This window comes from Bidens hawaiensis, unplaced genomic scaffold (genome assembly GCF_021521415.1).
Source record: "Bidens hawaiensis isolate Kalapana, Puna unplaced genomic scaffold, B.hawaiensis_p1.1 tig00001575_1, whole genome shotgun sequence".
NCBI classification, from domain to species: Eukaryota; Viridiplantae; Streptophyta; class Magnoliopsida; order Asterales; family Asteraceae; genus Bidens; species Bidens hawaiensis.
The window spans coordinates 822,330-894,418 of NW_027491088.1; the positions used below are offsets into that span (position 1 = coordinate 822,330).

At 38.0% G+C, this 72,089-nt stretch overlaps 1 protein-coding gene and 2 pseudogenes across 5 annotated transcripts; 2 read left to right on the plus strand and 1 right to left on the minus strand.

Moving 5' to 3' along the window:
* Window positions 1–6,693: 6,693 nt before the first annotated feature.
* On the plus strand, window positions 6,694–8,298 carry LOC143587237 (zinc finger protein CONSTANS-LIKE 10-like). 3 transcript variants are annotated; one of them, XM_077068594.1, is made up of 4 exons: window positions 6,694–7,264; window positions 7,335–7,518; window positions 7,594–7,840; window positions 7,913–8,298. In XM_077068594.1, exons 1-4 carry the CDS (start codon window positions 6,818–6,820, stop codon window positions 8,040–8,042), a joined length of 1,008 nt encoding a protein of 335 aa, XP_076924709.1. In that variant the 5' UTR covers window positions 6,694–6,817; the 3' UTR covers window positions 8,043–8,298. The 3 variants fall into 3 exon arrangements, with proteins under 3 accessions (XP_076924709.1, XP_076924700.1, XP_076924708.1); XM_077068593.1 differs by having other exon boundaries at window positions 6,695–7,264; window positions 7,335–7,511; window positions 7,575–7,840; XM_077068585.1 differs by having other exon boundaries at window positions 7,335–7,840.
* Window positions 8,299–28,279: 19,981 nt separating this feature from the next.
* Window positions 28,280–29,073, plus strand: LOC143585358 (putative E3 ubiquitin-protein ligase XERICO pseudogene; annotated as a pseudogene). The gene is made up of 2 exons (XR_013144541.1): window positions 28,280–28,317; window positions 28,409–29,073. The product of XR_013144541.1 is annotated as a putative E3 ubiquitin-protein ligase XERICO pseudogene (transcript).
* A 12,030-nt stretch (window positions 29,074–41,103) lies between these two features.
* Window positions 41,104–51,535, minus strand: LOC143584976 (putative LRR receptor-like serine/threonine-protein kinase At1g07650; annotated as a pseudogene). The gene is made up of 15 exons (XR_013144471.1): window positions 51,519–51,535; window positions 51,371–51,442; window positions 51,190–51,261; window positions 51,038–51,109; window positions 50,657–50,728; window positions 49,619–49,690; window positions 49,408–49,479; window positions 49,270–49,316; window positions 43,628–43,693; window positions 43,157–43,548; window positions 42,882–43,077; window positions 42,531–42,692; window positions 42,153–42,265; window positions 41,868–42,077; window positions 41,104–41,637 (listed from the first exon to the last, which is right to left on the minus strand). The product of XR_013144471.1 is annotated as a putative LRR receptor-like serine/threonine-protein kinase At1g07650 (transcript).
* Window positions 51,536–72,089: the final 20,554 nt, after the last annotated feature.

Here is a 72,089-nt window from a genome sequence, read left to right on the forward strand (position 1 = left end):
TGCTTCTAAAGTGGTGTAGGCAGCTACTCTTGGTCTTGATAGAGAACGATTAGGGGAGGAGCGGAAAAGGAACAATCTGACCACTTAATGGTGGATATTTCCCAAGTCGAATTCAATGCTTATTGCATTCGTGGGTGTGTGATTTTGATATTGATGACTGGTTTTTGATAAAATCTATTATAAATATAAAGCATATTATGAGTTTACGTTATCAGGGTTCGTCCACTCGGTAGAATAACTTGCTTCCCATTAAAGTAGACATCTCAAGACAATGAATTTCCCTTAATCGTCTTCCTCGTCGAACTTGTTTATTGAACATGGATATCGATGTTCCTTCGGCCCTTTACCACTTTTGTTCCTTTGGATAATTTGTTTGGAGGGTGCGGGATTGGGATTAGGGTTTTGAATGTTATTTGTATGTGGCTTGACTTGCCTCTGATGCTAGTTGTTTTTTTTTTTTTTTTTCTGTTTGGGGTATTCTGATCTGGATTGAAACGTACTGGTCATTGAAAATACAAATAAATTAAATTCATAATATCATTCTCTTCACGTGATGCTTCATTTGGCGGGCTCAGAATAAAATGGTTTTTTCTAAGTGATGATGAAAGAAGAAAATAACTTACTTTTAACTCTGTTAGATTGTTAGCTACTCATTTACATGTATAACATGTAAAGATAATAAATGTAATGCTACTGGACCAAATAAAAAAATTTTCTTATTGTCATGTAATTTCTTTTTCTAGCTAATGCTAGTTTGTTAAAAAAAATTGTTCATTTTATATTAAAATAAGTGATGTACGGTGGTTTATTGTGTGTGTATATATATATATATCATTTAAATACCTAACGAATAATAAGAATCAATATGTTAAAATGTCATAAGAAAATCCGTCAGATGCATGATAGTAAATATTGTTTTGTCTCTTTTGGTAGCTTTATTTCATTTATAAATTATATTATGATAAAATACATTTTATTGTACTTTATTAAGATTTTAAAATTTGATAATTATATAACTAAAGTGCATGACTAGTGTCAAGTTAAAATTAAGCTTTATAGTTTTATCATGTATACCACTGATAGACATTTCAATTATTTGAACCAAAATTTTTAATAACAACAGTCAAGGCATCAGATCGATATCAACCTTTATCCAACATCGTCAAACCAAACTTAGTCACGGTTGAGGCAAACTCAACTTACATAAGGATGTTCATGCGTTGATAATGTTTCGGTTAAGCCCCTCAATTTTTCTTATGAAAAAAAAATAATGTGGATCCATCACTGGTCGCAGGGCACACAAGATCGACAAATAAGACCCATAGAGTTTTTAATATATAAAAAATATGATTATTCTTAGATAAGTTAAACTATTATACAGAGTAACTGATTTTAAAATATATTAAAAAAATGTTAACTCAAATATTAGTAACCAAACAAATGGGATTTTTGTATTTGATCCCATAATTTTTGCACAAAGAAGCCTTTTTGCCGCCTAAGACCACCTCTTTTGACACTTGTTTTTGGACTATTATTTGTCATATCATTTTCGGCCCACCCTTAAATACTCCTCATTCCATAACTTTATTCTCAACTCAAAAAATCAATTTCCACAAATGTCAATTATGTATGCACAACATTACACATATCTTACAAGACACGTGCTCATGAACACGAGCGAAAGTGAGTTCCGCTAATGTCCATCGTAGCCTCAAAGCTGCAAATGAACATGTAATGTGGTATAATAGATTTAGAGAGTACACTATTTTTCGTATATATATATATATATTAATCAATTCGCATTCGAAGGTTAAAATCATCTTTTATCTTGTTTGCAGGTACCAGCTTTACTGCATATGCCGTTGCACTGATAAGAATGATTTGATTACTATGGCACCTGAGGATTGAATGAATGATTAGCGAAAAGGTTAAACGATTGAATGATTTGCCTGGCTCCCTGGATGCCATTTAAGACAAGAATGTCAAGGTTTTGATTAATCTTCTTACATGGCACCTGAAGAGTCAGGCAAACATGTCGATTTGACATGTTTTCGTTCTTACACGTCAATACAGGTAATGTATTCTTTTGGTATACATGCGTCTAAATATGTTGCAATATGACATTTATTTTGATTCAATCAGTTTCATTGACGCCAAAAGAAATGCATTTCCTCCCAAGATACTACTTGTTCACTGTTTACGTATTTTTGACATATAAAAAGTTGTATGTTTTTTACACTCCCATGAATTTAAATTATAATTATTCAGAATTTAACTCATTTCTTTTATTGTTAATCTGTTATTGTAATTGTTTCAGACTTGTTTGCGTTATGTGGCCAAAGTTTATCCAAAGATCTCTTTGAGCCCATTGGACTTTGACTTAACATTCTTCTTGGTGGCGTTGTGCGGCTCAAATAAGGTTTTGGGCTCTGTTTTTGAATAATGAATACCTTGTTTTCCATTTTTTTGGTTGGTGTTTAACTACATTTTTGTTGTGTAGTTTCACCTCTTATTTTATTGTTTTTTTAATAAATTCTTAATCAATGTGTGTGTTGTTTCATCATTTTTAGATTAAAAAAACTATACTTTTAAATAATATGAGGGATTAATAAATCATTTGTTCATTAGACTGTCTCCAACAGATGAGAGCCCGTCCTCCCCCGCCCAGTGCCACTTCAGCTTGTCCGTATTAAAATGTGATGTTTTTGGCAATACGCATTGTCAACAATGTGAGATATTGCGAAGACAATTATTTATGATACACAAGTTATGATAAAATATCACATAAACATGTTTGATATTATCATGTACCGTGTTGTCATAACCGATACATGAAGAAATGTTTGATGGGTGATTATGCATCGCAATATGATTATAATTGGTGCAATATTCCTCCGGTGTGTGCTCTGTTAGTTAAGACCTTATGACCACACAAGCATCAGATTAGTGACGTGAAAGCAAAGGCAACACATTTGGTAATTTTAACTTCATGTTGGTGGATGTGGAGAGCCCGGAATGAATCAATATCCAATGGGAAAAGGCCATCCGTCAAACATTCAATTAAGGAGATCGAAAGTTCAAATTTTCTATAGATTAAATACAAGAGTAAATTCGATTCCTTATAGTTGAAAGATTGGTGTAGATTTGTGTTTGTAATAGGTGTTTGATTTTGGTGACTGTTTGTTTTTTTCGGGTAAAAATTTATAAATTAAAAGATAATACAATATCTATTACACAATCTGGTTAGATTAAGGGGTTGTTTGTTTACATCTGAATGGAACCATTCATATGTAAACATCTGTTTCATTCAGACTTCAGACTGTTTGGTTCCAAACAGAAAAACATCTGTATGATTAAAATTAGATCCGAATCATTCAGACTTAGTGTTGTTGCTAAATGGGACAAATGCTCATTCAGATCCGACTCATTCAGATCTGAATGAACCAAACAGCCTCTAACACAATATAACCCAACAAGTGGGCCTTCAAATTGGGTCGTGGAAACCAAATAAAAACCCATAGATGGGCCTTCAAAACACCCAAGAACCAAGCATGGTGAGGCCGGTGTTTATAAGCTTAGCTTCTTGCTAGCAATTCTTTTTTATTTATTTATTTAATGAGATCGGTTGTTTAACACACAAAAAAAAGGTGTTAGAGAACTGCATAACACTTTATACGTATTAAAAAAAATAATCAAAGTGGTGAGATACAAACAAAGAAGCTAGGTTGCATAAACATTTTGTGTAAAACCAATTAAACAAATATTAAACTGAGGGATCAAAATCTTAAATTGGTATGTCAATAAGGACACAGTTGTAACTAGAGGTGTTAAAAAAACCTGGTTTGGGACTGGTTCTATACAAACCAGACAAAACCAGTTTGACAATAAAAGTATAAAACTGGTTTCACCCAAACCACCGGTTCCTCTTATGATTTGCCAAACCGGACCGGTTTGGATTAAAACTGGATAAATTGGTTTCTAAATCGAACCGGTTCGGTTTAAGAAGTTTTATATAATTTACTATAAAACGATTACAATAAAGTGGCAGGCAAACGGGCAACAAGCTGCGCCGCAACCCCCTTTTGAATAGCAAAGCCAATCCTGCTAAAAACGAATCTTTGGGACCTAGAAGCTGAAGAGGTTCCGTGTACGACGCGCTGAACCCTACTCAAAAATTTCACAGCCTCTGGAGCCAGAAAACCAAATGTATCAAAGGCAAATGGTAGAAAGACATGTTGATATCTAAACAAGCTTTCTCGTGTTTAACAACTTTGCCCGATTCAGCCTTCAACGCAGCCTGACCCGCAACAAACCCACGGTCCTGAGCCCAACAAGAGGAGACACTCCTGTAAGATCCACACAGGCGTGTTTCCCCCCTGCCCACCCGAACATAAGAATATCAGCTGGTCGTAAAGTAGACCTCCCTTCAAAAGGATCCGTGAGAAAGTTAACAGGGGCCTCCTTTTTAGCAGAAATCCCTGCTCGTTTAAGAACATTACACAGAACATCCCTAACCAGATCATGTCTGTATTTAAAGCCAGACAATTCTTTGCAATGCACCGCATGGTCACCAAAAGAATCCAAACAGACCTTGCGACAAATTGGGCAAGGTTCATCCGTCGGGAACATAGAGATCATTAACCGGTACTTAAGGATAGCCCGATACTCCAAACCCGACATACGTTGGCCTAATCCTTCAATGGGGATGGCCGTTAGAAAATCCTGAGACCGAGGAGCCCGAAGGCATTCAAACACCGCCTTTTGGCGAGGGGATAGATCAAACTTCACTTCTAAACTCTTGACGATTCCACTAAATAAGGCACTCGCCACAACATGTTGGGCTTTAGGGGGGGCGGTGTCCTTATTAGAGAACCCGCTAAGATCAAAATCTGGAAGTGAAGTACGTAAACGATCCATCGCACACCCATAATCAGAGTCCAACCCATAAATATCACAACCCCAAAGAATATGGTCTTGCAAACACCACGACTGTGCTCTCGAAGCCACAAAAACATATGTAGATACATCCTCGGCTGAACAGAGACCCAACCCCCCATAACGGATCGGAAGTGATGCCAACCTCCATTGGAGATCCCCAAAGAACGGACCTCCACAAACCACGATGTCCTCAATCGCCCTTCGAAGACCATTGTCAAATATAGAAACAGCTTCCCCTACATACATAGGTTGGCATGTTCTCAAACCGAACAAAAGCTTGGCGACTCCCATACATGAGCGAAGCAAAAGAAGCTCGCATTGAGGATCCCGAAGTCTTGGGAGACAGCTCATCAGTTCCACAACGCTAGATGCCCTTTTCATAGCCAAACTACTGATAAACCCCGCATCCTGGCTTACAGCACCACCAAGGAGTTTCACGCCAAGCACCGGCTTTCCAATCCCGCAAGGGAATAACCCCTCCTGTGCCTTCACCCCATTGCATGTTAGCCAAAATAACTCTGTTTTCTTAACGTTTAATTCAAGACCCAAACGAGGCCCCTCAGACCTGATAATATCTAATGCTTTGGCTACCTCTCTAGTATCCCCGATAATCGTGCCATCATCCAAGTACCAAGCATGAAAGAGAAGCTTGCACCGATCTCTGATTTGGTGAACAAGTGGGTGCAAAGCTAAGGCAAAAAGGAGAGGCCCAAGAGGGTCCCCCTGTTGAACCCCAGTGGTGGATTTAATGAAAGTATCACCCACATATAACCTAGCCGACTGCCCATATAAAAAATCCACCCAAAGAGAAATGGAAGGACATCGACTCCGAACCTCATGTAGAAGGGTCGTCCTATCTACTAAGTTGAAGGCATTGGTGAAATCAACAGTAAGCATAGCCAATGACCCATCCGAATGAAACTGATTTGGAAACCTGTTCGCGCTATGAAGCACGGCCTCTGCCCCACTGGGGACTCCCACCCCAAATTGAAAGTCACCGAGGTATTTAGCCATCTCCTTCCCGACACCCCTCATAGCCACCTTAGAGACCAACCGCCTCCAAATGGCCCCAACGGCAATAGGTCTACTCCCATTGTCCGGTTTAAAAATAAAACCGATTTTGTACAACTCAAATTGTAAAACTAGCCAGCATGGGCCTTGTTCAAGTTTGAACCGTTAAAAAGGCGTAAAGAAGGTGACTTTTTAAACCCACATTTATTTGTTCTCAGTTTCTCTCTCCTTCCTTGCACTTTTTGCCTTTCTTTTAGATATTTCTTCATGTGTATGTGTTGTCAGATAAAAATCAACACCTACCTCACAACACACACATACACACAGATTACAAACACACAAGAACAAGAAGATCTACAAAACAAAGCTCACATCTTTATTAGGCTTTTCAAACTCAAAACCACATCTCTCTCTGCCTTTACTCCCTTGGTAAGCTTTCTGCTTCTGTTTATGTTTCTTTCATTTTTTCATCATCTATATAATATAACTTGTGCTTCAAGTAGGTTCATTTTTCACCAATTTGAAGTCTTGATTGATTTCCCTCCATTTTTATAGCATAATCTTTGCTACCCACAAATCAATTTCAAGTCTTTTACTAATTAGCTGCTTCACTTTTTGCTATTTTCAGTCTTAAGCTTTTATTCCTTTGGCATAATGTTTCAGTAACCATTTTATTTTCTCAGGAAATTATGCACTTATAGTATACAACATAGTATCTTTAAATTGTTCCTAAATTGACACCTTTTATAGTGTAGAACATAGTATCTTTCTGATCAAGAATCTCCCTTCTCCTGATTTACGCAGTTGGATCCGCGTTCTAATCGCGTTTCGTGTGCAGTTGATTCGGGTATAAAACTTTCTTGAAAACATGGGTTACAATTGTGATTATTGTGGGGAGGCAAGGTCAATGGTGCACTGTCGGTCCGATGCAGCCTACTTATGTTTATCATGCGATCGAAACGTTCATTCTGCAAATCCGCTATCCAAACGACACACGAGAACACTCGTGTGCGACATGTGTAACTCACAGCCGGCGATCGTTAGATGTGCGGATGAAAAACAATCACTTTGTCAGAACTGTGATTGGGTTAGTCACAATGGAGCTAATGCGAGTGCGAGTACGCATACTCGACAGACGTTAAATTGTTATTCGGGATGCCCTTCGGCTACGGAACTTTCTTCAATTTGGTTCTTTATGTCTGAATCTTGTGAACAAGAAATGGGTTCAATGAGCATTGCTGATAACAATAATCAAGAACCTTCTGGAAGCAACAAGATTCAAGATTCATCTGTGAATGCTGAGACTAACTCCAAGGTATATCTTGTTACGGTTTCCGGTCATTATTATGTTAAAGATTTCAACTTTATGCATCTTTTACTTGCAGATGTCATATACAGAACAAGTTGTTGATGATGGGGTCTATGACGATTACACAATGGATGAAGTTGACATGAACATTGAAAACTACGAAGAACTGTTTGGCGTAGGGCATAACGACCCGAAACATCTTTTCGCAAAAGACGGGATCGATAGCTTGTTTGGCAAAACAGATCAAACGAAGGTATCGACTTTGAATTGTTTTATCAGTTTTCGTGTTTTACTAATTTACATTATTTACTTCCAGGAGTCTGTGAATGCAGTACAGCCAGAGTGCAGTAACGCAGCCTCGATGGACTCACTAATGAGCTGCAAAACCGAACCGAACCCGTGTTATGCGCCTCAAAACTCCAACATTTCATTTTCAAGTCTGACTGGTGAGAGTAGCGGTGGTGAATATCAAGATTGTGGAGCTTCTTCTGTGGTTCCAATGGGCGAGCCGCCATGGTGCACCGCCACCACCACCAGAAGTGATGCTGTTCTTCGTTACAAGGAAAAAAAGAAGATGCGAAAGTGAGTTTTTAAACAAAACTTCAATAAGTTATTAGTTGTACTGTTTTTTGAGATAATGTGTTATTATTGTAGATTTGAGAAGAGAGTAAGATATGAAACACGAAAGGCGAGAGCTGATGTGAGGAAACGTGTGAAGGGGCGGTTTATCAAGGCGGGTGACGCGTATGATTATGATCCCATGACTAAAACAAGAAGCTTCTGAGAGAATGAATATAAACAAACATACATGACAGGGTTTTAGCCTTCTGATAACAAGAAATGATTTGACATTTGGTAAGCATCTGCTTCTTCTGTTGACATTGTTTTGGATAAGTAGGAAGATGATGGTGGTATGTACATGATGAATACCTCTGTAAATTATGAATTTAGACAATTTTCTAATTGCATGTAGCTGTAAGTTCATCAAATAAAGATTGTAAGCTCAGATTTTATTAGAGAAACGAGCCTTATTTTGTTTATTGTAAACAAAACCATTAATAGAATGTATTTCTTAATTCTTACATGTTTGTAGCATATCATCTATGAGTAAATGAAACCGAAAAAACAACACTTTGGTTTTATGTTTTTGTAAATCTGAATCTACGGATTGGTTTTGATTTTGCATGTAATAAAAAAAAACTAAAAAAGCCGAACCGAAACAAAAACCGATAGTTTGATTTTACGTTTTTGTATATGAACTTACGGGTATGTTATGGTTTTGCATGTAAAAAAAAACGAAATTTCTAGATTTTCATTTTATATTTTAAATAATTTACAAGAATTTAGTAAATATGCAACTCAAGTATTTTAGTCCAAGTGTATAGTAATCAATTAGTTATTAATTAACACTATGGTTTAGGCCTGAACGAAAAACTGTAAAAACTCAAAAATTAAATAATCAAACTTTTATTTTTTGTATGGTTTAACCCAAAACCAAACCGAACTTGTGCATGGATTGATTCAGGTTGCTCTTTAATTGTTTATTTCGTGACCTGAATAATTGTAACGAGACTTATGGTTATTCAATTCGGAAATCTAAGTCCCAAAAATTGTAGATCGCATTTTGAGCCCTAATCTTGTATCCGGGTTTGGATCCAGATCCGGGTAGAGGTGTACAAAATTGGGTTTTTATCCAAACCGAACTAGTTTGGGTTTTGCATGGTCAAAATCGGTTTGACCCAGACTGGCTTAAGCGTAGAACTTGCCAAACTGATTAAAACCGGCTTGAGGAAAAAAAAACCTGTTTCATTGTGAAACGAGCGAACCTCTATACGAACCGGCGGTCCGGTTCGGTTTGGGAACAGGTTTGGCTGAAACTGGTTTTAGATATGAACTGGTTCGGTTCAGTTTCCGGTTAACTGGTTCCAGACCGATTTTTTTGTACGTGTCTAGATCAAGGGTGTTTTGCTTTTGGATTTAAATGGGCCTCAAATCTCAAGGACTGAATTTTAAAAATGGGCTAGGTGATGCTAGATTTACACATACCTTTTCATTGGGCTTTTAGTGTTGGGCCTGTATGCATCTCTCATTGGGCTTCTTATCGGTCATTGCATGCTAAATAAAGGCGGGCATAAAACCCGGTTCCGGACCCTACGTGGAACCGGTTTTGGTATACCCGACCTGCAAGTACGACCAAGTTTCAGTTTATCAGAAAAACCGTACTCGTAACGAACCAATTGTACATCTTTATACATAGAATCACACGCACACAAAACATGAATGAGGCCAGAGGCCATGATCATATGTCTGTTGATATGATATGTGACAATGTGTCACACTATGTGTTTCATCATCTTATCTTACTTTTTTTTACGTTGCGCATAATACTTAACGAGATGAAAATTTCAAATTGAATGAACTGTTATACAAATAACCAATTATAATTTGCTTTGAGTTGGGAATGTGTGAATCTGTGTATGGGATGATAATATATTTTTATTTCTAAATCTTTATTGCTACCTATTTAATCTTTCATTTTTATTTTTTTTAACCATTGCCTAGTAGTAAATAATATGATTGGTCATATGTGTGTGTCCCCAACCACGTAGTGTGTCATATGCTTTTACATTTGTTTTCTCCAAAGACAAACCAATATGTTGTCTTCCATTATGGTGGTGTATATATGGATGGTCCAACTCCAATAGTGTCAAATGCACCTTTTATTAATGCTAAATAGAGTTTTACAAATGTTCATATCATACCTTGTTAAATCATCCCCATATTCAAAAGACGAAACAAGCAAAACAATCAATCAAGAAAACAAGACTAGCGCACCCTTGATGCGTGTTATCTATATTATGATGTGACCATATTGGGACTCGTCGATTTAGCCTTTCGTCTTTGTTTGATTGACGATGACACATTCAAAAAACAAAATCTAACATTTTATGTGATGCAAAATCAACCAATTATCCAAACCCACTAAACAAACCGGTTTCTGAAGATATTATTTGAAAAAAATCAGTAAGGTCCTGACGTAAAAGAAGATTTTATAGACTAGATTCATTGGAACAAATGTGTTCCAAAAACGCGTATAATTATTTTAAATTTATTTACACATTATTAAAATCATTAAGATACTGTAACGAGTATATTATAATAATGTCATAAGTGAGGTACTTAATAGTCCATAATATCTTTTATTTAGTAATCAGGACGTGACTTATATCCTATAAAAACTATTTTTATATTATTATTATACGTGTGATGATATATATATTTTTAGAAAGAGAAACATTTTGACTATGTCCTAAGTTCTAATGTCATGCGGCTTAATCTACATATTGATCGTTTTATATAGACTTACATTTAGATATAATACGTGAGTGAGATTCAAATCTATGGCATCAGACAAAAAAAGTCTATTAGATGAAACCTAAAATAAAACTTCTGACCGCCGTCTGATGATATTATATATTTATAGATTATTATTATAAATACAAATGAGGTCCCGGGAGTGGGAGTGGGAGCGGCAACAAAAGAAAACGGACAGGTGGACATGACGAGGCACGTGAAGGGGTTACGTGTTGGTGCTATGGGCTTCTGGCCCCGCTAACCCATTCAAAATGGTCCTGGGCCTAGCATTAATTTTATATAATTATTATTTTTCTTTTCTTTCTTTTGGAGTTTTGGTCTTTTCTACTGAACTTTTCCTTGATTTTGACCTGTCCTTACTTGTTATTACATACTAGCAAGGTACCCGCGCAATGCAGCGGGGCGTGCACGCAACTCAACAATGAATGCATAGTCCGTGTCGGTGCATACGTAACCTGATGCCAGTGTGCACGTTAGCCTAAAATTGGACGCGTAAATCATGCAAAGCCAGTTCCGTGTAATCGAAGATTGAACATGCGTAACCGGACGGGAATGCACGTTACCGATATTAAAACTTGCCTAATCAATATACAGTAATTTGAAATAAATATTTTTTTAAACCAACCCGTTTTGACCTCAAACCCGTTCCGACTCGAGAGCCATTTGACCTGGCCCATTTCTACTCGAACCCGAACCATAACCATTTTTTTGTATCGACTCATTCCGACCCTATTGTACTTTTACAAATGACATGAACTCGCCCGACTCGACCTATTCGGCGGTTTTAAATGATAAGCGCGTAACATGTTAAATTTTTAAAACTAAAAACTATGGCAATATTATACCCAAATTAAAGAGAATAAAATGCTCGTTTTTATGATTTAATTCTTTTGAAAAAATATTAACGTGTGAAAAAATTATGGCCGTTAAAAAATCATGGGGTAGTTGGTTTTGAATTAGGGGATGTAACTATTATTAAACTTACAAAAAAGATAGTGAAGTTGAGGGATCAAAGTTTGTATATTTTGAAGAATGATAGTTATGTAATATTTGTGGGTAAAGACTTAATTACTCTTAATTTTTAAATTTTTGATGCATTATGTGTTGTATATAAAACAATGAGTTTTATACCTCTTAAAATTTAAGAGATCCTAAACTCATGCTTTATACATAGTATAGATATGTATTACCAATTAAATCTCGATATATGAAGAGGTATGTACCCGCCTCAACACCGAGCAAGGCGGGTCAACCCACAAGATAAACACATTATGAAGGCACAAAGCCAAAACCTATGCGCATGGCGCATACAAAACATGCTCAGGCATCATATGCCCAGGCACACATATGCTCGCGCATCACATATGCGCGCGGCGCATATCACATGCTCGTGCATATCACATCTGCGCATGAAATATCTGCGCGTGAGAATAAAGAGAAGACCTCGCGCATCCTCAGGATGGGCGCATATCACACGTGCACGTAATCAACCTCGTCCTTATCCAAATCAGGATTAGGGCAACCTTGATTGTGCACGTCAGACAACCTTCCAGAAGGCATCTTTTTAAGGAATAAGGATATGCTGATGTTGACAGCTGCTAAATGAAAGTTGGACAGCTCAGCATGACTCATGGGTTACCACGTGATCATAACCAATGAAAGAGCACCAGGTGTCTCCAGGGACACGTGGCGCAAATCGATTGGAGGAGGCCAGCAAAACCCTAATTTGGTCTCAGCTCAATCAGTGGAAACCCTAGCACTATAAATACATCATAACGTACACAGTTACAGGACACATTGATTCACATTGAAGCATATTCAATTACATTCACTGACAGGCAGCCCTAGTCAGTTACTTTCTCATACACAGAGAGAATCATAATAATCATACAGAGTAACATACAGTATTCAGCTATTAAGCAATACTCTCCCAATTCCCTTACTCACACATTATTATCTTCTCCTACACATACTTATTCTCACGCCGGAGGGTTACCCCAAGGAGGACCCCTCTGTCCCTTTCTGAGGGGTAAGTAACGGCGCTGTTCATTTTGTAGGTGGAAGAACACTGATCCAGAAGAACCATCGGTGAAATAGTATAATCACACCCGAGGAAAGTAGATCTGCTACCAGTGAGTAGATCCACGTTTCTTCATTGGCGCCATCCACTGTTACAAACGGCAATCAGATCTAATCAGATCTACAAAAAAATCAATCACCATGGTTTCTGGCGTTCGTAACGTTGATCAAGCTCTTGAGGATATTGAACGTGAGGGTGTTAACGACGGACAGCAGGTTCTGAGGGTTCCGCGTGATTCTACGCGTACCACCAGTAACCGTCCCTTCGTCACAACCCCTCACGGCCAGGCTGAAACTCCTCCAGACGATCTCACGTTACAAAATATGGCCGGCGCGAAACTGAAAGGACCAATGGGTCCAGAAGAAGAAACAAATTATCCGAATGAATGGCTCATAAACGAGCAGCGGCGTCTGATGGAAAAGTACAACGAAATGGTCAAACAGAAGAAGCTAGCCGACCAAACACAAAGGCAAGCGTTTGATAAACAGACTACAAAGAGGCCGCGCACGCCGGAAGAAGGACATTCTGTTCACACTGCACACACTGAGTTCAGTGATGAAGAAGTGCATAGCATGAGGAAGACGCGGGATACTCATGCAGGAGGCTCACAGCTCCGCGCGCCTGTGAACATGGCACCTGGAGCCAGAGCAGATCTGGATCTGCACATGCCATACAGCCCACCGGTCAGAGGGCAAGTGGACGTAACCACACCCTACAGACCAGCCATCTTGGTAAAACACTCAAAGTTTACTGCGCGCATCGCGCAGGCTCCCATCCAGCACAAGACCAAGATGCCAAGTGGTCTGGGCAAATATGATGGCACAACAGATCCAGATGACTTTTTGCAAGGTTTCTATAACACGGGAAACCTAGAGAGCTGGACGATGCCAACATGGTGTCATATGTTTGCTCGCTGCCTCACGGGCGCAGCGCGGGTATGGTTCGAGAGTTTGTCGACTGGGCAAATTGATGGGTTCGATGAACTATTAGAAAAGTTCCAAGCCCACTTCGTACAGCAGCGCAGGCACACGCGCGATCCTGATGACATCATGCACTGCATACGCAGGAATGATGAAACGATTGAAGATTACATCACTCGTTTCAATCAGGAGTCCCTGGCAATCGGGGGTATAACTGAGCAGCTCCTGCGCGTGGCCTTTATACAAGGCGCGCGCAGTGATCAACTCCGCCGAGCTCTCGTAAGCAAAGATGGTATGCCCACCACTTGGGCAAAACTAATGGAAGCCTCGCGAGTCTTCGCGAGAAATGAAAAACAGATTGCCCAAGATAGGGCAAGAGAAAGAGCGCATCAGGCTGAATCACCGCGCAGCAAAGAGAAGAGGGCCAAACAGAACTCTGTATGGTCCAGGTTGCAGCCAACAAGTTTTTCTTCCGCAGAAAAGCAAGTGCAACCAAGCTCACCCCAGCCCCAAAAAGATGTTCGTAGTCGCGGGGAGGGTGACAAGAGGGAGGGCGGCAGAGATCCTAGCAGACCTCTGCCAAGAATATGGACTTCCCTCACTAAAACACCTTCACAGGTGTTAAGTACTGAGAATGTCCAATTCAAGCCACCAAAGCAACTACACTACAAGGGACCGCAAAACAGTGGCAAATATTGTGAATTTCACAAGTCCCCGGGCCACAACACCGACGCATGCCATCATTTAAAGGATGCGATCGAGAAGGATGTAAAGTCAGGCAGGCTGGCTCACTTGGTGAAAAACCAAAGAGTAGAAGATGAGCAACCGGAAGGAGCCTCTGCCAACAAGAAATACAAAAGAATCTGTGTGGCTGAAGGGGGACGACAAGGGCAGACATCAAAAAAGAGAAGCGCGCAAATCAACGGAGATTGGCGCGAGCAGCAAGTTATCTTCCCAAGAATCAGGGGAGGCCCTTCAATAAGCAGTCCTCTCATCATCACCACACACATTGCTCATTACGAAGTGTCAAAAGTCCTGGTGGACACTGGAAGCGAATCTGACATTATGTATGAGCAATGTTTCAGAAAGCTAGACCCGGCAGACCAAGCGCGGCTCGAAATTGTGAACGCACCAATCTGTGGTGTCTCAAATGAAATCATCCATCCCCTAGGCCAGATTCAGTTTGAACTAACTATGGGGGATGATGAGCACAAGCGAGCCGAAGTTGTCAACTTCTTGGTCTTGCCCACCACGTCATGCCACAATATGATCCTGGGTAGGGGAACGATTGCCCAATTTAATGCTGTACCGTCGCCAGCGCACGGCGCATTGGGGTTCCCTACACCAACAGGCGTAACATTTGTTTACCGCGATCATTTGTGCGCAGTGACAAGTACGCCGCGGGAAGGGAGAATGAAACTTCCAATGGCGGACAATGCGCCAGAGAAGTGGATTTTAAACCCAAAATTCCCAGAGCAAACGGTCACAATTGGCGCTACCATTTCAGACGAAACGAGATTGAGAATGAAAAAGTTGCTCACAAAATACACGTCGGTTTTCGCGTGGCAACACTCCGATATGACGGGGGTCCCGCGAGACTTGGCGCAACATTCTCTTAACACGTTCAAGTCGGTGGAGCCAATTGCTCAGAAAAAGAGAATCATGGGGGATGAAAAGGCGAAGGCCATGAATGAGCAAGTGGAGGACCTGTTGCGCGCAAACATCATCCGCCCGATCCGATACCAGACGTGGGTAGCCAATCCTGTGATGGTAAAGAAAAGCAACGGGTCATGGAGGATGTGTATTGATTTCAAGGACCTCAACAAAGCATGTCCGAAAGACTGTTACCCCCTCCCAAACATCGACGCAAAGGTGGACTCCGTGGCGCCATTCAAGCTCAAATGTTTCCTGGATGCCTACAAAGGCTATCACCAGATTCAAATGGCACCACAGGACGAAGACAAGACTGCCTTCAGAACCGACAAGGGTGTTTTTTGTTACACAAAAATGCCCTTTGGTTTAAAGAATGCGGGAGCCACCTATCAGAGACTTATGGATTCGGTTTTCAATGAACAAATTGGAAGAAATCTGGAAGTCTACGTTGATGATTTGGTGATCAAGAGCAGGGAGGAGAGACAAATGCTCAAAGACATCGAGGAAACTCTTCAGCGCCTAACGGAAGTTAACATGAAGCTCAACCCGAGCAAATGTACTTTCGGCGCGGAAGAGGGGAAATTTCTTGGTGTAATGGTCACTAAGGATGGTTTCAAGGTGAACCCTGAAAAGGTGGAAGCCATCCTTGAAATGCCTTCACCATCCACCATGAAAGAGGTTCAGAAGCTGAATGGTAGATTGGTGTCAATCAACAGGTTCCTAGCGAACCACGCCAGCAAATCTACTCCATTCGTTAACACTTTGAGGAATTGCTTGAAGAAGAGCCAATTCAAGTGGACGCCTGAGGCTGAGCAAGCTTTCAGTGAGATAAAAGAATGTCTCATAAAGCTGCCCGCGCTCACAGCTCCACTTCCTGGCGAAACCCTTACATTGTACTTGTCAGCTGGAGACCGCGCCATAGGCGCAGTATTATTGGTGGATCGCAAGGGGATCCAAACGCCAATATACTATGTGAGTCGAGTGCTGACAGACCCTGAGACGCGCTATTCCATCATGGAATGGTTAGTTTTGTCACTAACACACGCGTCGCGCAAACTTCATAGATACTTCAATGGTCATCCTATTGAAGTTCTGACTGGTTACAACATCCAACAAGTCCTGCGACGCCCCGCGCTCTCCGGAAGGCTGACAAAGTGGGCGCTGGAGTTAGGTGAACACACGATCACCTATAAGCCCCGTCCAGCAATAAAGGGTCAAGTTCTGGTGGATTTCATCACGGAAATCCCAGAGGGAAAGATTGAAGAAGCTCAGCGCGAGGTAGATCCTCCGAGAGCAAATGATGAAGAAGATGTTTGGAGGCTATTCACTGATGGAGCCTCCAACAACGAAGGGTCCGGCGCAGGCCTCAAACTGATGGACCCTGAGAATCATGAATATACTTATGCTATTAGGTTGGACTTCAAGAGTACCAACAATGAGGCCGAGTATGAAGCCCTGCTGGCTGGTCTGCGCATTGCGCGCAAGTTTGGAGTTAAAAGGCTAGAGGCCCATGTTGATTCTTACTTGGTAGCTGCACAGGTCAATGGCTTTTATGATGCCAAGGAGAACACCATGCCTCTATATCTAGAGCAGGCAAAAAAGCTCGTTGAGCAGTTTGACTTCTTCAAAATCATACACATCCCGCGCAGCGAAAACAAGTCCGCTGACGCGTTGAGTAAGATGGCATCAACTAATTTTGATCACTTTGGCAAAGATGTCAGGGTGGAAGTGATGAGCAACCCGTCAGTGCAAACGCAATCTGTCCTTGTAATTCATACAACCCCTTCATCCTGGATAACTCCAATAATGGAATTCCTGAAGGAGGGGAAGTTACCGGACGATCGCGCACAGGCGAGAAAGATAAGACACAAGGCGCAGAACTATGAACTACTTGACGATACATTATATCGACGCTCTTATCTTGGGCCGCTCATGAAATGCTTGGATGCTGAGGAAGCGAACTACGTGATCAGAGAGATACACGAAGGAATCTGTGGAATTCATGCTGGCCCGCGAATGGTGGTTGCCAAGGCAATGAGCACAGGCTACTATTGGCCAGGCATGTACTTGGACGCTTTAAAAGAGATCCAAAAGTGCAAAGCATGTCAGAGCTATGCGCCAAACACCATGCGGCCAAAGAACAACTTGATTCCGGTAACCTCAGCATGGCCTTTCCACAAATGGGCAATCGACATTGTGGGTCCCCTACCGCAGGCGCCTGGGCGAGTAAAATTTTTGGTTGTGGCAGTAGACTATTTTACAAAATGGGTTGAAGCCAAGCCACTAGCGAAAATAACAGCCGAGTCAATGAAGCAGTTTATCTGGAGCCACATCATATGCCGTTTTGGCTTGCCCATGGAAATTGTTAGCGATAATGGCAAGCAATTCACTGACAAGAAGATTTCCAGCTGGCTCAAAGAATTGCGCATTAAACAAATTTTCACTTCAGTCTATCACCCTCAGGGGAATGGACAAGTGGAACGCGCAAATCAAAGTTTGTTAAATGGGCTGAAGAAAAGGTTGGAGGGAGAATCCCATTCTTGGGTCGAAGAGTTACCTAATGTCCTGTGGGCGCACAGGACATTAAGCAAAACTAGCAATGGCGAATCCCCGTTCAGCCTAACCTATGGGACAGAGGCTATGATCCCAGCAGAAATTGGATGCCCATCCCATAGGGTACTCATGATGAGCAAGACTGATAACGAGAGCGAAAGAAGATTGGACCTCAACTTGCTTGAAGGGCGCAGAGAAGCGGCTATCATCAATGAAGCCAAATATAAGAAAAATGATTTTGTCCTTCGAAACAATGAAGCTAGCCGCGCAATACCCCCAGGAAAAATGTCCCCCAATTGGGAAGGACCTTATCAAATCTCAGAAGAATTGGGGAAAGGCGCGTACACTTTAAAAGATTTAAATGGAAAAAAGATACCGCGCGCGTGGAACGCAGCACAGCTTAGAAAGTGCTTCATGTAAAAATTCAAACATGTAATCAAGGCTTTTAAGCCATCATGAATGATGATTCGCGCTATCTTTCAATATTTGTTCTATTACCTTTGCATACATGTTTCACACTTCCTTTATTAATTTGGAGCAATATGACAACACTATATTGACTTCAAAACAAAATAAAACGAAGTAAAACATACATGCGCGAGCCTTAGCTCAAAACACGTTAATGGGTCCTAACTCTAAAAACGTCAGGGCCTTAGCCCAAAACAAAGAGCCTTAGCTCAAAACACTCACAAACATCCATCTTACATCCCGCGCAGCCTGATCATAAAAATCCTTAAACACAACTAAGGCAAAGTACATGCCCTATCATAGTTGTTAAGGTCTCAGGTCGAGGTCGCGCGCGGAATCATAGTGGATATCCGAGTAACACATGCTGACATGTAATGGCTAAAACTCATAATTCCATATAAAAAACGCGCGACAACGAGGCGCAAAAAAGGAATAGTGAAAAGTCATCGCGCGTGTCAGCATAAATAAGATACTGCGAAACCACTTACAAAATAAGACTATGGTTAAGTGAATAATTTCCTTACAGCCTTGTTTTATTTTAACGTGCAAGCATATCTAATATCTATACAAGCAAACATGAAGAGATGAGTGGAAATGCGCAAGATGTGAAAAAGGGAAAACAAATTTCATTCCATTGCGTTGAAATTTACAAGTATGATGAGTTACAAATTACAAATAAAAATAAAAACATGAAGGGCTTCTCAAGTCTCCACGTTGACACTAGCCTCTTCATCATCCTCATCATCGCCCTCGGCATCTGGCGCAGCCTGCTCCTCTTCATCTCCTAACTGACCATAGTCAAGTTCTTCCTCCTCATTGGAGTCTTCTATCACGACGGTGTCAGGAGCAGATTCATTCGCCGCGCCAGAAGCGCTGGCAGGGGCAACATCCCCCGCGCCACCATCATCGCCACCAGCCCTCTCGCAATCATCAAGCAACTTCTTTAGCGCGCCGAGGTCGGGCTGGTCAGCAAGCGCAGCTATCTGCAAATCAACAGAAAAGTCCTGAGTACAAAACACTTGGAAAATTAATCAAGTAAAACTCATTAAGGTCAAGGTACCTGCATAAGGATGGGGATGGGAGTATTCATATACTTCTCCCCCACCGCGGCCATGTCCGCGCAGGCCGCCTCGCTCTTGTAAGGGTACTCGGATGGGTTCTTCTTCAACATACCATATTCGTACCCATCCGTAAACCCTTCAGCTCGACCCACCAAGCGCGCGGCAGCATTGCAGTCCATCACAAGGGCCTGAAACTCGGCAGAATATTTCATCGCCAAAGCGCAACGAGTCATGCCCTGTGACACTAGCCATTGGCGATCCTGCGCGAGGCCAGCAATAGACGTCTCGAGGGCAGGAACCTGGGAGTTTAATAATTCCACAGTTTCCTTGGTCTTTTTTAGCTCCTCTCTATCAGACGCTGCTGCCGCCAAAATTTCTTCTTTTTCCGCCTGCGCAGCATCAAGTGCTTCCTGGCTAGACGCTGCCGTCGCCAGGGCCTCATCTCTATCGGCCTGCGCGGTCGCCAAATACTTCTTCAGGCGCGCAACCTCGCTCTCCAGTGATGATTTCTCAGTGATACTCTGGACGATAGCTTGGTCACGCGCCTCCGCCTGTTGTTCCAAGACACGCACTCTCCGCGCGTACTTGGCAACTTCGGCTTCTGCAACCTGCTGCTTCTCCCTAGCAGCTTGGAGCTCAAGCCCGCGCTTAGTAAAGGCGGTGTTGGCACTTGCTCGGTTTTCGCTGAGCTCCGCCTGGAGTTTCTCAGCTCGTGCGCGAGCATCAGAAAGGTTCCAGGCGGCCACCTTAGCCTCTCGCTGGGCTTCCACAAGAGCATCGCGTACTTTAATATAATCACGATGAACCTCTTGGGAGGCAGCAAAGAAAGCTGACCCAGCGAAAATGTGATCATTAAGCAAGTCAGCGCGGGTGCGCTCCTCCTGATACCTCCTTTCAGTAGGAGGCACGGCATGAGCCCAGAAGTCCTCGCATACGCCCATGGATTGGAAGGAACTGTCTTCATTAATATTCCATCTCGGGCGGTAAACGTGGTCACTTCCCTGCAAAACACAAGAAATGTTCTAAGTCATAAACATACTTATATGGAGGTACGCCCAGCGGAGCAACAAATTAAAACATACCTGCGGGGATGAAGCAGAAAACTCAGCGCCAGCCCCACCAGAAGTATGCGCTGCGAAGACTTGTGGCATCGCAGGGCTGGCGCGGCCTCCCAAGGAGCCCTCAGCTTGAGCCCCCTCATCCTCCTCATCTTCTTCAATAGGCCTCTTCTCCTGCGACCTGGGGGGCTCCAAACCAGCCTCGCGGAGAGGGCTGCGCGTAGGAGGAGGCGAGGGAGGTCTCGACGCCGCCAGTTCGGCGCGCAGTACGGCTTCCTGCTCCTTTGTAACCCCAATAAGGGGAGAATCAGCACTAGCAGGAGCAGGACCAGAACCAGCGGCGCCGCCAACGGCGCCAGGAATGTCACCGGCAACTTGTACGCCAGCTACAACTCCTACGAACAAATCAACAAGGAAAATTGGTTTATGACTGGATCCAAAATAAAAAATTCAGAAGTCAAATGTGCAAAACATACCTTGGCGCAATTCTGTTCGCGCGGCGAACATCGCCATAAAGTTCATTCTACCCTTCTCAGAGGGTAGAACGGGGGACTTCGAAGCAGACCCCGACGCAGCCTCAGCACCTTGTGGCTGATCTGCAACCGTCGCCGGTCCTGCAAACATTCAAAGGAGCAAAGGTTTAATAATAATTCAATCAGATGAAGACAAGCAAAGTATACCTGTCGCAGGCGCGGCACTGCTTCTCTCTTCAGCCGCGCGAACGGAGGAGGTGACGCTACCATACCTCAAGTGGACAGGAGGTCTGCCCACTTTCACAGGCAGGGAAGCTAAAGAACCCATGGTGGTAAACACCTGGGTTTCCTTAGGTCCCTTCTTTTGAGCATGGGGATGAGCGACAGGGGTGTCATCTTTCTTTTGTCTTTTACTACCCCCTGCGCCTGATTTTCCCTTAGCTTTGCGCTTTAGTAGGGGCGCCTCCTCTTCCTCATCCTCCTCCGCGAGCTCCAGCTCGTAGTTCTCCAGCGCATCTACAATACATGCAACACAAGTGTTAGCAAAATTTGGTATTCTCAAGGAATAAACATAAGTGTGAAGGCTTACCAGGCGCGTCGCCATCAAAGTCAAATTCCAGATCCACTGGGATGAACATGTCATCGAAGCGATCCGGGAAACCAACCTCCCCAGCGCCAAGCGCGACGGAGCCACCCTCCACTTGATCATCATAAGCGGCGTGGATATAATCCTTGGTGACTGCGCAAAAACAAGTCAACTGATATCAGAAAAATAATTATGTTCGCGCAGAAAAAGAAATAAAGAAATGAAATAAACTTACACAACCCGTCGACTTGGATAACGGGCTCAAGCGCGCTGTCGGCCCATAGCTTACTCATGCCGACCCCCACCATCGCCTCCTCGCAAATTTTCTTCGCGGGGGATGGTTCATCGGTCAGTTTCTTAACCCAGGCGCCGGTTGGGTTCTTAATAACATCTGCATCCGCGGGCGCAGAATCGATCGCGCGCATCGTCATGCGGATGGGGATTACACCGGCCCTAATGTAGAAGAACCTCTCAGACCAGTCATGAAGGCTCTTGAATGAGACAGTGGAGCACTTCACCTTCTGACTGCGAGGAATAAAAGAGATCCAATTGTCTTGGATCTTGGCCTTATAAAAATATTGAAAGCGCCAAGGGGTAGGCTCCTCGCGCTGGGATTTGCACATGAACTCAAAGTGAGTCATGCGCACGAGTCCAAAAGGATGGACTTGGGATATATGAATCCCATAGAACTGCAGCAGTGCACCCACAAACCTTGTAATCGGGAGACGAAGGTTGCAGTGGGTGAAAAAATGGAAATATAGGGATATATAACCGGCAGGCGGGTCCGCCGCCGATTGCCCGGCCTCAGGCAACATGCAGCCAAACAGGGTGGGAAAGCCCTGAGAGGCGATAAGGCTGTCAAGATCAGCCTGCCTCAATTTGCAGGGGATTTCATTCCACCTCCTCACCACCTTCGTCCTCCTTACCTCCTCCGATGAGCCCTCAGCAACCTTCTTCCCCTTGCCTTTCTTCTTCAACGTCGACATCACTACGGATTTGACGCGGCGTTTTCGGGAGACGATTGAGGTGATCGACAGGTTCGACGAGTCCGAGCTATCAGACATACAACTGTCAAATCTAACAACGGAAACTTCTGAAGAACGGATATTTCAGAAGACAAAGAAAGAAAAAATCAGAAGAGAAAACAAGAAGATGAAGGATAAAGAACTCCAAGGGCTGGCTTTTATAGGCCAAGGAGAGAGAAATTTGGGTGCTGAACGGACTTCACGCGCCCCCACTCGCAGGTAATAGCCAACGCGAGCGCGACACGTGTCCCTGACAACTGTATGAGAGGACACGAAAAGAAAAATACGGCGGGTGCCAGAGTTCACGCGCCCCCACTCGCAGGTCTTGGCCAACACGAGCGCGACACGTGTCCCTGACAGCTTGTGAGGGGACACGAAAGGCAACTGTAGCACCTCGAGCACACGAAAAGTCTGACACGTCTCCATCACTGACCCACGTCAGCAACCGTCACGTACATGGACGATTCGTTTCAACCAAATGGATAGAACTTCGCGCAATGATGGAAACAACCAAGAAAACGACAAAACCCCTTTTAAAACAACTAATCAGTAAGTCTAATATCTATCTTACCCCGCTCGCGCGAGATAAGACACACATTAGACTGGGGGGGCTTGAAGAGGTATGTACCCGCCTCAACACCGAGCAAGGCGGGTCAACCCACAAGATAAACACATTATGAAGGCACAAAGCCAAAACCTATGCGCATGGCGCATACAAAACATGCTCAGGCATCATATGCCCAGGCACACATATGCTCGCGCATCACATATGCGCGCGGCGCACCAGCGCGCGGCGCATATCACATGCTCGTGCATATCACATCTGCGCATGAAATATCTGCGCGTGAGAATAAAGAGAAGACCTCGCGCATCCTCAGGATGGGCGCATATCACACGTGCACGTAATCAACCTCGTCCTTATCCAAATCAGGATTAGGGCAACCTTGATTGTGCACGTCAGACAACCTTCCAGAAGGCATCTTTTTAAGGAATAAGGATATGCTGATGTTGACAGCTGCTAAATGAAAGTTGGACAGCTCAGCATGACTCATGGGTTACCACGTGATCATAACCAATGAAAGAGCACCAGGTGTCTCCAGGGACACGTGGCGCAAATCGATTGGAGGAGGCCAGCAAAACCCTAATTTGGTCTCAGCTCAATCAGTGGAAACCCTAGCACTATAAATACATCATAACGTATACAGTTACAGGACACATTGATTCACATTGAAGCATATTCAATTACATTCACTGACAGGCAGCCCTAGTCAGTTACTTTCTCATACACAGAGAGAATCATAATAATCATACAGAGTAACATACAGTATTCAGCTATTAAGCAATACTCTCCCAATTCCCTTACTCACACATTATTATCTTCTCCTACACATACTTATTCTCACGCCGGAGGGTTACCCCAAAGAGGACCCCTCTGTCCCTTTCTGAGGGGTAAGTAACGGCGCTGTTCATTTTGTAGGTGGAAGAACACTGATCCAGAAGAACCATCGGTGAAATAGTATAATCACACCCGAGGAAAGTAGATCTGCTACCAGTGAGTAGATCCACGTTTCTTCAATATATATACACACGCGTAGTACACATGTACCTTTTACAATTTTGATGATAATTCCATAACAATATTACAAGTTTTTCTTGTATAAGAATTTTTAAAATATAAGAGTGACATTTTTTATTTTTATGGAATCACACACATATTGTCCGAGCACGTCCTTGCACATAAACTCTCCTCCATGAACGGTCTTCTCCGAACCCCCTCCCGCGAGTCATCCACCTAAACAAACACGCCCTTAGACAAGGAGGCAAACCCATTGACTCGTTTGGTTGGTAGTTTTCAAAAACCATAGTTAGCAGTTTAGCCTAGAACTTTTTCAATAGTAACTGAACTCGACCTATAAGCAAAAACGAAATCCTAGGTTGCGGATAACTTGACAAACTACAAGCAACACTCATCTATGACACCAATTGAGGTCTTTTGTGTTCGATTCAGGTTTCAAAAACCAACTACCTATTTGGGTATTGTTTTTCCCAAATTTTCAAAATTTTGGACATGAATGTGGAATGAATTAGAGGTGCATAAAAAACCCGTACCCGGAACCGGACCCGAAAAGAATACCCGGAACCGGACCCGAAAAGAATACCCGGAACCGGTTTTTTATACCCGGGTATTCTATACCCGAAACCGAAACCGACCCTACCCGTAGGGTAGGGATAGGGTATGCATTTTGAGGTCAATACCCGTACCCGGAACCGTACCCGATTTATACCCGTAACTACTCGGACCCGGTCATACCCTATACCCGATACCTGATACCAATTTTCTAATACCCGAAATAATAGATGAGTTTTTATAGTATATTTTTATGTTTACTTCACAACTTTTATGTTTAAGTTTTTGTAAAATGCATATTACTAAGTAAATAATTTGTAATTAAGTGGATTTATGGTTTTTGTAATATAGTTTAATTATTTTTATAAATTACAAAGCAAATTTAAATTTTAAACACATTTAAAAATGTATAAAAAAATTACAAATTCAAAACCGGGTATTAATACCTGGTCGTACCCGGTTCCAATACCCGAACCCGATCATACCCTACCCGGGTACTTAGGGTTAAGTTTTTCTCCTCAATACCCTACCCGAACCCTACCCGATTTCTCTTAATACCCGATTTTCCAATATCCGATCATGCCCGAAACCGGTTTCATACCTGAACCCGGGTATTAGAAAAATCCCGATCTGTGCACCTCTAGTATGAATGGATGTGTGTTGATGTTTACATGGTTACACACTAATATACATGATTACAAGTTTTTATACCGACGACAATTAAATATGAACTTTGATATATAAATGCAAGTCTTATATGTGCGTACTCTACAATTTCTAATTACTAGAAAGGATATCCAAAATATCAATCAACTAAATCAAATCAACCAAGAAACAATATATTGGACAAAACCACTACATAGTGTTTATGTAAGAGAAGATTTTACATTTATAACATCGAAATACATGAACAAAATGTTTTATTTATTTATTTATTTTATTCTAAAGGAATACTTTGAAAAAAAATATATATATGCAAAGAAATAACATGTAAAAGGTGGATAAATATGGAAAGATCAAGGAAATTGTTGGTAGGTTTATTGAAGTCATTTTCATGTAATGGGCCTATTTCTTTGAAGTGAGCCAAATCTATATGCATTGTTGGTGGCTTTAACAATCTCTCATTTCTAAGTCTTGGCTGCACTATAATTGTTCAATCAAACTTTCTCTTGTTTTGGTATGAAGGAAATTACCTACATGTACTGTACCTTTCACCTTTAATCTCTCATTTATTGCTATATATCTTACTTTTCATTTCTATCTTTTTTTGTATTTTGTCTTTTGGTTTTAGATATTACAAGAAAAAAAGTGTTTAAATGAAATACTTACTAGAAAAATGCATTTTTAAACCATATGCCTAAAGTCTAGACAATTTTAATCACCTGTTATATCGTATGAATAACAATTAGTATTGAAGCTATATTGATATGTCTACAAACACTTAGGTTTTTTTCCTTTTTTTTAGTTAGACCAGGTTTTAATATATTCTTTTATATTGTAAATATCATATATATGATTAATACTCTAAACTAGACCATTGACTTAGGCAATGTGTCGACCATTAATTCCTGTTACACGTAACGAGTTTCTCAAATGTGAACCAGTAGAGTATAATAGGACATAGCGAACCATACGAATATCTAAATAGTATTAATGGCGCATATAATTGTAGGTCCTATAAACAAATGTCACTATTGAACATGAAAGTAGACTAAACATAAATAATTGAATTTAAGGTGTTTCTAGAGCCATGTACATGTGTAATAACTTATCACCATCCAAACACCAAGGATCTCATCATCACATATTTTTTTGGTAATAAAAGAATCCAACCAAATATCAACAAACAAGTTAAGATAAGATTCTTTCTGTTTTATAATTAAAACTAGCTTTTTGTAGTTTCTTGAAAAAAAAATACGTGTATTTTAAAATACATGTTATGTTTAAATAATACTACATATTAACTCTACGCATTAGTTTATTATGAGACATTTTGGAAAACCTTTTTTGAGTAAGTGAAGAGAAATAAAAAATATGCCGACGTGTCCTAATGATATTGAGGTGGGGAAGGGGTTGTTCAAATGATGCAAAGATAAGAGACAGATGTGTATACATAAATAGCTTATATTCTAGTGTTGATGAGTTGTCGGCTAAGATCCTCCAAATATCTCATTGTATTTGCTTAGGTGTGATCTTAAAAAACTTAATATATGTGATGACAATTAAAATTAAATAGAAATGTTTATAAAAAAAAGAGTAAACTATGGTTTTCGTCCATGTGGGTTGTTCAAATATGTGGTTTTAGTTCAATTGTTTTAAATCTGTGATTTTCGTCCTTGTAGTTTTATTTTACTTGCAATTAAACCCGACCGACTAACCCCGTTATGTCTGGTCGTTAAATCCATCAGCGTGCCCCTCACGTGAGGGACAACTTTGTCCTTTTTCTACCCAAATAAACCCCAACCCTAATTCACAAGCCCCTCACGTGAGGGGCTGAGGTATATTTGAGGAAAAAAAGACAAAACTGCCCCTCACACGAGGGCACAATAATGGATTTAACGACTGTGCTTAACGGGGTTAGTGGAGTCGGGTTTAATTACAAGTGAAATGAAACCATAAGGACGAAAATCACAGATTTGAAACTATCGGACTAAAACCGCAGATTGGGACAAACCACTGGGACGAAAACCGCCGTTTGCTCTAAAAAAATTAGATAAAAAGGGAAGGGTAACCGGAGTGCGTTACAATCGACGCAATAGTTTATCCATGGTCGATCGAAGAAGGGGCATCGTGTTTTGTTATATCTCGAGCACGTACCGTGTTCTATGCTTCTTCTTGAGCCTCGCTAGTCACGGTATAAATAATAGGGATCGTTAGTTGTCCAGAAACCGAATAAGTACCGCTTCTCCTGACTATTATTAGAACTCATGACCTAAAAAACTAACATATAGCATGGCAACATATTGACATAATTTAAACTTAAAAAACTAACAAGATAATTAACATGACTTAAATATAAGCATTCATTTGCCACTGTTTTGAAAAACTCTAATGTTAGTAGGCTGATAAAATAGAGGAATATTGAATAAAACCATTAAACTTGTTTTACATGCAATTAATATGTACTCAATCGGTTTTATTTTTTATTCAAATCTAATTAAAAAAGTCAAAAAGTCATAAACTTTAGCTGTTCAATATTTGTTTTATACTTTACATAACAGAAAAATAACAAATTGTACTTTTTATTTTAAAAATGCAAATATGATATTCGTCACCTAACCTTTCACTGAATTATGAACAAAGTTACCTAATTATATTAGTAAATCTTTTATGCATCATCCTAAAAGTAGAAAACTTCTTTTGTGAACAAGCTTTCCATAAACTATCAGTATCACCTAGACACCTATTATAATTAGTCATGAAAAAATAACATTTTAAAATGGTTGTTTACTTTATTTGTCGAGAAATAATATAATGTATTCAAATATTTATTTAAAAAAATGAGAAAAATGTATGTAAATGGAAAGGTGGGGGCAGGCCGCTGGGTATATATATTTTCAAGTGGATTCAGTCCATCTGTTTTAATTTAGCTTTGGTCTTCAAATTCAATATATATATATATATATATATATCCTCACTATTTCTTTCCAAATATTATTAACAACTTTAATCACACAAGGTATGTATACGTATATATATCTCTCACTCTCTAGATGCATGTGTTATATTTTGAATTGAATTTATAAAGTGTATTGATTATATATATATAGGTTGAAACAAATTAAAATGGGTCTGTCACCATACTCAAACCCTAGTGATGCTGGAATATTATGTGTGATTCTGGTTAAGACAGCCATGTCAATATCCATCATGAAGGAGATCCTCTGGTCCATCCTCCATGTCATCGGAATCCGATTACCGTCTTCTTCTGATGAGTTTTTGAATCAATCAGTAGTAGAATGCAACAGCAGAGGAAGCCCTTCTAAAACCTACATGGATGAGTTCAGAAACCGGACACCGACACTGCGGTACGACTTGGTTTCGTGCACTGATAATTATCAAGAATGCTGTGTTTGTTTGGTTGAGTTTAAACCTGATGCAGAGATTAATCACCTTTCTTGTGGACATGTTTTCCATACATGTTGTCTTGAGAAATGGTTGAAGTATTGGAACATAACTTGTCCTCTTTGTAGAAACCATATGATGGTTCCCTTTGAATCCGAACAAAACACTAATTGTACTCCAATGTAAGTGAGTGAGTGAGTATTGGACCATTGGTTCATCATGTTTAGTGTGTGTTAGTGTACAGTTTCTAGAGTAGAATTTGTAGCCAAGTTTATAGCTTTTGTATTGTTTCCGGTGTTGATATATTGCATCTGAGAAACTAAAAAGTTAAAAAAAAAAAAAAAACTTTGTTCTTTTGGTTAAATGACTTGTATCAACATATTTGTAAATGAATTACATGTATGTTATGTATGTATGTTAGTAACAATATTGTTAATACATATTAGCTAGCTAGGTTACATATTAGTATTCCCTAGATTGTTTGGTGTTGTTGTTACCAAGCTGATGAAGGTTTGCACCAACCGAGACGGTCCGCCTGTTTCCTAATCCAGAAAGGTTGGTGCGGTGGCGGCGGCACCTGAAGGAACCAGGGTGGTTAGTTGGTGCACAAAGGCAATTGATCTTGGTGGCTGATGGTTTCTTGGTGGTAGGTGAAGATGGTGTGCATGTTGATATTGTTTTTGTGGTGTTGTTGGTGTCTTCTTCTAGAGATAGTTCCTGTAGGTCAATCTTTAAGTTTGTAGCCATGATCTTGTTGTCAGACATGTTTTTCTGGATTAATATTATTGGAACACAAAAACACCTAGCAAGCAAGCAAGCAGATTGGATGACACAAATTGGGACTTTTAGGATTTGACATTAATTAGCATAAAAACTTGAAGATGATTTACCTTTTGTGGTAATGGTAATGGTAATGGCAGAAGCTTGGGTGTTCTTCCAAGTTCCACCTTTTAATGTTAATGGATTCAAAAATCCCAGATGAACAAAAACATTATGAGCTTTGATTTCCTAAAACAAACAATTCCCACCTTTTGCTCTGTTTGTTGGGATTCTATGGTTGCTATAATCCCTCTTTTACACACCACAAGTCATGACACGGGAGTCAATCGTGTCAGGTTAGCTGGTTGAATTATTCAAACTGAACACAACCTATAATTTTATCCGTGGCAAAATAATCAATCATTATCTAAATGTGTCAAACGGGTTGGCAGATAACATTGAAGTTGTAAACATGTTAATTGGTTGGCGAGTTATAAATTTGGGATATACGTGTTAGTTGGCCGGTCTGTTTAACTAAACGAGTTAAATTACATGTTAACTCAAACACGACCCCTTGAATGAATAACGTTACAAACTTATTGGGAATGAATCAAAGCAGTACAGCATTTGTGCACAATAATACTCATCCATTCCATCATCAAAACAATTAAAACTCTTAACTTGTTCCATCAATTATTGTAAGTGCAGGTGAAAATCTCACATTCTTCTTCTTCCTCAATCCTTTGCCATTCAAACTCTTCTTCTTCTTATTCTTTTTCGCCTTATTATCTTCCGAATCATGATCATGATCATCATCAAGATGTCTAGTTTTCGCCTGATCACCACCTTTAAACCGAACGCGCCTTGGTTTAGTACCCATCTCATGACCTGCTTCTGCGTTGAAAATATTATCCGATTTCATCATTCTCCTTCGGAGTTTCTTGACGGTTAGAATCGGGACCACGAAGTACTTGTGCCCGGGGACGAGAATCTCCTCGGGGCGGACAACGGAGTCCCAGGGACGCTGGAACACCTCCGGGCGAGCCAAGACGGATTTCGGGTACTTTTCGATGATTAAAGCCGCAGGGAAGGCCATGTAGTAGCGTTCGACAATGCCTCCGGGATGAATAATCTGTAAGATTAATGGGGTTTCCACTTCTGGAGAGTTAGTACTGTTTATGTTGGTGGTTCGAGAACTGAAGAAGTTTAAGTTTAACAGAAGCATGGTAATTAGGATATATAGGATGGGTAATTTGTGCGTAATTAAGAGATGATATGATATATATTGGATAATAAGACAAGGATCGATGAATTCTATTGAATAATAAGATGAGATCGAGGCTGCTGATTTGTCTTGTTGCTATATATTGGATCATTGGACGATTTAAATCAAACCACCAAATAATTCTTTCTTCTCCATGCATTTTGTAGGAAAAAAATGAATGATGGTTTTAGAGCATGTTTGAGATTTGAGTTTGAAAAATACTTATGGCTTTTTAAAAAGACATTTTGAAAAACTAGAATTTGGGGTTTTTGAAAAACTGTTTTTCAGTCTTTTCAAAACGTTTAAATAAGAAAGTTTTTTTATGATTGTCAAACACATTAAAACTTATTGGCATTTAGAAAACACCAATAAGCATTTTTTAAACTCAATCTCAAACATGCCCTTAAATGGTTTTCTTTTGAAGTCACTCTATTTTATTTAAATGTCAAAAATATAAATAAAAAATAGATAAGATAAAACATTAAAAACTTTGGTTTAGCTTAAGTTGTGATAATTTATGAGGTGTCTGGGATTACTTATTTTATCCAACTTATAATTTATTAACTTTAAGTATAAGTATAGACTAATGACTAGGTTCTCTTGGATTGCTCTGCAGTTTTTATCTGTTTTTATTTTAAAGAGGTTTAAGCCAAATCACAGAAATAACAGGTTGGATGCTTTAATTTTAGGGCTTGCTTGGTTAGGTCTGAATGGGACCATTAAGAGGTTCATGTCTGATTCGGTCAGATATAGAGGTGTTTGGTTCGTTAAATGAAAGCCTCTTAATGATTTAGTAAACCTCTGAACCATTCAGCCTCAAAATCTTGTTGAACCATTCAGAGCAAACATATTCACGCATATACCCCTTCAGCCCTTCTTCAAAATCTCCCCGTCTTCATCACCTATCTCGTCACAACTCTTCAGCCTCTCGTCGACGTCTTCTCTCTGGCCAAGCTTCGACTTTTCAGTGGCCATTCCAATGATCTCCTACTTTGGAAATCGGCGATTCATTTTGTCAATCATCTCCTTCTCTTGCTGAACACACAACAAAAGGAGGTAATGTTTCTTGGTTTGTAAATTCGCGATTGAATTTTGTATGCATACGATTGTGTGTTTGTTTAGAGCAAAGCAGTTAGAAATATCAAATCAGAAATGGGTGTTCATCGACACAAGCTGTAACATCAATTTATTTATTTGTTAGGATGTTCTATTCTATATTACCAAAGAGTTGACTTTTAACCCAAATTTAGAAGTAAGTTTGACAATACAGGTTTGGATATTATTTGATACCTTAAGAAACATGTACATATAGTTATCAACATTAATTGGAGAATAAATAAATCCATGTTGATCGGTGTATATCTATTTGATTCTAGATTCAATATGTATATATCTTGTCTTCTTAATATTACAATGACGTGATATCCCTCTTGTGGATAGTTGTTTGTTTGGTGAGTAAGAGTTAAGAGCACTTCACATTATGATTGTATTTACATGTGATCATCGTTTGAAATCATGCACAAGTTGAGCTTTCTTGATTAAAATGATTGATTGTTTGATCTTTTACTTTTGTAAGAAACAAATCTACTTGTAGATTTTGTTGATTAAAATGATCGATTGTTGTTCTAGTTGTTTTGCTTTATTATCTTTCAGTTGTATATGGTGTATTTAATCGGACTTTATGAATTTTGCCTATTGACGTCAGGTTTGTACCGGACCGACCTGTGACCCGCCTATACTCAATATTGGGTTGCATTCATATGAATGTTCTTTTGTTGATTATCCAATTCTAGAAGCTTAGGTTTTCATTCCTACTCAGTTTAAGCAAATTTGTTTGGCTTTCCTATGGTCATATATAATTTTTAGAACTTAATTTGTCGCCTCTTGCTTTGGTTATGTTTCCAGAAGCAGCCACCGTGTAACATCCTGAAATATTATAATATTAAATAAAGGAAGATTTAGTTAAGTTGTCAAGCGTTAAATAATATTAGCTAGTGTTTAATAAAGAATTATGGACTTGGATTAATTAAGATGGATTAAAAGGGTAATGGGCCTTAGGTCCATGGGCTTTTAGGGATATAAATACCCCTTAAACCATCTTAAAACCCTAACTATCATTTCCATCTTTCATAAATCTCTACACACTCAAAAACACACACATACACTACATCATATGCGATCGAGAGAGAAAGACAAGCGAGATCCGAGAGCGAGTGAACGTTAGTTGTGATTAGATCTTTGTTATTCGAGTTTTATACAAGATCTAGAGTTCCTAGACAAGCTAACCAAGATCAAACGAACCCGTAAAGGTATGTCTTTTACCTTAAAGTTTACATTTTATAAACGTTTAGTCTTGAAACTTAGAATGAGTATAGATAGGATATAAATGAAACGTAAAGTTGCGAACTTGATGCTAAAACGAACTCGTCAGACCTGCAAACATGTGCGGCTCGTGTAAAATGAACCCTAGATCTAGTATTAAACGTTTAAGCCTTAAAGTTTCATGCTTTATGCTGTTACGGGTCAAGTTTTATCCGGAAATGAACATGAGAACGTTTAAGGGTTTGGTTAAAATCGCATTCAAAGATTTCGCGATGAAACGATTATGATTAAGGGGTTTTAGAGCGAACAGTAACCACTGCTGAGCAACTTCGCCTGCAAGCTAAGTTCGCCACTGTATGAACTTCGCCGAGTACATAAGTTCGCTGAGGTATAAGTTCGCCTGTTACCAAGTTCGCCAATGTTAACTTCGTTGAACTGTAAGTTCGCCAATGTTAACTTCGCTGAACAGTAAGTTCGCCAATGTTAACTTCGCTGAACAGCAAGTTTGCTAATCTTAAACTCGCTTAATATTAAGTTCGCCAAAAGTTAAGTTCGCTGAGAAATGAATTAAAATCCTAGTGAAAAATGTGTTAAGACAGTTAATAGAAATAAAATTTTTCCAGGTCAACTTAACCCCAGCCAGGGGCTCTGCCCCTTGGACCCCGCTAGGGGTTGCCGCCCCCTAGATACCCGCTGCCAGGGGTGCTGCCCCCGGACCCCCGTTCGTTGTGGGTTATATAAAGATATAGATACGATATGAGTAGCAATAGTTAATTGATGCATGTACATATTATACAGTTAGCCGTGCACAACTCAAGAAATGGATTACCATAAACGGTGAATGTAACCGACTTCAAGTGAGTTTCTAGCCCCATTACTTTGTTATGTTTTCGGGGCTATGTGCATACTCGATGTGATAGTTAATACACTTACCTTAAATGGTAAGTGTATGCCATGTATGATTTATGTGATAGATATTATGTTATGATGGTGAATGAAAGCTTGTCGATACGTGAATGATCTTCGGATATTGCACGTATTGACAAGGGAAGTATGTATATGAAAGATGAATGTGTATGATATAAATATATGAACGATACATGAGTATGTAAAAATGATTAAATAAAGTATATGTATGAGTATGTAAAGATAGTATGAACGAAGAAGAAGAAAGAGGGATCAGACCCTAATAATATCTGAGATTAAGAAGATGGGATCAGACCCGTAATAATATCTGAGATAGAAAAGACGGGATCAGACCCGTAATAATATCTGAGATAGAGAAGTAAAAAGGGATCAGACCCTAATAATATATGAGATAGACAAGAAAGGGATCAGACCCTAATAATATCTGAGATAGAAAAGGAAGAGATCAGACCCTAATAATATCTGAGATAGAATGAACAGTAAATATAAAGTATAAAAGTAATAAAGTATGTATGTATGTATGAAATAAAAGTAAATTAGTAGAGTAATTATTATGTATCTTCGGATGCATGATTGAAGGTAAGTGAATGTATTGTATGATGTATGATTAACTAGAACTCACTCAACGTAGCTGACTTTTAGTATGCACGCAGGTGAGTAGGATGCGACAGCTGGCGTGAGCGGTGGCAGAAGAATAAAAGCTTGACATCTGAAGACCTTTTATGTTTTATAAGTTATGTTTTAATTTCGAAAGACAAGAAGAATGTTTTAAGACATGTTTATGATTTGATATGTAATGTTTTATGAAAGTTTTATATTCCGCGTAAAGTTTTTAATTAACTCTGATTTTAGAACTGCGTTTATGAGTAAATCCAACACCAAAGTAGGGCTACTGGTAACGGGGCCTTACACACCGGGAACCGACGGCTCCAACCTGGAGGAGAATTCCGCCATGTCCGATGCTTCCATAATTGGCGCTAATAAGATCAACTTTGATGACTATTCTCACTTCGGTATATAACTACTAATTAACGATTTTAACTCATAATGTGTTGTTTGTAACTGTTTGCATGATTGTAAATGAAAAACATATGCTGTCATAGACTCACGGTTAAATTAGGTCCTTTAAGGGTTTGGAATCAATTGAAAAAATGAGTAATGCAATGGTTATGTCACTCAACACAGGCACATGCATCATTTTTAAATATGTCAATTCTAAATCAATTACTGTTTGATTATTCACTTAATTATTCTTTTTATTGTTCATACTGAGACTACTTTATTTAGATGTTTATGTTGGTTCCAACTTTATTTGAGTATTTCTTTGATTTGTTTGACATTTAATTTGGTGATTAGTAAAGGCTTTTGTGACATTCAGTTAAGTTTTCTTATATGATGGGCAGCTAAAAACTCGCTTATATACGAGTATGTAGTATAAATATATGTATATATATATGTGTGTGTATGATGTATAAAATATATATAATAATGCATTTATATATAAGTGGATCGGACTGGAACCTTAAAAGGCCTAAACTCAATACCCGTAAACGGGACCATTAATAGGGCCAGTTCCGGGTCTACACGGGGTTGGAACATTATATCATGGGTTCGTGGTTTTTGAAGGATTCTGTTAAGTATACCCATCCCTTTAAGTCAAAATACACGGATTGGGTTCATGGGTTTCGTGGGACGGTTTCACGGATCAAACCCACTGCATGCACACTTACGTTTTCATATATATTTTAAGCTTCATTTAATTTTACATAACTGTTGTTAGGCAAATTCAACTGTTCGGGTGAAGACGCCGGTTCAGGTTGTAGGTATGAAGACATCGGTTCATGTTGCAAGAATGAAGACGTTGGTTGAGTTATTGTATACAACTTTCATTTTTAAACAAATATATATTTGTGGTACTTTGAATTTTTTTTATATATTTGAAACTTTTTTGTATATTGTTTTCATTTTTAGAATAGGTATATATATTTTTGTGTATATTGGGTTTCAATGAAAACGGAGAAAAAAAAACAAAACAAAATAGAAAATTTCCGGTAGTTCATTGTGCATGAAATAGTATAGAGGGGTAAAACAGACATTCTGTATATTCATTTAGAGGTCCAACCAAACAACAATTACTGGTTGAGTCACTTACTGGTTCAGAGGCTCTTAATCATTCAGACCGCTTAGCGGTTCAGCACTTAATGATTCAACATTTGCTAGCCTGAATATATATGGTTACTAGTAATTTTACCCCTCGCGTTGCGGGGGGGGGGGGGGGGGCATGGGCGGTCGCTTATATGTAACGACCTGCTTATCTAAATAGGCTGTGTTCGGTTGAACTTTATGTGTCACACATTGACCAATTTAACCCAATTACAATCTTGATCTTATTCAAGCTATCAAAAAATACTAACCAAAAGGCTCAGACAACATCATTGCCTATAAAAACCCGTTTAGCTAAAGGGGCTATGTTCGGATGAACCCAACGGGTTCACACGTACTGAATTACGCTCTTTAACACATTAAAGACATCAAAAATAGGTACCAAAAAGGCTCTGCCAAGTGCCAATATCATCACCCATATAGACCATCAGAGTTTTAAATAATTTACGGGTTCACACATTGAGCCGTCATAAATGAGTCAAAATTGCTAAAATCCAGAAAAAAAAATTGAAAAAAAAATAACAAACCCTTTGTATTCTATACTTGATGATGGTAAATAGTAGCTGATTAAAGAAACTTTTCATAAGCTATAAATGCCTCCAATTTGTAAGGCACCATTGTTTCTTCACTCTTCTTGGATACCTTCTTCATAGTCTGTCATCAAGTAAGAATGTTGATTAACACATTTAAACTGTGTAGAAGTAATAATGTTGATTAAAACATACAGGGTCTACAACTTCCTTAATTTTGATCACGTGTAGAGTTACAATTTCCTTGGTTTAAATGTAAAGTTTCTCTCTTTTTTGGTTAGTGATTGTAGTTGAGGTTCAACGTTAATATACATTATTCTTTAGCAGCTAGGATCCATTTTTGTGTGTATTTAAAAATATAAAATAGAAGCTAACATAAAGTGAACATATACACAGATACAATCTTAAAAAAAAATTATAGTTAGAAAGTCACTTGCAGTTTTGATTGTCTGTACACGAGGTTCAACCTATTTTTCAGCTTGTGCCTTTTTCTCCAAAGTCTGCACCAAATAATGGCTCTTATTAGTTCAGTTCCATTTACACTATATTGTATGAGTTAACATGGTCAAAGGCAGTACCTACCTACAAAATGGTGGTTTACACACCGATTTGTAGTGATTGAATATCATGTCTAATGTTTGTATCTAATATAACATTATAACCATCAGAATTATTCTGTAACATCACTGCAATGATTGGTCTGCCATCACAATAACCTACAATAATTCTTCACATAATATATATAGCTCATATATGCAACCAACCCCGAACTTCATAACCTGAAGGCAGGACCCGATGATAACGAAAAATGAAAGCCATTGTATACTGTTCTTTTGCACCGAGTCAAAACTGACTAACTTTGAAAAACTAGTGTCAAATACTATTAATAATTGCCATTTGACTTGGAACAGTTGGTCAAACAGTATAAATTTAAAAAAGATTTATTTATGATCTTGAATGATAATTCAAGTAGTATAAGTCACCGATGGCACTATATATATAGTGGCAACAATTAAACATGACTAATGAGAAAACGGTAGCATACATGGTTAAGAAGTACTTAAGATCATAGAAAGTAAACAACTTTATAATTGGATTCTCTACATAGTCGCAAATGGTATGAATGTGTGATATGTAAAAGTCAAATTGGTAGGATGGCGTTTTTATTTTATTCTATTCTTAATATTCATTTTTACATGTTTACTCTTTCATATAACTTTGGTAATGCATCAGTAACTACAACCATAACATCAAACTAATAATACAAAAATTACACCAAAGAGTGAGGTCAGTTAACAAACAGACAGACGGTGAACGTTTATATGAATCCTAACATTAGCAAACGCAAGCACAGAGACAAAAGCAAATGCATCTCGTAGTCTGATAAAACTAAACCAAACTAAAACCCTATGACTGAAACCAAAATCAGAACGACAACAACAAAGATATTAAACGAAATGTGCATCAGTTATGCCAGATTATACAAACCATTGAATTAGATGCGAGAAAGAGTATAGTAGAAGTCGAATCCAATAAGATGCGAAACACACTGAAACATATATACCGTCGTCGTCTAGGGTTGGGTTCCCAAATGTAACCCGGTAAAAGTCAATCGAAGGCACAAAAACGCCGCACAACATCAATAAATCAAAATCGGAGCCGTACGTGGTGGCTAGAGACAAATGTGTTTGTATATAGATACTGATGGAACAACTTGCAAAGCAAAGGGTATAGGTGGGAATGCCCACCCACCCCTAAAATTGTTATTATATAAATTGTGCATATTGAAGCATGACAGAATTAAGGTTATGCTGAATCATATATAATATATTTATGAATGTTATTTAATCTTTCAGTGTATTATTTATTAAATATATAATCTTAACTTATTATTTCTTTTGATTGGTTGCTTCAGCAAGGCTAGAGGGATTTTTGATACCATGTGGGACTCATAAATGCATCTTTTCAAACTCAAAATATTATTAACATTTTTTATTATTCAACTTTCCTCAAGACTAATAAAAAATTGGTAAAAACTAAGCGTTTCTTACGGCACCGTATAAACAAATTGGTAAAAACTAAGCGTTAAAACCCAAAATAAAACTCGTCAAATTCACATATAAAAAAATTAAATATTCAAAATGACGTTTATTGACTTATTCAGTCGGTAAAACCAATGACGTTGGTAAAACCCGAGTGTTGTGGCGGTGAGTCGACGCGAATTCAGTCGGTTTCAATTACTTTCTTTACGGTAACCAAACTAAAAAAATGTTGGTAAAACCCGAGCGTTGACTCTGAATCGACACAAATAACCGTTTGATTATCAAATTAAAAAAAAATTATAACTTACCTGGCCCTATCACTCATCGCTAAGTGAACCAATCGTAATCCTACGTCGCCAAAGTTCTCTTTTATAATAATAATAATAATAACAAGAGTTAAAAAAAAGTATTTCTCAACGCCATACTCAGTGGCGGAGCCAGAAACTTTTTCTTATGGGTTCGGAAATTTCGATGCTTGATTTTTTTTCCGGTGTCAAAGTTTTCGCGCCCGAATGGGTCGGGTCGGGTTGGGTTGATCATTCGATTAGATAAATAAAATGCAATATCAGATATCATAACAAAAATATATCGTTAGCATTCAATAAAATACAAAGTCATTAAATATAAAAAAGATATTGTATATTATAATTTTTGATTACGTATTTTCATGTTTTGAAAAATATATTCAATCGCAACTTTGAAAAAGAACACATTCTCAATACAACAAATACACGCATCATTTATATAATCGTCACCCAAATGATTATGCAAATCCGACTTCACATGCTTCATTGAAGAAAAAATCTTCTCAAACGATAGACAAACGTGTATTGGTTGTTGGCGATGGTTGAAACCTTAAGGCGAACGACGAAGAAAAAAGTTGATCAGTTGCCGAGTTGATGGCCGATGCTTTTATTTGTTTATTAACTAAACTTTTTATGATAAATGGGTTCGAATATACTATTTTAAAACGATAATGGGTTCGCTCACAAAAAAAGAATGGGTTCGTTCGTTAATTCAACACGATAAGTTATATATAAAACCGGAAAAGGACCTGGTTCGGCCGAACCCGGTGGTTATAGAGTGGCTCCGCCACTGGCCATACTCCATTCCAACATATATATACTCCAGCTACAAGGTGATGTACGTGCTATCAGATTCTCATTTGGTTTCTTTTGCTATATATAAGTACAAGTTCATTTGTTTTGGTGATCGACTCCATGTTATTTTAAGTTTTATATTAGATAAGTTTATTAGTCATTACAAGGTTTTGTTGTTAAATGTCACAGTTGCTTTAACAAGTCTACAGTCTTATATATACTCCAACAAATTACTGATATACGGTAGAAGCAGATTATTTAAAGCCTAGCTAAACGCCTAATGTTCGTTTCAATTCTTTGCTTTAACATGGAGGTCACAGGATGTACCATTAATCATAAGCAACCTTATTTGGTGACAGCAGTTTTGAAGAGTTTACTATTTATGATGTGCAGGACTTGCTGATATTTAGTAATAATAATGTATGTATGATCAAAATAAAAGTTCTTTCACAAGCAACCATTATCATTTGAAGTTAAAACTTTACATTAACTTTGGTCTCATGATGAAAGTTTATACATTATTGGATTAAGCAACAGTTTTACTTTACATTATCCCACGTAAACCAAGTCACGTGCTCAATAAGACACCGAACCCATCATAGGCTCGATGAGTCGGCCCGGCGGAAATTACGTCCAACAAATTGATCCAAGCCTCTTATTGCACATCACAATACGCATTGAGGGTTCTGCAAGTGGCCCTCTTATGCGTAAACGAAAAATCAGGCCCTAACAGATCAAACCCGTTAACTAGCTAGACTAACTGATAAAAGTAAAGATATGGATGAAACGCACACCATACGTCTATAGCGGGCCCATCTCAGTTTCTTTTATTTTGTCCAATGACACTCTGGATGGTCCCACTGTAGACGCAGTGTAAGTTTCATCACGTTCATCCATATTTAATCTGCTTTTACTTTTATCGGACCATACCATCTTGTTTCGTGAGGCCCTAGTTTTGCTAGAAAACGGGTCATCATCTGCATACCGCTGGTGCCCCAGCAGCTGCTCAAAACTGGCCTGATCTGTCAGGGCCTCAACTACCTCAGTCATGCTAGGCCTTAAGCCTGCCTGTTTGTTTATGCATAAGAGGGCCACCTGCAGAACCCTCAATGCTTCTTCTTGTGATGTGTAATTTGACCCTAAGCTTGGATCCACCAGCTTGAGCAGATGTCCTGCATCATGCAATTCATATGCCTGTAGAACAAACAACCAAATATTAGAGTATGCTGATGTACAAAATGGATCAGTTTATGTGACCTCAAAAGTGTGTACGTTTTTGGATATTAATCAAATACACCACTCACCAATTCAACAAGGTCACTATATGAATCATTGGCCTTCGGAATAACGCGCTTTCCCGAAAATATTTCAAGTGCCACAACTCCATAGCTGTAAACGTCTCTCGCAGTACTCAATTCATCGGGCATGGAAGTCTCCCGAACCATATAACCACTTAAGAATCAAGAAAAAAATGTTAGAATCATAGCATAGTTATTAGCAGGAGGCATGTTGACTAAAAAATGACCCGCTTCAACCCTAACCAGTTTTGACCTATATGAATATTATTAGTAATTAGATCAAGAACATACGGTGTCCCAGCTGCGGAGGTCGAGGCATGGGTTTCTCCATCCTTTTTGGTACAAGCTAGCCCGAAGTCTGATATCTTCGCTGTGAGATTGGCATCAAGAAGAACATTGCTACACTTGATATCTCTATGTATGAGAACCGGCGATTGCTTATGAATATAATCCAAGCCTTGCGCTATCTCTGTGCATATCCGTAGCCTCACCTCCCATGTAAACTGTAATTTCAACTCTTGGTTTGTCCCTGTACAACCATTAATTAAATTTTCTACATGAACGTCACGTTTTATAATTAACGGGTCAAATATATAGAATATCGGGAACTCTTTTTCTTAAAGAATGTTTTATTAAAATATGAGATGATTATTGTAATAATATTTATTTGGCACAAAATGTTTGCAGTTAACCCTACCCACCAACCAAGGTTTCAACCCGATTTTATCTTGACCTGTTCATCTAATATTTTAAGCTCACCAAAAAGGGCATGACGCAACGAGTTGTTTTCCATGTACTCGTAGACGAGGGTGTATTGCTCTTCATGGATTGATAATCCATATAGTTTAGCAATATTGGATGCCTTAGTGCAGAAATCGTGCTAACTTCTGCAGTAAACTCATGGACTCCTTGTTCAGACTTTGATGATAGTATTTTGATAGCACAAACTCTACCATCTCTCAATGTCCCCTACATAACATAATTTTATTATTAAAACAAACAGATATATAGTGAAATGCTATGTTTGAATTTAATTAACTGCACCTTGTACACGGGTCCAAAACCACCTTCACCAAGCTTGTTTGATGGATTAAAGTTTTCTGTAGCAGCTTGTATCTCATCAGCAGTATACACTACCATGTTTTCTTGAATATCCTCTGTGAAACAAAAAAAAAATGGTGTATATTCCTAGTTGTTGTCGACATGTAGTCCTCAGCAATCAAAATTATAGGTGGCAACATGTGTTGAATTGAAATGGTTCATTTTTAATGGCAAAAACGATAAATTGGCCAATATTGCTATGGTATTTATTGAAGGAAAATTTAGGTGATTTTCAACACTTTTGACATGTTCCTCTCTTATCTAAAATAAGTCGAAATTGTCACCTTTAGTTAAAACATTTACAAGATAATGGAAAGTTACCTCTATCGCTTGTACGTTTTCCCATATTAGTATAGCATCTTCTCAACCACAAGAGACAATAGATTATAAGACACGCGGCAATAAATCCTCCAATAAAGGCCGCCGCAGTTATGATACCAACTGGAATACGAGTCTTTTTTCCAAAAACTTGTGGCTTAAAGTCTGTACAAAATAAGGTAATGGATGCAAGAGTTGAGTGATCGAGTTTGAACTCTATACTTAGGGGCATATAAAATGTGGGAAATGAATATTGTAGTTAAAGCGAAATACTGTACGTCTTCACTTTACTATAATGTGGTTCAGATGCATATATAGTAAGTAATTTGAGATAAATGAAGAATTATTACGTACTCGGTTCAACTGATATAGCTGATATAATCGGGCCATAATTTCCACTTTCCGGAATCGAAGTAGTGCCTTTTCCTGCCCAGTAAAGCTGAACCTTTAATGTGTTATTCTTTACATTGGTCATAAACCTCTTTATAACGGCCCTACCGGCACCTCCGGCCTCTTTTGCTATATTAAAATCCTTCAGTTTCAACTCCCCCTACTATACAATAAAAATTCACAGAAGATGTTACTAAAAGTTTCTGTTTCAGGTAATATTCAAAAGCGGCATTAATTACCTGCACATAAACATCGAATACATGCTCCCCAAGGCTGTTAAATGTATTATCTTGGGTGTAAACAATCTCTGCAAAGTGGAGTGAGACATTGTAGTTCCCGCTCCTAAGACACAATCCATAATAAGTAAGAGAAATTCCAGCCCTGCGTGCTGTTGTATATAATCTGGCATCAGACGTCGACATCATGTTATCGAGACAAGACGTGTTGGAAATAATGTAGACATCAGATTCATGATAATCATCTAAGAAGTTTCCGGTGCTGCTAAATGCCCAATTTTCCTCACTGAAATATATCGAGGCACCACTTCTTTCAATATCATCAGCTTCGTATTTGATGGTGTTGTTGATCTTTACTTCTCCACCCCCACAATTGATATGCGGAGAAGATATTTCTGATGCAAAGAGGACATTTTAACTAAGATAAATATAAGGTGTGAAATTAATAAATAGTAAAAAAAAAACTTTACTTACGCTCTGCTATTGGTTTAGTACATGGGAAATCTTTTCTTAGACATGCATGGATGGATGTTGCTAATTCTGCATATATAACAAAATATAGATAAAAAGATAAACATTATTTAATTTTGTATTATTATTGTGACACTTGTAATTATTATTTTGAAGAAACACTAAGTGACCCCGGCAGATTACGGATAATCTTAGGGTCAAGTAGATGTTTCCCACGAGGGTTAGGTCCGGCAAAGATGGTTATTCTTCTGATGACCTGCAAAACAGACACCGTGAGCTCGTCACTGAGAAAGGGGGGTACCTCCTTGTGACCACCCTCCGGCGTGAGAATCAGACTAGATTGCTCTGAATATAAATGTATATTAAGAGAAATAGCTAGAGCAGATAAGATATGTGATGGTATAAGATAGTATATGATACCGTTCCAAGTTGTTGGAGTATTTATAGCCGAAGGTAGGTTTCCAAGCAGGTACAGCCAGCTGTATAATATTCCTTTTCTACCAACTGTGAGCTACGCACGTGCCATGCTGGTGGTTGGTGGGTAGGCAGCGGCTGATAGTGACATGGCCGGCTGTGTACTATTCCTTTTCCACCAACTGCAGGCTATGTACGTGCCACGACAAGGGTTGGTGAGTAGGCAGCGGCTGATAGTGACATTTTGTACTAGAGCGTGCTCCTCGTCGTACTGTTGTCAGTGAGCTGTCACCCTGTGATTGGTTCATGGGCTGCTTTGGTCAGATATTGTCTATTTTATCCATACCTTGGCAGGTATAGTACAAAAGATCCTCCAGAAGCGTACGGACTGGCTCATTTGGGCGGGAGTATTCCCGCCTTGCTCATTCCTTCTTCAGATGACATTACTGAATTATTGAGAGTTAGCGCCTTGTGCGTGTAGCCTTGCTATTAGTGCGGGTAGCCTTACCTGATGGCTTGTATCCGCAGCTGGGGGAACAGGCGGGGTACTTCACCATTGGGAGGCTTTTCCTGCGGGAACAGCTGGCGTACTGCGCGTAAGGTCTTCATCTCTGAGCATGGTGGGTCCTGCGGAACCAGTTGGTCTTTGCGCAGACGTCCCTCTTCAAGGTGAGTCTTGCGGGTCCAACTGGGCCCTGCTGGGACCTACCTCTTCAAGTCCCCCCAGTCTAATGTTCTTCTCATTAATTGTTAATAAGTGAGGTGAACTTTTGGACTTAAGCAAAGGGTTTTGAAAAGGGTTTTTAGTTTTAAGGTTTTCCGTGGGGATTCTTCCTGCGGTTTTCCTAATGTCACGTGCAGAAATTCCCGACTTTTCTGCTTGATCTTTGGGTATGATGCGGGTAGGTGTGTAACCTCTTCGCAAGTCAGGAGCGTTGAGTTTCACTTGTGTAGATTCTCCACGAGGTTTTGGTAGTTTTAGACATAGTGATCAATTATGTTAAACAACCAATTCCATCTTGGAGCTTCAAACAATCTAGTTCTCAACGTTCCCGCTATGCGGGGATGTTATTTCCCTTTCCACAAGCATGGCCCAGAAGATCCTTCTTGGTTTTAATTCCCTGCAAGTGCTAAGTATGTGAAGGGTTTCGCCTTGACACTGTACCCGCACTCGTCTTATAGTTACTTGACTTCCAAGGTATTCTTGGCTTCAATTCCCTGCAGGTGCTAAGTATGTGAAGGGTTTCGCCTTGACACTGTACCCGCACTTGTCTTACGGTTTCTTGGTTACCAAAGTATTCTTGGCTTCAATTCCCTGCAGGTGCTAAGTATGTGAAGGGTTTCGCCTTGACACTGTACCCGCACTTGTCTTACGATTTCTTGGTTACCAAGGTAAGGGGGTATATTCCCTCTTATTTTTGAATCTTTGTTTCACGCATATTTTAGTTTAACTTAGCAATTTCTTGAGTAGTTTGGATAAGTTAACCTTTCAACGTGGCAGATGATAGGTTAAAGTTTTGCTCTCTTTCGTGATTGTGCGGGTAAGACCGTCACTTTCACTTGGCTAAACTTTACCTATATCTGACCTGTGTGAAGGTTTTCCTCATCTTTTCCTTATAAATTTTCTAAGTGTTTTAAATAAGTTAACCTTTCGACGCGCGGTTGTCAATAGGTTGATGTTCAGTTTCCTTTATCATGGTTGTGCGGGTAGGACCGTCACTTTCATTTAATGGGATGACCAAACTTTACCTATAACTGACCTGCATGAAGGTTTTCCTCATCTTTTCCTTAGAAATTTTTGCCGTTTCTTGTGTTTATGCGGGTTTTGCCGCCTTCCACACGCAACGACTTACTTCCCCACTTATTTATGCGGTGAATACCGGCATATCAGTGTTTTGAATAAGTTAACCTTTCGACGCGCGGTTGTCAATAGGTTAATGTTCAGTTTCCTCTATCATGGTTGTGCGGGTATGACCGTCACTTTCATTTAGTGGGATGACCAAACTTCACCTATAACTGACCTGCGTGAAGGTTTTCCTCATCTTTTCCTTAGAAATTTTTGTCGTTTTGTGTTTATGCGGGTTTTGCCGCCTTCCACACGCAACGACTTACTTCCCCACTTATTTATGCGGTGAATATCGGCATATCAGTGTGGTCAGATCATAAGTATAAATGTAAGACCATCAGCGTCAATGTGATAAGGAGAATCATTTCCATTAGAAGTGGCTCTAGGCCTTTTCTTTACAAGTTTGGAATTGATCTACATGCAGCCTGTGTAATTGAGCTCTCTTCCATGTTCTTGGGATGGGGGTGTCATCGAGCCTTTCGAGCCGATATGCACCTGGTTCGGAATCTCGTTGTTTACGCAGTATGTAGTCTCCAACATTGAAGCTGCAGTTTCATCCGTGTTTTCCCCAACTGGGGTTCTACACGCATTAACCTGCTTAGCGTCCATTACGCCACGAGGTGAGTGAGTTTCTCATTTCTGACGAATGCTTCGACGACGTCCTTCAAGGATACGCATTCCTCCGTGGTATGGCCTTTTGTCCTGTGGAAGTCACAGGATTTGCTCTGATCAGCGTTGTGACGCTGTCGGATTATTGGAGCCTTTGGCCATGGGAGCCTCTCGGTGGCAAATATTTCGGTGACGCTTTTGGTGAGTGGCGTCCATCTGGAGTTCCGGTTCGACGACTGCATGTTATCCCTTCCGCCTAACCGAGGGTGCGAGCCGGATGAGGTGTCAAAGTTCACCCTTGACTGCCAAATACCAAGCTTCCTCTTTTTGTTTTGTCGGGCGGTAAGGACGTTGTTTTCTCTTGTTTTTTGAGTGTAGAGGTTTGTGCTCTGGGGAAGATCTCTACCCAGTTGCTTTTCCGTTTCCGCGAAGCGTTTAGCTGCTGTCATTATGGCATCCCACGTGGATGGCATGCTATCTTTACCCGTTAAGGTGCGGATGAGCTCTGGGTCTTCCGCGCCCTGGATGAAAGCAGCGCGAACAAGATCTTCGCTAATAGTGCCCAGACTTAGCTTTTTTGAATTGAAGCGCGTGATGAAGTTTAGTAAAGACTCATCTTCCTCTCGGATGCAGTTGAGGATCGTCCATTGCTCTTCAGTATACTTTCTTTGTTGACTGAAGTGTTGGCTGAACTTCTGCTGGAAGTCTGTCCAATCGTAGATGTGATGGACCGGTAGACGGTCGAACCATGCTCTGGCTGCCCCAACAAGCGTCATTTGGAACATGTAACACCACGTGGGTTCCGTCCAATTGCTGACGGTTGCCCCCGCTATGAATCTGTTCAAATGATCGTCTGGGTCAGATATACCATCATATGTGCCTATGTTGGACATTTGTTTGGCACTTTTCGGGGCAATTGCTTCCGCAATGTCCCTTGCAAATTTGGACGTTCCCGCATTTGCAACAGTTGGTCTGAAGGTTTTAGAGAAGTCACGTGGGTTTCCACCCGCGTTTTTTGGTTTAAAGATTTCTCCAAAATTTCTTCTGTGGAAATCTGCTTGTTTACGCTTCCCTTTCGCCCTATGGCGCGGGTTTGCGTCACTGTCAGATTCTTCCCAATCTTTATCATACTCGCACTCATTACTCATGTTGAGCTGTTGTCGAGTGCTTCCGATTTCGTCAGCCTGTTGGAGTGAACGTAAGCGTTCATTCAACTCAGCTTGGAATTCCTTCTGACGTGCTTCCGCCCACGCTTTAACTTGATCAAGTGTTTGGCGGGGGAGCCTCGTCTGTTGTCTCTCCAACTGGGTATCGGTGAATCCCATGGGAGGATTATTTACTGCACTTGCCCAGGGTTGGGTAACCGGGGTAGTGTTCGTAAATATTGTGTACTCGCCGGTGTTCCCCCCAGTAGCTGGGGTTTTGGTTACCGGGGTTTCTTGGTCACTCGCTGGCCTTGGCATCGGAGTAACCTTAACCATCTTTCCAGAGGTTTTGAAAAAACTGAAAATTAGTTCTAGCTTTTATGCACGGATGGCGCCAATGAAGAAACACTAAGTGACCCCGGCAGATTACGGATAATCTTAGGGTCAAGTAGATGTTTCCCACGAGGGTTAGGTCCGGAAAAGATGGTTATTCTTCTGATGACCTGCAAAACAGACACCGTGAGCTCGTCACTGAGAAGGGGGGGTACCTCCTTGTGACCACCCTCCGGCGTGAGAATCAGACTAGATTGCTCTGAATATAAATGTATATTAAGAGAAATAGCTAGAGCAGATAAGATATGTGATGGTATATGATAGTATATGATACCGTTCCAAGGTGTTGGAGTATTTATAGCCGAAGGTAGGTTTCCAAGCAGGTACAGCCAGCTGTATAATATTCCTTTTCTACCAACTGTGGGCTACGCACGTGCCATGCTAGTGGTTGGTGGGTAGGCAGCGGCTGATAGTGACATGGCCGGCTGTGTACTATTCCTTTTCCACCAACTGCAGGCTATGTATGTGCCACGACAAGGGTTGGTGAGTAGGCAGCGGCTGATAGTGACATTTTGTACTAGAGCGTGCTCCTCGTCGTACTGTTGTCAGTGAGTTGTCACCCTGTGATTGGTTCATGGGCTGCTTTGGTCAGATCTTGTCTATTTTGTCCATACCTTGGCAGGTATAGTACAAAAGATCCTCCAGAAGCGTACGGACTGGCTCATTTGGGCGGGAGTATTCCCGCCTTGCTCATTCCTTCTTCAGGTGACATTACTGAATTATTGAGAGTTAGTGCCTTGTGCGTGTAGCCTTGCTATTAGTGCGGGTAGCCTTCCCTGATGGCTTGTATCCGCAGCTGGGGGAACATGCGGGGTACTTCATCATTGGGAGGCTTTTCCTGCGGGAACAGCTGGCGTACTGCGCGTAAGGTCTTTATCTCTGAGCATGGTGGGTCCTGCGGAACCAGTTGGTCTTTGCGCAGACGTCCCTCTTCAAGGTGAGTCTTGCGGGTCCAACTGGGCCCTGCTGGGACCTACCTCTTCATATTTATTAGATTATTATTATTATTATTATTTGTAATTATTTTTAGCCTCGTCTTAGATTGAGTGTGACAATTATCATTGCGAAAATATTGTATCATGTAAAGTCTTGTAAATTAGTTACCTCCAACTTTAATTATGCGTTTTTAGTTTTTCAAAATTATTTATATTACAAAAGGTAACTTCTAATGATATCCCATAAAAGAAGCAAGGAACATCCTGGGAAATACTTACAAAATGCGCAGACTTCTTATATACCCAACATAGTAGGAATTGAACCATATATGAAGCAATTCCTAAGTACCCTGCATAAAGCATGATTCCATTTGACTATAATTAATATCTACACTTGATTACTAAAACGAGTGAAATCACCATAGAAATTCAAAGACTCACAATTGGTTTAGTTGTCTTATGTTGTCAAGTTGCGGGAAAGTAGAAGCTCCACCTTTCAAGTCACTAATTCTCCTGTGTCCCAAGATAAGTATAGTAAAAAAAAAACAAAAAAGGAATTAATAACTTTGTATATTCAACTACCTCATTATTAACTTTGTATATTCAACTACCTCATTATTACAAAAAGAAAAAGAAGTAGAAATATGCTTACAGATCATTGAGTTCTGTTAAGACAGAGATGCCAGAGGGAATGGGCCCCTTAAAAGAACAACCTTGTATTTGCCTGCGTCATAAATCAAATTTTGAAATGTTTAAGATTAACATATCCTTAGTGAAAAACAGAAATTCCCTACTACGTAAATAAAACGGTCACCGAAATCGTGTGAAAAGGTAGTGTACTGTTGATGGACTTCTGTTAGAAGTGACCAACAAATTTGTTTCAACTAAAAAATTATTGAACTTCAAATATATTTATCTAGCTTGTAATATTCCCTATATTATGAGGTTTGTTTTACATTTTTCGTTTCCAATAGTTATATATTTTTTGGATTTTAAGGTTTGATGATGAAAAAATTTCACAAATAAATGAGATGTATAACCCGTTTAAAATTTATATGGGTTTGGTGCGATCCATAACCCACTTTTTTTTTTACATTAAATTTGTTTCTTAATTATAAATAATAGTATCTTCTTTATAAAAATGGATATTAATTTTTAATATATCTCTATTATATAAGATTTTCATATCAAATATTTGATTAGATTAATTTTTAATTTAACAAGATGTTATAACCCGTTTAAGGGCTATCTAGGTTTGATGAGATCCATTCACGTGAAGTTGGGCCAAATGCATGAGAAACTTTTATTTACAAATAAAACAATATGGTGGCTTGAGATGAGGCATGGAGCAACCGGAAAGCTTTTAAATATTTCATTTTTTTATATATATTTAAAATAAACATGTAAGATTAACCCTCCTTAATGCCACATCCACACCAAGGAAAAAATCAACATGCTTAAAGTTAATTAATTACCGGCATATAATTTCCAAAGCCAACACAGTCAAAGTTAACCATTTTCTAAGTACTGGATTCATGTCATCATACGGATGAAATGTAACCAAGTATCTAAGGTTTTTGAATTTTGGGTACCATAAATCAAAATTTTCAGGAATATCAATGGTTAAAACAGAAATCCACCAAAAATTACATTTCACTTTTATGTTTAATTTCCTCTGCAAGATTCTTACAATATCTGAATTTTTGTCCATTGGCTAATGAAGTTTGGTATCTTTCCACTGAAATTGTTGTCACTTAACTTCCTAAAAATTTAAAAAACTCAAAATAGTTAAGAAAAATGTTAAATTTAAATGGCTGGGAGATGATTTGTACACCACAAAAAAAATAAAATATATTGTTTTTGACCACTTTTTATAAAAGTATTGGTAGTCGCAAATACTAATTAGTTTTCTAGTAACGTAAAAAGAGAGTTGAAATAAATTTATTTTTTTGTGTGTGTGTGGGTGGGGGGGGGGGGGGTGTAAAACAGAATATGTTGGCGACGTAGCATAAAAGACATGGTGTACTTATCACCTCCCTTTATCATCAGAGTTTAGAAGATTTATACTAACACAAAAAGCAAGTTGGTAAGTTTTGCAAGTGTAACAAGCAGCTCTCCAGTAAAATCATTTGATGCTAGATTACTGGGAATACAAAGTTTTAGATGAGTATGGGAAAATTTTAAGTATAAATATGTATGTTGAAACGTAATAGAAGTTGGTACATGTACTCCAAGTTTTTCAAGTTTGCAATCTCTTTGGGTATGGGTCCTGTAAAGCGATTTCCCTCTATATTCCTATAAGCAATACACAATCCAACTTAATTAAGTACCTTGAACATCCCGTTTATAATTCTACTTCATGGTTATTATTCTTTTATATGTTTTAACTAAATACGTGGCTTACAATGTTACAAGGGTAGTCATTCTCGTGAGAACTATGGGAAATGGCCCGGATAACCGGTTTCTACTCAGTGAGCTGCAGAAAAACATAATATAGAATAAACATAAACACATAAATACATAAATACATAATATGGTTATGTGGTCTCTACAGTGAGCTCAAGCGCATAGTAGACCATTCAGGTGGTATGGTTCCCTTGAGGTAGTTACGACCGAGAGATCTGCATTAATATGGTTGTCATTTCACTTTGATCATTATACAAAAAAATGTATTGTGCGTGGTCTTATCAGATTTTTCTTACAAAGTCTTGAGGTATGGAAGCTTAGTAAAATCTGTTGGTAGTATAGTTGAGACATTCTCCAATTTTATGCCTCTGAATTGTAAGAGAATAAAAACATAAAAATCTGTTTAATTAAATTTTGTTTTATAAAAATACAAGCTAACTAAAGATGGCTATGAAATAAAGTACATGCAATGCATCGTTGAATTCGAAGAAAAGCAAAGCTAAGCGGGATTAGATGACAAAATCCTAATTTCCTAAACTTTATGCTTCTTTTGCAAATCACCATCGAGAAATATACTCACATTTCAGTAACACGGCAGGTGGAATTACTACAATCGCATGTTACATAGTCACGCCACTTCCCTTCACCACTGCATGGATCCTTGTCCAAATACTATCCTTTCTTCCCAGCTAGCCCTAGCTTTTTCCAAGTGCATTCGCTACACACAAACAATAATAGTCACAGTCTATAGCTACATATATATTACAGTCCTGTCCGGTTTTTTACGAAACCACAAACCGTGTAACCCAACCGGACGAAAGTTAACCAAAGAAACCAACCGTGTAACCCAACCGATGACCGGTTTGGGCCGTTTCATGGTTTCAATCCGAACCGTGGGACTTGGTGTGGTGCAAACTAAGTAATTAGTGAAAATTAGAAACCTTGTTGCGGATCGAGATTTGGTGATTGTGCAAATGCAAGAATTGAGTATGAAACCAAAGAAAGTGAGAAGAATATCAATAATAGCTTGTTCATTATGCTGCCCAAGAAGTTGTATACTGCGATTGTATGCATAATTAATCTGAAAACCGACGTACGTGTAGTATACTTCATTGGGCCCTATATTTATATACAAGAGATAGAACTTGTGGAGGTGGTAATGAAATAAAAGATAAATAGCAAGTCATGTGATAATAAAACACAATTGTTGAAATCACGTAATTATATATCACATGATTATTAAATTGCAATCTTGAAATTTTATATGACAGCTCACGTGGTTTTTTGAATTGGATTGTTGAAATTCGGGCCATTTAATTAGGTATATATCGTCATCCCACTAGAACAAACGAGCAACTAATCACTTCGCAACAATCTTGATCTTAAGACCTTATTATTAATATACTTCTTAATATAAAAACATCGAAACCGATTTCAATATACACATCGACCAACTTTAAGCTCATAACTTGGTCTAAGTTAGCTATCAAAGCCTAAACGTACGTGTTAATTATTTTAAATTATCTAAAAAAATTACTTTCAACACAGAACAAACACATTCGATATACAAAACGCCATTATAACATTGTCAGTACGCCTACACGATGCATTGGCGTAACAATAATTATTCACACATTATAACGTTTGATCATTCGATGCACCACGTTAAAATATATAACGAGTCAGAGCTTGTACACGACCGTCACCTATACTGACATCAATATAGACCAAATAGATTTTGAAATGCTAATTACTATAGAATCATTATTGTATCTTCATAAATTGTATTAGAAGTAACTAAATTTACCTCAAGTTCTAAATTAAGCTGCCCTGATCTTGAAACTTCAAAGTTGGATACTTTGATTGTATATATAATCTAAAAACCGACACTACAAACAAAAAGTCATTTTGTGACACACAAAAAGTGCCCACAACAAACCAAAAAAGTGCCACTAAAAACCAATGTTGGAATGAGCGACACACAAAAAATGTGCCACTAGAAGCGCTACCACTTAGTGGCACTTTTTCAGTCTGTCAATACAAACTTTTCAGAGTTTTAGGGGCACTTTTTTTACGTTTACCACTACCACTTTTGGCTTTTTAGTGGCACTTTTCTAACTGCCGCTACAAACTTTTAGAGTTTAAACAACACATTTTAACGTCTGCTACTACAACTTTTTCGGCTTTTAGTGACACTTTTTTCGTCTGCTATTACAAACTTTTTTGAGCCTTTAATGGCACTTATTTTGTTTGCCACTACAAACTTATGAGCTTTCAATGACACGAGAGCTAAATACCATTATATTTGGTTAGTTAAAATCAATATTTATTTACAATATAAAGTAAAAATAAAACATGTAAAATAGAAATCATGACTTCACCACATTTAAAAGGTCGATCATATATCAACTTCATTGTGTTCACAAACCTCTTTCACAATCTTCAATCTTCATGTGAAATACATGATAAAAAAACTAAAGACTTTTCTATGCAAACAATAAGAACATTGCCGGTTAGGAATGAGGTCAAAGTAGTCAAATATAAAAGTCAACATGGATAATATGTGCAGATGTCCTTGCATAAGGTTGGTGAGAGATTTACAAAACGTAGCAATCATAATATGTCTACAGAAGTTCAAGCTACATGTTGGGTGCAATAGTTTTGACTACGGGTCAGTTTAGTCAGCTATTATCTGCGTAACTTTGCATTACGGGTTTGTTTTTACAATGAAGGGTAAAACTAGTATTACTGAAATTGTAGAGATTGAAAGGGCTGAAAAATTGAGCAGCTCATTGACTTATCACACGGGTCATTTTTCAACTCTTTTTGAATAAATCGCATCAAACGGATTAAACTCTTAAAATAAAAGAATATGCAGCAAATTTACGGGTTTAAAGGTATTTTTAGATCCGGATCACATTAATTACGGGTTTTAGCATAAGAAGGGCATGGTCATCAAACGGATTAAACTGTTAAATAAAAAGATATGCAGCAAATTTACGAGTTTACAGGCAATTTCAGATCCAGGTCGATCACATTACGGGTTTTATCATAAGGGCATTCTGGTCAAATTGTTGGTGCACGTCATCAACATCAAGGGTATTTCTGGGAATTTCGTTACTGGTTGCGACCACTAGCAGAGTAGAGGAGGGATATATATATATTTTTTAACTTGTTGCTATAAAACGCTATATTGTTTGTTTGAGCTCATTTATGTTTTATCGCTTATTGGGACAAAAGACCCTTTTTATGCTTTATTTATGGATAGGAGCCTAGGAGGCTGGACTGTATTAATTATGTAATTGCAACTCGATAAGTTATGTAGGACATGGATCGTCGTCGTCCTTCCTTACGCTTAGTAAACAGGTCATATTAAATTATCTAAAATAAATTACTTTCAACGCAAAACAACACATATTCGATGTACATAACGCCATTATTCACTTACACCCGTGGTCACAAACAAGTATATCTGCGTTTGTACGTTGACGATATCGTTATTACAGCATCCGATGCCGACTGGTTGCAGAGCATTATCAACATTCTTTCCAGAGAATTCTAAATGGCTGATCTTGGTAGTCTACATCATTTTCTGGGTATCACTGCAACCCGTGATACAAACAACCTCTTTTTATCTCAAGCTACGTACACACGCGATATTATTGAACGAGCGGGAATGATAAACTGCAAACCTCCGGTGCACACGGCAGCTAAGTTAAGTGCTACTGACGGTGAACTTCTACATGATGGTTCTCTTTATCGTTCATTAGCGGGGGCACTACAATATTTAACGTTTACTCGCTCGCCCGGACATTACATATGCTGTGTAACATGTTTGTTTGTTTATTTATGCACGCCCCACGAGACGCCCATTTTGGCTTCATATTATACGGTACCTGAGTTGTATCATTGATCATGGTCTATGCATTGTTCCGTCTCAAACAATTACTTTAACTGCTTCATCTGATGCCGATCGGGGAGGGTGTCGTGACTCCCGTCGGGCTACTGCTTTTTCTAGGCGATAATATGTACATCCCGTTTATAATTCTACTTCTTGGTTACTATTCTTTTTGTGTTTTAACTAAATATGTGGCTTACAATGTTACAAGGGTAGTCATTCTCGTGAGAACTATGGGAAATGGCCCGGATAACCGGTTTCTACTGAGTGAGCTGCAGAAAAACATAATATAGAATAAACATAAATACATAATATGGTTGTGTGGTCCCTACAGTGAGCTCAAGCGCATAGTAGACCATTCAGGTCACCTTGAGGTAGTTACGACTGAGAGATCTGCATTAATATGGTTGTCATTTCACTTTGATCGTTATACAAAAAAATGTATTGTATTGGGTCTTCAGGGCCATCCCAGGCCTATGGCAGCGTAGTCGACCATCATAGGCCCAACCACCCGGTAAGCCCGAAAATTTTTAAAATTTTATAAAAAAAATAATTTGTTTAGGCCCTCTTATAAAATGTTTGTAGCCCAATTATTTGTAGGCCATAAGGCCTGTAACCCATTACAATTTAGAAGAGCCAGGAGGGAGACATCACATAAGTCTCAAAAGTTTTTTAAAAAAAAGAGTTAAAGTGTTATTTTAGTACCTATGGTTTGTTCAACTACGCAATTTTAGTATCGTTTTAAAAAAAAGCGATGTAATGAATATGTGCATTATGTGTATTGCATATACAAAATAGTGTTTTATTGCATATAATAAAACACAAATGCATTATCTAATACACACTATTGAATATGTGCAAATATGACACTAATAATTGTATGCAAAACACACTATCGCATATATGTAATAAACACTAATGCACATATGCACCATAACGATTTTTTTTTTATATATAATATAAAACTATTGCAAATATACAATACAAACAATTGTATATATGCTATTCAACACTATTTCAAATATCAAAATGTTCACTATTACACATATGCATTATAAAAAATTGATGTATTACATATATGTAGGGGTGTCCAGAATACCTGAACCTTATTAACCCGACCCGACCCGATCCGAACCCGAATAAGCTAATTAGGGTTGGGTTAAATAGGGTCAAACAGTATTAGTCGAGTTTTTCGGGTTGACCCGAATAACCCGAATTGTTATTAGGGTCGGGTTTCGGGTTCATTTTTGAAAAAAAATCAGGTTTCGGGTTAACCCGAATAACTCGATTAGTGATGATACTTTACTTCAAATACAATAATGAAAATGTTAAATAAGAACTAAAAAGTCAATACGGAGAATTTTATAGAGGAGTTAATTATTTTTCTTGTTCATGAACCATTAGACTAGACATTCTTTTTAAATAAACGTACAAACATGAACAAATGTTTCACTTGTTCATTTATGTTCGTGAACACTCGTTTATGATCGTTCATTTAAGTTTGTTTACGTTCTTTCATGTTCGTTTATATATTAATATAAATTATTAAATATTATTTGCATTTAGAAATTATATCGCCATAATATGTTTATATTTGTTTATTTTTGTTCATTTAAATGCATTCATTTGTGTTTGTTTATGTATGTTTGTTTTCATTAACTTATGTACATGTTCATTCATGTTCGTTTGTCTTTTTTTAATTGTGTTCATTTATGTTCGTGAATTGTTCGTTTAGATTTTAAATGAATGATTATAAAGAAACACGAACATGTTAATTTTAAACTAATGAACGTGAACACAAATATATGTTCGATTAAGTGTTCATGATCGTATTCGTATAAAGTTAAACGAACGAACACGGGCATGCCTTTTGTTCATGTTCGCCTGGTTCGTTTACAAGCCTATATGTAATTATTAGATAATTATTTGTGAAAGTCATTGAAAATTGGGTAGAATGAGAAATTTTGCAACCCACGAGTTATAAGCATAAAAACAAACTTAAAATTATAAAGTAACATGGTCAACCAGATTAACCCGACTAACCCGAACCTTAATAGGGTCGGGTTAGATATTTTTTAAGAAAAACCAGAATAACCCGACCCGATTAACCCGAAACCTGATCGGGTTAACCCGATGAACACATATGTGCATTACAACGAGTTTTTTTTATTTTTAATTAAAAATATTTTTTTAATTAAATTAAAAATACTTCATTATTAATTCTCTAGTTCTCTCTCTAAGGAGGAGTTCTCTCTTGATCATTTCCACATATATGTGTATATATATATATAATATATATATAAACGAAAACCCAAAAATCCTAGGTGTCGCGATGTGGTCGCTCCCCGCTTTTTTGGAGTCATCAGATTTGCTTGATTTTTAAATGAAGGTTTCTCATGCATTTGATCCAAATTCACGGGTATGAGTCTTATCAAACCCAAATATTTCTTAAACGGGTTATAACATCTCATTAAATTAAAAACTAATCTCACAAAATATTTGATTTAAAAATCCTATAAAGTAGGGACATACCCAAAATTAATATCTGATTTATTTAAAAAAAAAGTTTTATATTATTTATAATTAATAAACCAATTTTATAGTAAAAATAAATAAACGGGTCTTGGGTCTCATCAACCCATGAAACAAGTTATCATCAAATCATAATAATATTATTAACTTTCATACAATAAAAAAATAAAAATTCAAAAATAAATAAATAGTATAAACAAATAAGATAAAACAACCCCCGTAATACGGGGGATAAAAACTAGTGTGTGTGTATATATATATAATCTAACTATCTATATAATTGCCTACCACAAAATAAAATCCAACGTGTCACCCTCACGTCTCTCCCCACCCCTTCTAGAGCCACAAAATTGCTTGATTTTTAAATAGAGAGCTCTCTTTGATTTAACCCGTTTTTGTCTCAAATCAGGTGTTTTCTTTAAATGGGTTATAGCGTTTTCTCTTCGTCACGGGTTATAGCGTTTTCTCCTCTTCTGGCACCTGCAACAAAACATGATTAATGGTTCTAACCTTAATTCAATCTTAGCAACGGCAAGTCCTAACTCACTTTATCAATTTGAGGCCGCTACCATTCATCTCCATGTATGAATGTTCTTATTTTGTGTTTTTTATATTCTTGGGTTTTTTCTTTTTCATTATAAACTAATAAGAAATATTAATATATCTATTTTATTTTAATGTAAAATGTCAATTGTGTTAGGCGAAAGATTTGATTGACATTAAGAAGTTACACATGTTAAATGGATCTAATTAGTGGTAATTAGAGATGCTCAAACCACTACTCGCTAGCGTTAAAAACCATAACACAGTACGACATTTATTAGAGCTTTATTAATCATGTTCAAATCTTTTGATCAAAGCAATTTCAATCCGGACATGGTTTTAAATAATTTATATACAAGAGAGAGAACTTGTGGAGGTGGTAATGAAATAAAAGATAAAGAGCAAGTCATGTGGTAATAAAACACAATTGTTGAAATCACGTAATTATATATCACATGATTATTAAATTGCAATCTTGAAATTTTATATGACAGCTCACGTGGTTTTTTGAATTGGATTGTTGAAATTCGGGCCATTTAATTAGGTATATATCGTCATCCCACTAGAACAAACGAGCAACTAATCACTTCGCAACAATCTTGATCTTAAGACCTTATTATTATTCTTCTTAATATAAAAACATCGAAACCGATTTCAATATACACATCGACCCACTTTAAGCTCATAACTTGGTCTAAGTTAGTCATCAAAGCCTAAACGTACGTGTTTTTACTTTAAATCATCTAAAATATATTACTTTCAACGCAAAACAAACACATTTGATGCACAAAACGTCCTTATAACATTGTCAGTACGACTACACGATGTATTGACGTAACAATAATTATTCACACATAATAATGTTTAATCATTTAAAAATAGATACACGACGCACAACGTTAAAATATATATAATGAGTCAGAGCTTGTACACGACCGTCACCTATACTGACATCAATATTGACCAAATAGACTTTGAAATGCTAATTACTATAGAATCATTATTGTATCTTCATAAATTGTATTAGAAGCGTTGGAGACATAACTTATATATTTACCTCAAGTTCTAAATTAAGCTGCCTTGATCTTGAAACTTCAAAGTTAGATACCTCGATTGTATATATAATCTAAAAACCGACACTACAAACAAAAAGTCATTTTGTGACATACAAAAAGTGCCCACAATAAACCAAAAAAATGCCACTAAAAACCAATGTTGGAATGAGCGTATAACATCCCGAATTTTGTATTGATAAATAAAAGAGGTATATGATTTAAAAACGAGTGTTAATATTTAATTAATATTAAATATAGATAGAATTATGGACTTGGGTAGTTAAATGGTATAAGATGGTGGGATGGTGTAACAACTCGAATCTTTCGATAATAAACAAATACCAAATTACCCGACTTTTTTCCGTTTTCGGAAAATTTAAATCAATATAAAAATATTATTTATCTCTCACTTAATTATTATATTGTTTATTATAATTATTATTATTATTATTATTATTATTATTATTATTATTATAAACTTTAACTTTGAAAAATATACATTTTAACTCAAAAACTAAACTTTAACCCTACTTTGTTTCCACCTAAATAGTCCAGGGGCTTATTTGTAAAATCTGCCATATTATTTTATTATTATATTTCTTTAACCCTTTTACCTAATAACCCAAACCCGTAATCCGTGACCCGTTTAGTATCTTGGACCACAATTATCGCCGTAAATATGGAAATTGATTCAATTTGATATCGATCATTCCTTTTTTGGCCTCACCGTCAGTCGCGATTAGGAAACAAGATCACCCACGATTCGTATTGATTAATTAACCTAAACCGCCTAAACCCTTTTATAATTATACATTAAGACGGTCATTAGAATTCAATTAAACTTACACACATCTTCCTTATGCTATCGCCTACCTAACCCCCTTAGTCATTTAAATGATCACTGCTGTTATGATGTTGTTCTTGAGCACGATATGGCCGGCGACTGTTTGCCCAATTAATCCTCGTATAAACATCCTTACAGGTACTGCTATATATGGTTTGGATCGTGTTTGAAGCGTCTTCCATTACCCTATGGTTAATTCATTAAACATCTGCGGGTTTAATCGATTGATCTATCTAGAGTTCTTGTGTTATCTGCCTATCTGTTTATTTATAAAACGCGTTCTATCAGTTAAACATCTAATCCACTAGACCAGTTGGCTAGGAGGCGTTGTTAGGACTCGTCAAGGCTGGGGGTTCGAGCCACCCCCAGCGCACTTACATTTTATTTTTGAAATATTTTGAGAAAAAAATAATTAAATTGTTATATTAACTTATTTAATCAACTAATTTATATTTAAAACTCTTAAATAATCCGTATTTTTCCTAAACTGACATATAATCTAATCATTTTTTTTAGAACATTAAGTAAACGCCATATGTGTGTGTATATATATACACGTAAATATGTGTATGTAATAGTTTATTAAAAAAATTATAAAGGTTCTAATAATAAAAAAAAGTTTTAAATATAAATTATATAATTGTATTAATTAACGTGATAAAATATATAACATCAAGTGGTTTATAAAAAGATCATTTTATGTAAGTATTGTTATTTATTATTTCTTTTGATTATTTACAATACTAATTTAAAGGGGACTCGTTATTAATGGTGTATATATATATATATATATATGGTTGGTATCATTTAAGAACTCTAATAAAGTTAAGAACTCTTAGGAACTCTAAACAACCAAATATATTTTTAATTTTTTTTATATATTAACATTGTTTAAGAGTAGTCTTATCATATTTTATACAAAAAATTTTGATTACATATATTAATCACAAGTTTACTTATGTGTAAAATTTATGTACTAACAAATTTACATAGGTGTAAAACAAAACATGGATATGTATAAAAACTAACTTTCAAAATTGTAATCGTAAAAATAGATATAAAAAAATGATAAAACTACACTCAAGTAACACTAACATACAAAAAAAATTATAAAAAACGTTAATTTTCAAGAGTTCCTTCAAGTTCTTAAATAATTTATGAGTTCTGTAATGATATTCTTCCTATTTATATATATATATTAAATGTATTAAATGTATTTCTAGTTTAAAATAATTATTTAAAACAAATCTATTTATATAACTTATACAACAATTTAATAAATATTTATTTTCGTATCTTTTAGTATCCTATTAAATCATACTATTTATGATAAAGTTTTCTTGATAAAGTTTATAATAAATCTAAGTAATAAGAAGCTTTTGCAAAGATTACACTCGATCATTAAACCCCGAACTTCACTCTAGTTTTAGATTCTTTATTCAATCTGATTTATTCCGTAATTATTGTAATTAAGACTCTCGTCGGTGATACCTTGTCGAGCGTGCTTGATCGCTTTCTTGTCGTATTCATTCCCGCTTTGCTTATTTGATCAGGTGAGTACCACATTCCCCTATTTTACTTGTTTTTTCACGTTTTGGGAACATATGCGTAAATATATTTTCTCATATATTCTTACACACAAAACTGCAACTATTGTCTTATGTGTTAACAACTTATACCTTACTTGTTTATGTGCTTATTTGCTTTGTATGCTTCCGCATTCGGAGAGGTTCAACATAATCTCAGATCATACGCCAGTCGTTAGCCTTGTGCTTCTCGACATCTCAGTTATACTTGCTCATTTGGTTAATTTGTTATTCTCATATGACTTGTTGCAGCTATGTATTTTGTTATATATACTATATGTACAACTAAACTGGTGTGTTGCTCACTCAACCTTATGTTGACAAACTATATTATTTTCAACGCATATGCAGGTTATCGTGTGACGTGATTATCAAGATTGTTTGTAGCAACTTAGGATGCATGTTAGAGAAAAGATACAAGAACTTAATTTTGGATGTTTAATGTAATTGTTTATTTATAACATTGATGTACATGAATATTTGTTTTATTTGAAATTATTAAATAGATATTGAAACTTATATTGTGCATGAAAGTAACCTTGAGAGCCGTGACAATCAGTTCGCGCCTTGGCATTTTCGCCATAGGTTGGGGTGTGACAGATGGGCCTTAGGTCCATGGGCTTTAAGGGATATAAATACCCCTTAATCCATCCTAAAACCCTAACTTCTCATTCCATCTTTCCATAATCTCTACACATACCCAAAACACACACGCTAGCTACATATCGGCCGAGAGAAAGAAAGAGAAGAAGGAGCGAGATTTAAGGTTAGATATAGATAGATCCGAGGTTTAAGGTTCATAAGCAAGCTAACCGAGACCAAACGAACACATAAAGGTATGTTCTTCATATTAAAGTTTACGTTTTTATGAACGGTTAGCTTTGAAACTTAAACATAGAGTAGATCGGGAATACACGGGCGTTAAAGTAGCAAACTTGATGTTAAAACGAAACTAACGAATCCATGACTATGTGCGGCTCGTCTAAAATGAACCCTAGATCTAGAATTAAACGTTAGCCTTAAAGGTTCATACTTTATATCACAAACGTGTCAAGTTTGAGCCGCAATCGGACTAGGGAATGGCTGGGATTAAAGCCGAACCATAAACGAGCGGATGTAAAACGCGTGTTTTGGTTGATAAACTAACCCGAACAGTAGCAGCTCGCTGCGACAACTTCGCCTGCAAGCAAGTTAGCTTGCAAGCAAGTTCGCTGCAGCTAAGTTCGCATGCAGCAAGTTCGCCTGTTGTCAACTTCGCTACAAGCAAGTTCACCTACTGATCAACTTCGCTGAATGATAAGTTCGCACCCATATAAGTTCGCCTCATACACGCTCGCCTGATGATAAGTTCGTTTAAATGCTAAGTTCGCCGAATGTTAAATTCGCTTAATGATAAGTTCGCTTAAGTTAAGTTCGCTTAACATGAATGTTGGCTTACATTTATGTCCGCTCATAAATACAAGGTAACGAATCGGATAGCAAATCAGACTTAATTCGCTATGAAGAATGAGTTAACGAATTAGAAAACAAATTAAAATCCTAATGGAAAATGTGTTAAGACAGTTAATGGAAATGTGTTAACCCCAGCCAGGGGCTCTGCCCCTTGGACCCCGCTAGAACCCCGCTTCCAGGGGCGTTGCCCACGGACCCCCGTTCGTTGTGGGTAATAATTGACCTAGGAAGACGATATGAGTACTGATAGTTAATTAATACGTGTAATTGTTATACAGTTAGCGGGGCTGCCCCTAGAACCCCGCTTCCAGGGGCGTTGCCCACGGACCCCCGTTCGTTGTGGGTAATAATTGAACTAGGAAGACGATATGAGTAGTGATAGTTAATTAATACGTGTAATTGTTATACAGTTAGTCGTGCACAACTCAAGAAAGGGATTACCATAAACGCTGAACGTAACCGCATTCAGGTGAGTTTCTAGCCCCACTTCCTTGTTATGTTTTTCGGGGCTGTGCGCATACTCGATGTGATTAGTTAATACAGTTACCTTAAGTGGTAAGTGTATGCCATATATGATACATGTGATAGATATGAATGATTGATTGTCGATACGCGAACGATCTTCGGATATTGCGCGTACTGTCAGGTTGTAAATAAAGATATGAATGTTATATATGGATGATGTATGAGCGTTATAAATGAATTCTTGTCGAGGCGTGAACGATCTTCGGATATTGCACGTATCGACAATGAGTATTTTTAGGGCACAGAAATTTGACACTGTGGATACGTTATCCTGGCATATGTTCTTAGATCAGTTATCCTTAGTCAGATCCTGTCAGGATCAAGGATCTTCAGTATTTATTATTTACTAACGATTGTTTCTCATGTGTAGTCTTATATTTGATAGATATCAGTTAGTTGTGTTACAAATAACTGAGTACTGAGGATATGTTATTCTTGAAGACGTGGCTGGATCAATTATCCTTCCGAAGAGTTCCAGAGCTATGTCAGGATCATGAATCCTCGGTATCTGATTTTGTTAACGGTTGTTTCTTATATGAAGGTTGATATTTATCAAGTGCAACGGCTCCAAGACTTATTCCACCGAATATCTCGCTATTAAACTTGTCAAACACGTGGTCAAAGTCATGGATGAAGATAGTGGGAAGATGGCGGATTTATAGAAGCTATTAGTTAGTTGTTACTTGTATTTTTCATTTCTTTATATATCGAGTTTGTGATCAATATTAGGTCAGAGAGTTAGAGTCACACACTAGAGCAGAACACACAATTCTCTCTACACATTAGCATTCGTTGTAACGTTGATCACAAACTCCACCCATTGTAACCCTTTTTTGTGATTAATAAAGTGGTGATAGACGATTTGTCATTACCCGGGATTTTTTTCTTTTGATCTGAACAAGATCAAAGGGTTTTTCCTCGCAACAAATCTCGGTGTTCACTCCATTTTCATTCATATAATCGTTGTTATTGGCATAGCACTATTTCTCACTTTTACGGATTTGGATACATTATCCTTAGCAGATTTTTGTCCAAAACAAGTATGATTTCTAAATGAATGATGTGAAGAACGCCTAGAGTGTTCTTATGCTATGATGTATTTATTGTATACACGAAGTAAGTGTATGCAGGTACAGGAATGATATGTGGGTTCTACGTCTGACGTAGTAAGTTAGGATGGCAAATCCCTCTAACTCTCGTTGGACATAGACGTGGCATGTGATGGCGTAGTTAAGGACTGTGGGCCTTATACGTGTTATAGATGATAGATGAGAACGCAGTTAAGGACCGTGGACCTTATACGTACTTCAGATAGGATCCAGCATAGGAAAGGACTGCGGACCTTATACGTGCTGTAATTTCATTGTGGTAGCATAGGGGAGGACTGTGGACCTCGTACGTGCAATGAATTAGGTTACAACATAGGGAAGGACTGTGGACCTTGTACGTGTTGTTAATGTAGGATGGTATAGGGAAGGAGTGCGGATCTTGCACGTACCATAAATGGTGAACATAGGTAAGGACTGCGGACCTTTTTCATGTTCACGACCTTGAGTATAGGTATAGACGGCGGACTATGAACATACTCTCGGTGGATTGAGGTAGGAAGTAGTAAGTATGTATGTAGAACAGAATGGTAACTAGTTAAGTATGAGTATGTATCTTCGAATACGTAAGTATGTATGATATGTGTATGTAATGTATGTTACCCGATTAACTAGAACTCACTCAGCGTAGCTGACTTTTAGTATGCACGCAAGTATACATGTTTATCGAGATGGCATGAGGATGAAACATGGCATGGATTGAGCAGCTGGCATCTGAAGATAGAAGAAATGATGTTTTAAATATGTGGTTTTACGTTATGGTTTAAAAGGAAAGATTGAATGTTTCGTAATAAATGATTGTTGTTTTATATTCCGCGAAAGTTTTAATTAACTCTGATTTGTAAGAACTGTGTTTATGAGTAAATCCAACGCCACAAAATGTGAGGCACGGTAACGGGGCCTTACAAAGCGACACACAAAAAATATGCCATTAGAAGCGCTACCACTTAGTGGCACTTTTTCAGTCTGTCAATACAAACTTTTCAGAGTTTTAGGGGCACTTTTTTTACGTTTACCACTACAACTTTTGGCTTTTTAGTGGCACTTTTCTAACTGCCGCTTCAAACTTTTAGAGTTTAAACAACACATTTTAACGTCTGCTACTACAACCTTTTGGGATTTTAGCGACACTTTTTCGTTTGCCACTACGAACTTTTGAACTTTAGTGGCACTTTTTTCGTCTGCCATTGCAAACTTTTTTGAGCCTTTAATGACACTTATTTTGTTTGCCACTACAAACTTATGAGCTTTCAATGACACAAGAGCTAAATACCATTATTTTTGGTTAATTAAAATCAATATTTATTTACAATATAAAGTAAAAATAAAACATGTAAAATAGAAATCATGACTTCACCACATTTAAAAGTTCGATCATATTCCATGCATACACCAAATGTAAGTCTCACGTTAAGTCTAAATATCAAACATATAAATAGGAAATCTAACAAATATCTAATAAGTATGATCAACTTCATTGTGTTCACGAACCGCTTTCACAATCTTCAATTTTCATGTGAAATACATGATAAAAAAACTAAACACTTTTCTATGCAAACAATAAGAACATTGCCGGTTAGGAATGAGGTCAAAGTAGTCAAATATAAAAGTCAACATGGATAATATGTGCAGATGTCCTTGCATAAGGATGGTGAGAGATATACAAAAAGTAGCAATCATAATATGTCTAGAGAAGTTCAAGCTACATGTTGGGTGTAATAGTTTTGACTACGGGTCAGTTTAGTCAGCTATATGTAACACCCCAACCCGGAACAGGTCGACGTGTCACTATTACAGATATCATAACAAAATTCGAATAAGCCTAAGTCAAATTATATTTACTCAAATAACCGAAAATGAATAGCCTTTAAACAGCTTGAACTTCATTATTATATCTCATCACTAATTTCCCCGAGTCCCGTATTACCTGAAAACAAAATAAGAAAAACAAAACAAGAAAATACGGTTAAGCCAAAAATTGCCCAGTAACGGAAAGAACAATAGTATAGGTAAGGACAAATGTAAGAAAATAAATATACAGACTTCAATTCAAACTCGAAACCAACCTTTTCACCGAAACAAATACTTAATAAAATTCAGAGGTATGATCCGACACTTGCCAGAACATAATCAAACACATGCGGAAACATATCATAACACATACACACATCAAACCACGTGACTACACAAATCAATAATTCAAAGTCACGCGAAACGGAAGCACCCACGATCCTAACAGAACATACTGGTACACAGCTAGCTAGTCCATGCACCAAGGAGACGGTGTGGGTGGCGTGCACACATTGTTCCATCTCAAACAGAAGTCAGGAGTCAGGAGTCAGGAGTCGGAGCTAAGATCGATCTATACGCCTCTAAGTGGCCAAGGTACTACATATTTCAGAGACGCCGTGAACTTTGATTACGCACTGTCACGATAAGTGCCATGTCGTTGACGCCCCAACGACAAGTCAGAAATTGCTCGGGTAACAGAGTACTAAATCTGGAAGGCAATATAAATACTACCTAACATATAACATATTAACATAAATTCATATTATTGTTCATAGGAACATGCAATAATGAACTAGTAACCAAAACGGATAATTAAACAAAACCATATAAAAGTTAAAAACGTATAAAATGTCCAAAGACCAAACGGATCGTATCTATAGAGACAACTTGGTGGTACAAAAATATGAAATACCGAAAGTCCGTACTACAAAGTAACGAATTAGAATTTATGCTATAAGTAAACGAAAACAGAAACTGTACTACGAAGTGACAAAACATAATAATACTATGAGTGAAAGAACCCAGAAACCGTACAACAAACTAACGGACTATAATTAATACTAAAAATAGCAAAAACAGGAAACCGTACCTTAAACAAAGCAAAAAGAAAAGATCAGGTTGTCTTCAACTAGACTGAGAATCTACATTATAATATATATAGCTCACATAAGATTTACTGAACTCAAAATTATATTGTGTGATTAACCGATTGGTCTTCCGGCGACAAAGGCTTTTTATAAAAATAATAATAATAATTAAACTATTAATAGTGTATGAAAATAATTTACTTAGTAGAGTTCATATGTTATATATTACTTAAAATATATGTATACAATTATAGATAGTCATATGTGGCTGAGAAAAATTTGTAACTTTATTCTTTTTAGTTATTAATGATGGTTTTATAAAACAATTTCAAATACTCTTACATGATTGTATGGTGCAAAACAAGTCAGCACATAACTCACGTGCATCTTCAACAATGCCAGATTGGTTTGATTTTTAGTCAACTTTTCCTTTTTTTTTTCTTCTTTATCTATTTACTTTATTTCTGATTAATAATTCTTATCTTCAAACGCAACATGCATCTATTAACGCATAGAGATTTAAAGCCTTGAATGGCCGGAACCGTCAATCGTCACAGCCGCAACGTATCGGGATGAATAAAACAAAGGAAGGACTGGAATTATTACCCGCACTGTGAGATTATATGATCAGGAAGCGAGGCGTCAGAGACGATAACCCGGAGGCGCTTACGGCTGTGAACAACTTAAATATATGATGTCCGATTTGTGGTAGCGGAAGCAGGGTGTGGCGGCAGCAGCGGACCATGCTAATATATTGGTGGCGGTGCGACGTGGTGCTGGTCAAGAAGAACAAAGGTCGTGTGCAAAATAGGAGCTGGTAGGTTTCATAAGATGTGATTTGATAGAGTTTGAGGGTGCTTAAAAAGAAACGAATCGATCATCTCAGATATATCCGGAAGTTTGAATTTGAAGAAGCCAACCAGATGATAAATGGAAATTTAAAATAATGCACATGTGGTTAATCTTGAGTTTGAACCCATCCATAATGTCTTAGTATTATTATTTATTATTATTATTATCATATATATATATATATATATAAATATATTTATTATCCAATATCAAAGTTCGGGTTATTATAATTATACTCAAAAAAAAAAAAATTTCGTCCTCGAAATTGTAAAACAAAAACGAGCAAATACAGATGCAACAGAGACTAAACATATTAGATTTTAAGCTTCATGAATACACATATACGAATACCACACACTAAAATATGGAGTATCTAAAATGAGAGATAACCTAGAGCGACCTTAATCATACTTAAAATTCGGAGAGATAGATTAGAACAACCGAAACACATGACTCATAGCAATTATGATATCAAATAGAGACTAATAACTTATCTTATTTGGTAAACTAAACGCGTAACTCATGATATTAAAACTGAAAACGAATGACCAAACATATCACGTTGAAAATAACTAATGGTTCGTACAAGGGGCATTAGCTGCAAGTGCAAAAACTCGTCCTCCTGCAGTAGGCCTAGCGTATCCCCCGGTGTTAGCTCGAGGGTCACGTTGAGGGCACTCCCTAACTAAGTGTCCAGCCTCTCCACATCTGTAACAAAGGCCTTCGGCTCGGCGACATATACCCCTATGAGTTTTTCCACACGTAGCACATGGAGGGATAACATCACGATTCTGTTGTGTTTGATTTTGTGCAGCTCCACAATTTTGGTTTCAGTTCCTCCCATGTCGTGGTTGATTATTGAAATTCTGATCAGATCGGTTCTTACGGTCTCGAGGTTCCAATGATTGATCGTTGTTGTCACTAGAAGGAGACTGATCGCTACTACTTTCCCTTGCCCGTTTACGATCATAAATCCTTTGAGAATGTTTCTTATCGTTATCCAAGTTTTAACTGCATCCACTATTTCATTTATGTCATTAAATCGGAGATTAAGAATGAACTTCCTATCATGATCGCATATGGCCCACTTGAAATGATTGGTTTGCTGCTCTTGAGTACCTACGGTCGAGCCCAGAAAGCTAACCAGACGGCCGAAACGGTTCTTAAACTCTACGATTGGCTCATCATCTCCTTGAACAATCGAAGAATATTCTCTCAGGTATTCACTACGATCAGCATCAATAAAATACTGCTAGAAAAACCAGGTGCGAAAATCGTTCCAAGGAAGTGCGGCAGCATAATTGTCTCCACCACGGGCAGCTTTCAGTGTCTTCCACCATCTGTGAGCGTCATCTTCGAGCTTGTAAGTAGCTAATCGAACCTTAAACACATCTTCAACACCCAGCACTTCAAACAGTTTCTCGATGTGCGCGATCCAGTTTTCAGCTTCTACTGAAGAACTAGAAGTACTAAAGGATTTTGGCTTTTGCTTTTGAAAACGCTCAAGCCAGTCATGAATACCAACAGGGGGATTGTTGCCTCCAGCGTTGTTGCCACCAGCGTTGTTACCATCGGCGTTGTTATTACCGGCATTGTTCTGCTGCAACTGTTGTATGATGTTAGGGACTGCCGCAGCAATAGCCGCATTGACGGCGTTAGCGACAAGGGTCGCAAGAGGTGGGTCGTTTCCAGCATCATTCCCGTTTTGGCGGTTAACACGTCTTCTAGGAGGCATCTGAAAGTAAGATAACGTATGAATTGAACGATAAGGATTTACGGAATACGCGGAAGACGAAAAGGAAATCCTAACCCGACGTCTACCCATTAACTCACATTTTTAATTATTTTCGTGTAAGTTTTCTACAAGAAAGAGCCTGGGCTCTGATACCATAACTGTAACACCCCAACCCGGAACAGGTCGACGTGTCACTATTACAGATATCATAACAAAATTCGAATAAGCCAAAGTCAAATTATATTTACTCAAATAACTGAAAATGAATAGCCTTTAAACAGCTTGAACTTCATTATTATATCTCATCACTAATTTCCCCGAGTCCCGTATTACCTGAAAACAAAATAAGAAAAACAAAACAAGAAAATACGGTTGAGCCAAAAATTGCCCAGTAACGGAAAGAACAATAGTATAGGTAAGGACAAATGTAAGAAAATAAATATACAGACTTCAATTCAAACTCGAAACCAACCTTTTCACCGAAACAAATACTTAATAAAATTCAGAGGTATGATCCGACACTTGCTAGAACATAATCAAACACATGCGGAAACATATCATAACACATACACACATCAAACCACGTGACTACACAAATCAATAATTCAAAGTCACGCGAAACGGAAGCACCCACGAGCCTAACAGAACATACTGGTACACAGCTAGCTAGTCCATGCACCAAGGAGACGGTGTGGGTGGCGTGCACACATTGTTCCATCTCAAACAGAAGTCAGGAGTCAGGAGTCGGAGCTAAGATCGATCTATACGCCTCTAAGTGGCCAAGGTACTACATATTTCAGAGACGCCGTGAACTTTGATTACGCACTGTCACGATAAGTGCCATGTCGTTGACGCCCCAACGACAAGTCAGAAATTGCTCGGGTAACAGAGTACTAAATCTGGAAGGCAATATAAATACTACCTAACATGTAACATATTAACATAAATTCATATTATTGTTCATAGGAACATGCAATAATGAACTAGTAACCAAAACGGATAATTAAACAAAACCATATAAAAGTTAAAAACGTATAAAATGTCCAAAGACCAAACGGATCGTATCTATAGAGACAACTTGGTGGTACTAAAATATGAAATACCGAAAGTCCGTACTACAAAGTAACGAATTAGAATTTATGCTATAAGTAAACGAAAACAGAAACTGTACTACGAAGTGACAAAACATAATAATACTATGAGTGAAAGAACCCAGAAACCGTACAACAAACTAACAGACTATAATTAATACTAAAAATAGCAAAAACAGGAAACCGTACCTTAAACAAAGCAAAAAGAAAAGATCAGGTTGTCTTCAACTAGACTGAGAATCTACATTATAATATATATAGCTCACATAAGATTTACTGAACTCAAAATTATATTGTGTGATTAACCGATTGGTCTTCCGGCGACAAAGGCTTTTTATAAAAATAATAATAATAATTAAACTATTAATAGTGTATGAAAATAATTTAGTTAGTAGAGTTCATATGTTATATATTACTTAAAATATATGTATACAATTATAGATAGTCATATGTGGCTGAGAAAAATTTGTAACTTTATTCGTTTTAGTTATTAATGATGGTTTTATAAAACAATTTCAAATACTCTTACATGATTGTATGGTGCAAAACAAGTCAGTACATAACTCACGTGCATCTTCAACAATGCCAGATTGGTTTGATTTTTAGTCAACTTTTCCTT

What these genes read in the sequence shown, in the direction of transcription:
- LOC143587237 (XM_077068585.1), top strand. Translation starts at nt 6,818, where the DNA reads ATGGGTTACAATTGTGATTATTGTGGGGAGGCAAGGTCAATGGTGCAC. An exon ending in ATGCTGAGACTAACTCCAAG is followed by an intron (nt 7,265 to 7,334) that starts GTATATCTTGTT and finishes TTTTACTTGCAG; the next exon opens with ATGTCATATACAGAACAAGT. An exon ending in GAAAAAAAGAAGATGCGAAA is followed by an intron (nt 7,841 to 7,912) that starts GTGAGTTTTTAA and finishes TTATTATTGTAG; the next exon opens with ATTTGAGAAGAGAGTAAGAT.